The 72,089-nt window shown below is 36.8% G+C and overlaps 3 protein-coding genes and 1 long non-coding RNA gene across 4 annotated transcripts; 2 read left to right on the forward strand and 2 right to left on the reverse strand.

Moving 5' to 3' along the window:
- Window positions 1–12,341: 12,341 nt before the first annotated feature.
- Window positions 12,342–17,545, reverse strand: LOC107818611 (wall-associated receptor kinase 1-like). The gene is made up of 4 exons (XM_016644656.2): window positions 17,498–17,545; window positions 15,136–16,051; window positions 14,580–14,735; window positions 12,342–13,653 (listed from the first exon to the last, which is right to left on the reverse strand). The coding sequence occupies exons 1-4, from the start codon at window positions 17,543–17,545 to the stop codon at window positions 12,446–12,448; spliced, it is 2,328 nt and encodes a 775-aa protein (XP_016500142.2). The 3' UTR covers window positions 12,342–12,445.
- A 4,309-nt stretch (window positions 17,546–21,854) lies between these two features.
- Window positions 21,855–26,080, forward strand: LOC107818629 (uncharacterized). The gene is made up of 3 exons (XR_001655473.2): window positions 21,855–22,288; window positions 22,431–22,619; window positions 25,905–26,080. It is a non-coding gene; the product is annotated as an uncharacterized LOC107818629 (long non-coding RNA).
- Window positions 26,081–31,611: 5,531 nt separating this feature from the next.
- On the forward strand, window positions 31,612–32,808 carry LOC107818635 (F-box protein At5g07610-like). The gene has a single exon (XM_016644679.2). It carries the CDS (start codon window positions 31,612–31,614, stop codon window positions 32,806–32,808), a length of 1,197 nt encoding a protein of 398 aa, XP_016500165.1.
- A 621-nt stretch (window positions 32,809–33,429) lies between these two features.
- LOC107818645 (amino acid transporter AVT6C) lies at window positions 33,430–36,182 on the reverse strand. The gene is made up of 5 exons (XM_016644688.2): window positions 35,763–36,182; window positions 34,707–34,847; window positions 34,401–34,604; window positions 33,841–34,309; window positions 33,430–33,743 (listed from the first exon to the last, which is right to left on the reverse strand). Exons 1-5 carry the CDS (start codon window positions 36,136–36,138, stop codon window positions 33,617–33,619), a joined length of 1,317 nt encoding a protein of 438 aa, XP_016500174.2. The 5' UTR covers window positions 36,139–36,182; the 3' UTR covers window positions 33,430–33,616.
- Window positions 36,183–72,089: the final 35,907 nt, after the last annotated feature.

The raw sequence follows: 72,089 nt of genomic DNA on the forward strand, positions 1-72,089 counted from the left end.
GGGACACTACCTATAGACACCCAGATAAATCCAAAAGATCAAGGCCCAAAGCAGCTGATGGCGGTGAGTCTACGTAATGGCAGAGATCTGAATGTAGAGCAAGAGAGGGCTCGAGAAACTAGACGGGCTGAGACACTTATACCAGTGCCTATTGACCTAGATGAGTCAACTAAACTGACAGAGGTGACAGTCCAGCCTACCCAGGAAGAAAATAGCATTCAGAATGAGACCGAGAAAGAAGCTGAGACAGTACATGAACCATTAGTTAATGTAGCAGCTGATAAAGATCAATCCCAAATCATTGGGAAGAAGAGACCTCCCGCACCTTTCCCTCAGAGGTTGGCTAAGTACAAAAAGGAGGAGCAATACAAGAAGTTCTTCGAAATGCTGAAACAAATCCAGGTAAACATACCATTGATTGAAGCTTTGAAGGAGATGCCTGGGTATGCAAAAATAATGAAGGACTTGATGTCCCAAAAGTTTGATTTCCAAGACTTGGCCACTGTTACTCTTACTCAGACCTGTAGTGCAGTGGTGACTAGACCAATTGCAGAAAAGCAGTCTGACCCATGGAGCTTTACAATTCTATGCACTATTGGTAATTTTGCTTTTGCTAAAGCACTGTGTGATATAGGGGCCAACATCAATCTTATGCCCTAGGCGATTTATAAGAGGCTGGGCATTGGAAGAGCTAGACCCACCTCGATGTTCTTGCAGCTGGCTGACAGGACTGTGAAATGAACCTCTGGTATCCTGGATGATGTGCTAATTTAGGTAGGGAAATTTATGTTCCCTGCAGATTTTGTGATCTTAGACTGCAAAGTGGATGAAGAGATTCCCATAATTTTGGGAAGACCATTCTTGGCCACGGGGAGAGCTCTCATTGATTGTGAAACCGGGGAGCTCAAGATGAGATTGAACGATGAGGAGATAACATTCAATGTGCAGAAATCTATGAGGCGACCAAGTGAATTCGCCAATTGCTCTCTTATTGATGCCGTGGATATAATCGTAGAGACTGATGATGAGATGCTGACCATTGAGGACCCCTTTGATGCATGTTTGATGAATTTAGATGAGGTGAATGGAGAGGAACTGGCGGAATGGGTGTTGGCATTATAGGGTAGAGGGTTCTGGGATAGAACTCTAGAATTTGAGCCCTTGCACTTGGAAAATCGAGAGACTCCTTCAGCCAAGCCATCCATCGAAGAACCACCAAAGCTGGAGTTAAAGCCATTGCCCACCCATCTCAGGTAAGAATTCCTTGGACCTAACTCCACATTACCTGTTATTATCTCATCTAGTTTGTTAGATGCGCAGATGCAACAACTCTTGCAGGTACTTAAGGAGTGCAAGACTGTCATTGGGTGGACCATGGCAGACATAAAGGAGATCAGCCCCGCCTACTGTATGCACAAAATTCTACTGGAAGAGGGACACAAACCTTCCAGGGAACACCAAAGAAGGCTGAACCCTAACATGAAGGAAGTGGTAAAGAAGGAAGTAATAAAGTGGTTAGATGCGGGAATTATCTTCACAATCTCTGACAGTAGCTGGGTTAGCCCAGTTCAATGTGTACCTAAGAAGGGTGGCATGACGGTAGTTATGAAGGATAACAATGAATTGATCTCTACAAGAACCGTCATGGGTTGGAGAATTTGCATGGATTATAGAAAGTTAAATCTAGCCACCCGGAAAGACCACTTCCCACTTCCCTTCATTGATCAAATGTTAGAGAGATTGGCAGGGAGGTCACACTTTTGTTTGTTGGATGGGTACTCAGGATACAACCAGATCTCCATTGCACCGGAGGACAGAGAGAAGACCTCTTTCACTTGCCCGTATGGCATTTATGCCCTTTGGCCTATGCAACACACCCGCCACATTCCAACGGTGCATGATGACCATCTTCACTGACATGGTAGAGGATATAATGGAGGTTTTCATAGATGACTTCTCAGTGGTGGGGAACTCATTTGATGAGTGCCTGATAAATCTGACTCGTGTGTTGAAACGGTGTATCGAGACTAACCTGGTTCTGAATTGGGAGAAGTGTCATTTTATGGTACAAGAGGGCATTATCTTGGGGCACCGGGTGTCAAGCAAAGGAATCGAGGTAGATCGTGCTAAAGTGGATGTGATAGCAAAGCTACCCCCTCCAACTTCAGTCAAAGCAATCAGGAGCTTCCTCGGACATGCCGGTTTCTACCGGAGATTCATAAAAGACTTCTCAAAAATTTCCAACCCTCTCTGTAAGTTGTTAGAAAAAGATCATCCTTTCTTGTTTTCTGATGATTGCAGGGTAGCATTCGAAAAGCTGAAAAGGAGGATAGTCTCAGCACCTATCATAGTTGCCCCTGACTGGGAGCAACCATTTGAACTCATGTGTGATGCCAGTGACTACGCAGTGGGGCCAGTGCTGGGACAGAGGAAGGACAAGCTGATGTATCCAATCTACTATGCTAGTAGAACGCTGAGTGGAGCCCAGCTAAACTATACTGTGACTGAGAAGGAGATGTTGGCTGTGGTGTTTGCGTTCGACAAGTTCAGATCATATCTAGTTAGTTCTAAGGTAATTGTATACACTGATCATACAACTATCAGGTACTTGATTGAGAAGAAGGACTCTAAGCCGCGTCTTATATGTTGGGTGTTGCTACTGTAAGAATTCGACCTTGAAATTCATGACCGTAAGGGCACAGAGAACCAAGTCGATGATCATCTATCACGACTTGAGGGAGCTGAAAATGCAGTTGAGGTTGAAGATATTCTGGAAACCTTTCCAGACGAGCAGCTATTCGCTACTAGTCTTGAGGAAGCACCATGGTATGCAAACTTTGCAAATTACCTGGCCTGCAGTATAGTTCCTTATGACCTTTTATCTGTACAAAAGAAAAAGTTTTATCGTGACTGCCACATGTATTATTGGGACGAGACTTACCTGTTTAGAATATGTGTTGACAATATGATCCAGAGGTGTATCCCTGAGATAGAACAATCTTCTGTTTTGCTGGCTTGTCATGCATCAGCTTATGGAGGACATTTTGGAAGGGTCAGGACAACTGCAAAAGTGCTTGAGGCCGGATTCTTTCGGCCAATAGTGTTTAAAGATGTGCACCAATGGGTGAAGGGCTGCAATGAATGTCGGCAGACCGAGAACATTTACCGTTACCATGAGATGCCCGTGAACCCAATTCAAGAGGTAGAAGTGTTTGATGTGTGGGAGATTGACTTCATGGGTCCCTTCGTCAGCTCTTATGGCAATACGTACATACTTGTTGTTGTGGATTACGTGTCCAAATGGGTAGAAGCTACAGCGTTTCCCACTCATGATGCAAGAGTGGTTGTGGTATTTTTGAAAAAGAACATATTCACCAGATTTGGGATACCAAGAGCGATTATCAGTGACGGAGGCACTCACTTCTGTAATAGAGCTTTCGAGAAGTTGCTTGCAAAGTATGATGTACGCCACAAGGTGGATACCTCTTATCACCCGCAAACTAGTGGGCAGGTTGAAGTGTCCAACAAAGAGATAAAGGGTGTGCTAACCAAGATTGTGAACGTCACAAGAACTGATTGGGCGAAAAAGTTAGATGATGCACTCTGGGCCTATAGAACTGCTTTTAAAACACCGATTCGTATGTCACCATATAAGTTGGTGTTCGGGAAGGCCTGCCATTTGCCAGTGGAACTCGAACATAGAGCTTGGTGGGCACTAAAATAGCTGAATCTAGACATCAAGGCTGCGGGCACAACGAGAATCACAGAATTGCATGAGCTCGACGAGTTCAGACATCTTACTTTTGAGAGCACAAGGTTGTACAAGGAAAGAATATAGAAGTTGCACGAAAAGAACATTGTGGAGCAAAATTTCAATCCCGGAGATTGGGTGTTGCTTTATAACTCACGATTAAGGCTATTTCCGGGTAAACTCAGGTCATGATGGTCTGGACCATTTCGAGTGGTCGAAGTATTCCCTTCAGGTGCTGTAGAGATTGCTACAGAGAAAGACTCTCGTACATTTAGAGTCAATGTGCAGAGATTGAAACTATATGTGGGCATGCATGAACCAAAGGAAGTGTCTGAGATCCTCCTTACTGAACCTCAGAGGTCGAGGGAGCCTTGAATGCGCTTATTTGCGTCATGCCGCGGCGTTAAATCAGGCGCTTATTGGGAGGCAACCCAATTGTTAACCTCACTAACCCATAATTGTAGTTTAGGATTGTTAGAATTTAGGAGTTGTGAGACTTGATTGGGCAAGTACAAGCATGAATTGAACATGAAATAAGTACATAATAAAGCCGGGGTGCAACCCGGAAGCTAAATGTCGAAAATAAATGGAACTCTGTGAAAATGGCCTACCGCGTTGCATGGGGCGCCGCGCCAGGCCAAACGGGGCTGAATGACAAAACGCAGGGGTCTCTGATATTTTCCACTACCGTGATGCATGGGGCGCCGCACCCTGCGGCACGACAGTGCATTTTTAAAAAAAATATATTTTTTTTAGTTTCTTTACACTCTCTGACCAGCGACCCTTCCAACCCCCAACCCATTATTCTTTGTTTTCTCTTTCACTCGGCTTCCAAACGACCAAACCCTTCCCCCTACTCCCCCAATCTCTTTTCTTCTCAAATCTCTCTCCCACACACACCTTCCATTCTTCCTCAAGGTAAGTTTCTCTACTCTCTTCTCCTTTCTTTAAGTAATTTAGTGTCATGAGTAGTGTAGTTAATTTCAACTAAACCCTAGGTAGGGTATTGATGCTAATTAATTTTTTTTCAATTTAATTGCTTACTTTGGATATGATTGGTGCTTAACTCTTTGGGTTTTCATTGTGCTTATCCTTGTGGACGATTTTTAGCATGTCTTCTGCCGCATGGACACGAGATGCCAACAAATTCCACAAAGATATGAAGAAGGCAACTTTCCAGCGGCCAGCCAGGGTTCTATTGCAGTTGATTAATGCCAAGATCACGCCGACTGGAAGTGACACTGATGTACCCCGACTGAAGGTGTGTTTGATTTATGCCTTGTTGACTCGTATGTAGTTCGACCTTGGTAAGTTCATGCTTGAGAATATGGCTAAAGTGAGACCACTTGGTGCTTGCCGTCTACATTACCCGAGTATGATCACTCGATTGTTACGTGCACACCTTGTGGATGAGGAGTACCACTATGACAGGACTATTCCAGTATCTTACCCTATTAGGCCCTTTGATGTTACGGCGGTGATCGACCCCCCTACCGCGTTGAGGAGACTCTACAACTACTATTTTCTGACTTGCGCCTTCGGGCTGATCATGGGGAGGCTGACTTGGAAGAGTTGCAGCAAGATCACCCCCTTTCTACTATCACTCAGCAGTGGTTGGGGTTGGCGAGAGGAGGACAACTACCACCCGATGAAGATGTGAACTCCATTTCCTCAGATGATGAGGAGTATTTGCGCACCTTCGAGGGTGCTGATGATTAGGCCTTGGGCCTCAGGGAGTCCCCTTTTCACTCTTGATTTTCCTGCTTTGCATTGGGGACAATGCAATCTCTTAAGTGTGGGGTGGGGTGCTCATATTTGATTGTATTTGTACTTTCCTTTGTTTGTTTCTTGCTTTCTTAGACAATTGGTTTGTAAACTATAATTCTGAATTCCATCGGGCCTGTAATAGTTAGTAATTAAGTATGTAGTTCGACTCTTCCCGACGATGGATATCGTCGACTGATTTCTTGAGGGAGATGAGTCGAGAAGAAAAGAAAGAAAAAATCATATATGTGAAAATCCAAAAATATGTCTTTTATTTTAGTTTTTTTTCTTTTAGGTAGTGTAACAATTCCCCTTTGGTTTTTCTTTATGCCGCGGTTCTTTTCCAAGGTTTTGCTTGAATCGGGTGTGGTTAAATTTTATTTTTTATTTTTAGGAATTAAGAATCTTTAGTTAGGAAGCTAAGTTGAAGGAGCAATTTTCCTTAATTGCATATGCCTTGAGAGTGGTAAAGGCCTTAGTTGTGACACCTAGGCTCAATTCTTGACTCTTGAATAAATTCCTTAAATTGTATGATTTTAACTTTGCTTAACTGTTTTGACTAGAGTGTCTTGATGAAATCAATCCTGAGTGAGTTATGTGCCATGTGTGTGTGTGAGGTTTTGTGTTATTCAGTGCATTGCATTTGATGTCTAGAACTTGCCCTGTGTGTTTGCAAAGCGAAATAGTAGTTTTGTTCAGTCTTGGAAGTGATATAGGCATTTCTTTGTTGAGCCATATATACATATTTTACCCGCCTAATTGTTATGTATCGTAGTTAACCCTTTTGAGCCTGTAATCTTGTTTCTTTGGTAACCACAGTACAAGCCTTACCCATTTGTTTGAATTAACCATCTTTTTGAACCTTTTCACCTCTCATGAGCACTTGAATTGTTATGAACTTTGTAAAAGTTAAAGTGTGGGGTAGTTGGTTTGGGTTTTGAGTGGAACTAATGAAATAAGGAGAAAGGTGCACTATTTTAAAAAAAAAGAAAGTAAGAGCCACTTGAATTGAAAAAGAAAGAAAAGAAAAAGAAAAAAATGATATATATATATATATATTCTTTGATAGTGGTGGCTCCGGACGTAATTGTGCTTAAAGATATAGGGAGTTAATCTAGATTGATGTGAAGGTGGAGTTTTGGTTTGACGTAAGTGGGGTTTGAAGGTTAAAGTATATGTATTAAAGTGCTTAGGGAGGTGTAGTCACTCTTATACCTAAATGTATCCTACCCGTCCCGCAGCCTACATTACAACCAATTAAAGTCCTACTTAATCTTAAACTGAATGAACTCAATTAGTAGAGTAGTACACTACGTGCAAGCCTATGGTGCATCTTTTGTGGCATATGAATGTTATTTCTGAGAGTGAGTGAATTCTTTCTATCTTGAGTTCCTAAATATTCTTAAATTTTATTGTGTGAGACTTCTCTCGTTTGTTGTGTGAGGGCACTTGATTCAGGAAGGAGAGGTAATATCATTGACCTCTATGTTAGAGTAAGTGAGCGAGTGACTAATGCATGATACTTTTGAGTCGAATCTTGAGGGTGAGATGTTATGATAAGGTGCTCAATCAACTTTAATTATTCTTGGCATGGTGTATTAGGGAGGTTGTTTGATGAACGGTTGTCCCTATGTGCAGTGTAGTTCAAATGCTCGAGGACGAGCAATTGTCTAAGTGTGAGGTGCTGATGTTAGGCTAGAAATTCGTGTTTTAGCCGTGGTATTACATTCCAATGATTGCATTTTTATGTGCGTTAGAGCTCAAATGATAGTGAATTACACTTAGTACGTGTTTTATGCCTGGCAGGAAGCGATCCGGAGCTCAAAAGTTAATTTGGAGCTAAATTGATCGATTTGGAGCTTTGAAGTCTGAGTAAAAGCTCAATGCATTAAGTCAGGATCGTGTTTGGAGGTCGTGTACCAAGTCTGGATGTTAAAAGAGGACGAAAAAGTTCACTCTGAGAAAATTGCACTGTTGCGCCACATGGGGCGCCGCAGCAGTGTAAAGTTGAGCTTGAATCGAAAATATGAGGCTGCAGATAAAATGCACTACCGCGTCGCATGGTGCAGCACAGCCTGCGGCGCGGCTGTGCAAATTCTACAGAGCTAGTCCTAGTTCCCGCAGGAAAGGTTTTTTCCGTCTGGGCCCGACCCTACTTGGTGTTAATACATGTAAAAATTCCATTTTGAAGACTTTGGACATATCTTAGACCTAGGGAGGCTATTGCGGAAGGGAGAAAATGTTTGGAGCAATTTTCGGAGGAGATTGACATCAAATTCTTCATTCCTTCATATTTGCTTTGTAATTTAATTATGCAATTTATTTGGGAAATTATGAACACGATTATGAGTAGCTAAATATTTAGTCTAGGGTTTTGATGGAACCTATTGAGGGATGAACTTCTTGTTATGTTAATATAGTTTGTCTGGTTTAATCTCTATTTGTTCAACTATGTTCTTGTTGTAGTTAATTGATAGAATCCTCAATTAGCTGTGCCTATTTAGTGTGCATAACTCGGAAGAGAGTGCATATTTAGGTAGTTGTTGAACAACATCACTCCCAAAGTATAAGAGAGATCTATAACTGCGAGTTTAAAGGCGGAATTAGGGATAACGAAGCCTTGGGTGCAATCTAAAGTGAGCTGTAATAAACAAAGCCAGCTAGCGTAACTCGGGAGAGTGTGTCTAGTAAATTGTCGTGATTACTCGGGAGAGAATTACGGTAATAAGAGTGCTCATGATTGATAGAGACGATTAGGTGATTCTATCTGAAACATAACCGGAAGGGATTCCATCAATAGGGGAAATCACTACCTTAGATCCTTCTCTTAATTGTTTACAACTTAATCATAGTTAGTCTTTATTTATTTAATTGCAGTTCATCATAGTTAGTAAAAATATCCTCAATTGTTATTCAAAACGTTTTGGGAAGTTGATTACGTAGAATTTAGTAAGTCTGACAAGAGTAATTGATAGGTTAATTCCTTGTGAGTTCGACTCTGAGCGAAATACTCAGATTATATTTGCAACGTCCGCGTATCCTTTTTATATGACATAGTTGGGCGTGATCAGCTATTAATAGAGATATTTATACTCATTGTAAGGACACGATCCAAAAGAATCATCAACAACAAACTTTTCTTCTTTCATTTTTATAGTTTTACACAAAAACATTTTTCTGAGCTTAGTTGTTAACTTTACTCGAATGAACTTCATATCTGAATTTCAGGCTTGTTTCATTCTTTGAGTATCTTTTATATTGTTATTTTTAATTTTTAATTTTGTTAATTGGATTATTTTAATTCACGTGTCTATAAACGCGTATACAAATTCAATGGTACTTTTTAAAGTAAATAATTACAGTTAAATTTTTTATAACAAACTTATTTGTTTCGGATACATTTGGACATTATAGTGAATTGTTATTATAGAAAATGTATATTATAATAAAATATGAGATTGATTCCGAAAATTTTTAATTTTTATAAAAAAATATTATTATATAAGGATGTTATTATAGTTACGTGTGACGTTACTACAAATAAGAGAATGATGATCGGCTAAAGGGATTTTAGATGCTTTTGAGTCAAATTGGGCAAATTTTTCTATTTGTCGGTAAACAACGTAGAAAATTCTGGCTGCATGGCATTTTCTCGGCGTTAACTTTCTTGTCAATTGTCATTGTCTGTTCCTCTTTTTTCTTTTACTTTCGTTATTCTTTTACCCTTTTTGTATATTTCATCACTTAATATAGTAAATTATTAGGTGAAAGAACAGTAAGAAACTTCCAAATACTCGAAATTCAAATTATTTGGATTTTTGGATTATGGATTTGATTTCAGACTTCATTTTTAAAATTTTTGGATTTCAAATTAGATATTGGATTTGGTACCTTAAATTTTTGGATATATGAAAATCCAAAATTTTATATTTTATATTTAGTCCATTATTCATATATCAATAGTAATAAGTCTAATATCCTATTCTACATAATCTCATATATTTAATACTAAAGTAATTACCAAGTTACTATCAGACTACTTTCTATTTGGATATGATTTTATTATTGCTAGTTCTTATCGGTCTTACTAGTGTCTTTGTTGAATTTTTTTGATGACGATTTCATTATTTGAATACTTTATTTGGATTGTTGCGGTGAAAATAAGAAATTTTTTAGGCAATTTAACATGAATACTTCATTTGGATGTTCATTATCGTAAAAAGAAGAAACATCTCAGCTTATGAGCTCAAAACCGAAAATCCAAAATATTCAAACCGATTAATCTGAATCCAAACTTAAAAAAACCGATCCCATCCGAATTTATTTGAATTGAATTTAGATTATTATTTCTTCAATCCGAAAATCGAAAATTCAAACCACAATATCTAATCCGAATTGCGTGACGCCCAACCCAACTTCCTACTTCCCAGCTAAGACGAAGTAATAATAAGTCATTTTCCAAAACCTTACCACTCCCCACCTACTTCTAATGTTAAATTAAAGTTATGCCGTTGAAACTGTAGCATAAGCTTTTGACTTTTATTTGTTGAAAAAAATATATATTATTATTGCTAATATGCATCTTATATAGTTAACTCTTCTACAATATTTGATCCTATTGTGGTCTTTTAGATAATATATATAATACAAAAGAAGGTGGGAGACGACATTGATCATACTAATTATAATGTGAACCTTAATATTGTTTTTTTTCCCCGTAATTTGGCCCTCAAAGGCTCTTTTTTGAAAGATAAATCAAATATAATATATTTATCAAATATTAAAAATAGCACTTTTTAAATAAATTATTTAAACACAAATTACTTATATGTAGTTGTACTTCTCTAAAAGACTATTTTGATAAAAATACTTGTCAAAATTAGATTAATATGATTGAAATCTATATACAATATTATATTTTCTTACAAAAAAACTTAAGAAAAAGGTTAAGTCAAAGTTTAATATATAGATAAGATATTAAAATAAAACTTGAATTGATACAAATATACACTCATTTCTATTAAAAATCATTTAGGCCCTTGAGTTGTATGCAGTCTTTTCAATATTTTCTTCGAAAAAGGAAATAGGGAAATAAAAAATGGAGGGAAATTCAATTATTTTGGAAAGAGGGAAACTCAAAGAAAGAGAGGGAACTCTCATCGATCCGAAGCTGAAACTCCCATCGGTACAAAGTTGAGGAATTTGGGGATTTGAATGATCCGTTCTCCAGTATTTGTATCGATTCAAAGTAATGTCATGCCTCAAATCATAGATAATTCGTAGAATTTGGGACGAGTAAGAATTTGACCTAGGTTTACAAATTGGGGATTTCCAAATTTGCAACAGTTGCTTATGTTTGTTTTCTCTTCAACAGACTTGCATTTGTTGTTTGTTACCGGTGGACAAGTTGCATCCCTGACTAATCCCTTATCTCCCGCCGACTGCCGGCCATCAGGTCAGTTTTTCTCTGAATTTTTTCTTTTTTACTTTAGTCTAAGCCTTTGCTTCTCTGAAATTTTTACGGAATTCATTTTTCTTATTTGATCTTGTTCGACTCCTTTCCTAATCTCAACAATCTGAAATTTAGTTGCTGTTTGTGACGGTGCATAAGGTCTCAGTTTCAACCATCGCTATATGCTTTGAAAACGAGCTCAGCTTGCCTGTTTTGTTGTAATGAATTATAAAATATAAATGATTGTAGGAGGAATACTAAATAGAGTTCTGATCACATATCCTCCTAGGTATGAAAAGCCTAGTAAATTAAAAAAATAAAAAATTAAATAGTGGGTTCCTCTGTTTCTATGGTTACTTGTTAAACGGTGAGGTCTTTTCTATACACTCGAGCCTTTACTATATACTTTAATTTTATATTAATCAACTAATTGATGTTAATGGGAACTTGTATTGTTCACACTCATTGGCTCTACCCATGAATTATCCAGTAATTTTTATTTAGGCAACTGATTATAGTTGTGAAATATCTCAAGTTGTCAGATATGTTCTAATGAACCCTTTATGCTAACATGTCAGAACTTGAGTTTTCTAATTTAAATTGAGCGTGTATAGAAAAAGACTTTCACAGGAAAATATGGAAGTTTTGCCAGAATTTTTACAGGAAATTATCTCCCCTTTTCTAAAGTTAACCATGATTTTTTGGCCATTCTTTTTCTTCCATCGCTGGCAAATCATTACCATGCGTTTCTACCGGTGAAAATCTTCTCAAATACCACTTCCGATTTTGGAGGATCCCAGCCTCTCAACTACAAAACTTCAATCTTTTCCTTCGCCATCTCCAACACCATCTGTCTCTACTCCTTTGCAGTTTGCACCACTCATGCACCACTCCTTCTCAAGACTTCGATCAGGAGTGTGTGAACTCCTATGTTGGTGGAGTTCTTTTTACTTTTTGCTGTTTTGTTTTTTGATTTGTCTTTTTCCACCTCATCCGAGAGTTGCTAAAAAAATTTGTATTTCTTGCTAGCTGTTTTTGAGGGGTTTACTTGGAATAATTTTGGACTACTTAAAGTATTCAATTTCTCACCCCAAGTTTCGGTGATCTAAATAAGAATTTTTGGTTAGTCTAGAGGGTCGTCGATGTATTCTTCTCTTTGAAAAGTTTCCTGTTTTTACAGCACCGGAACAGTGCTTTGACATCACATGGGATGAGAGGAAGGAACAATGTGAGGCAAGCAACCATTTCTTTCTTTAATGGGTTTTTAGAAAGCGATTAGAGCCAAAGCCAATGATAAAAAAATTACATAAATACTCATGTAGAGACCGCTAGTACATCATAGTAATTAAGCAATAAATAAATTATGGAAGTTGATCACATAAAAACACAAATATCCTATTAAATTGTTAGGTTTTTAATTTGCATGAATGAATGATCAAATAAGCATGCAAATACACTAATTTATGGAATTTCAATAATTAGTCATCAAAGAGGGGGTCTTTTTCACGTTTCACGCTAATTTCAGTGCTTTGTTGATCACTTGATGATGTATCATAATTGGTGGAAGTGTACATTAGTACACTATAAAGGTCCTCCTGTTCACTGATCATTTCTCCCATTTGTAGTTGATTGTTTTCTTGATCATGATGAGCCCAAGAACGACTATTATATTTAGTGAATCCTTCCAATTGAGTTGCCACTTCTTTCATAGTAGGTCTTTCTTCTCCATTTGTGTTAAGACATCTAACCACAAGCTCACCAATGGCAGTAAGCTGCTCCAAAGAGCCTTCTTTTAAGACCCTGTGATGGAGAATTTGAAATAAGTGATTCTCCTTCACAGAAGCTTTGAAATATGCAGCTAAGCTCTTTTCTTTATTGGGTAGAGTGAGATCAATAGCTTCTCTTCCCGTTAATAACTCAGCAAGAACTACACCAAAACTGTAGACGTCACTCTTGTCTGACAATCCCATTTGTATGCCTTCAGGGTCTAGATAACCCAATGTTCCTGGTATGAGCGAACTCATATCAGCCTGGTCGAAAGGTCTTAGCCTTGAAGCCCCAAAATCAGCAATCTTTGCTGTGTAGTAGTCATCTAGTAGTATATTTGCTGACTTGATGTCTCTATGTAGGATAGGTGTAGAAGCTGCATAGTGGAGATAACTAAAGGCATCGGCAGATTCAACAGCAATTCTTAACCGATTTTGCCAAGAAAGCCAAGGCATTCCTCCATTGGTATGTATATGGTGGTGAAGGGTACCATGAGATATGTATTCATAGACCAATAAAGGGACTTCGGTCTCTAAGCAACAACCCAATAGTTTCACCACATTCCTGTGGTTAATTTGAGTGAGTATTACCACCTCATTTATAAACTCTTCTATTTGGTTTTGCTCAAGCTGTTTAGACTTCTTGATTGCAACTATGCGTTGATCTGGTAGAATCCCTTTGTAAACTATGCCATTTCCACCTACTCCAAGGATGCGATCTTTAGCAAAGTTGTTGGTGGCTTTTTTAAGCTCTTCAACGGTAAACACCTTATTTAAATTCGACGATGTCTGCTGCTTTAATAGCATACCACCATTTTGCTCGAAGAACTTCTCCCGTAATTTTAAAATTTTTCTCCTTTTTATACCGAAATATATCCAACTGACACTAACCAGTAGTGACAATAATCCAAGACCTAAACCTGCATTTGATCAATAGAGTAGAATATCAGAAAGCACTGGGCCATTTCTTTTTGACACTGTTTCTTGAATCGGAGGACATATTTTTCTTCTACAACCACTAGAAGACTTTATTTTCTTCTAATAGCCTCAAAAAATTTGTGATGCTTTGAGTACTGGTGTAAAATCTCCTTAGTATAGCCATATTTGCTTCTCCTGCACGATTTTTCCGCTTTTTTGAGAAGGTTTTTTTCATGTAAATTTTGGTGTTCCTTGTTTGTTGTGATTATTTTCATGTTATTCCCTCGTCCCCCACGCCACTAGAAGGATGATGGATTTGCTCATCTAACAATGACTACACAAGCCAGAGAAGGCGCAACTAGAAGCCACATACCAGAAAAGATAAATATTGGTCAGCTTTAGATGAAAAGGGGTCAGTATGCAATCAAATTGCACTTATCATCTGACTTGCTCAAAACATTTTTTATGAAGATAGTTTATGTGGAACATGAATAAGATTGGATAGTCTACAGATGTACTGTTTGTAAAATCTCCTTACGATAGTGATATTTTGCTCATCAGCCATAGTTTTGTTTTTCTTATTTGAAAAGAGTTTTTCATGTAAATCTTGGCATTCATTCTTCATTCTTTATTCCCCTTGTTTACCATGACTATTCCTGTGTTATTTCCTGCATTCTTCTGCTTGTTACTGCTACTTTCTTTTCATCTTTACTTGAGCCGAGGGTCTATTTGAAAGAACCTCTCCACCTTCAAAGTGGGGGTAAGGTCTGCGTACGCAACCCTCCCTAGACCCTACTTGTGGGATTATATTGGGTTTTTTGTTGTTGTTGTTGTTGTTCCTGCATCTCCAACACACAGACTACACGAGTAGAACTACCCAAATGTGGAACTCCTAGCTAATCATTCTGCATTGTAATTGTTTACATACCAAGAGATAACTTCAAGATAGGGAGATCACGCTCCTTCTGGCAACCACGTCCCTTCTGACCGTCTCCAAAATATCCTTTTGGACAGGAACACTGAAATCCTCCTGGAGTGTTTTTGCAAATCCCATCACAAGGATTCTTTGCGCACTCATCGATATCTGTTAGAAGAATACTCAAATTAGTGCATTGGAAAGTAAAATTTACCCCTTTGTTTGGGGAATGGGGTGGGGTTGAGGGAGTTCACTAATGCTGTTTTCTATTTATTTATTTATTTACTTCGCATATTGCTGCTAACGTGAATTCATGAATAGGCAGTTGATGTTTATGCAAGTTGCAACGTCTAGATTTGCTTAAACTGTGAGAAAATAGAGTTTTTCTTGTTCGAAAATCCAGTGGCTCGACGAATCTGTATTCGTCATTTGTAGAACTTAAACTCGAGATCTATGGTTAAAGCGATCTATTCCAAAAAGTCCAGACTTGCGAAATATCCTGCCAACTGTAACAATCCAAAGTTAAAGTGAACATATGTGCATGTATAGATTAGGCTAGAACACAAACCTTGGCAGCCAGGAGTAAGGTAAGGATTACCGTCATATCCTTCCTCACAAATGCAGCGATAACCTCCACGCCCGCTTTCAGAATCAATGCACAGACTATGTTCCTTACATGAATAGGCAGTGGAGTTTCTAACCTCACTGCAACTCTGATTCCCAATTTGCCAGTCAATCACAACAGGTACATCTTTCACTATTCTGCTTACAAAATTCGGGTCTGTTAAGTCTGATGCACCCCGAAACGTAAACTTCTCGTGCTCACCAAGGAAAGCATAGCCACAAGGGTTAAAAGACCAGACCTTAGTATGGTTAAGCATGCTAGTCACTATCCCCCAAAAGGTCATCAGTCCCTTAGGGATGGCTGCTTGACAGCAACCAATCCCAGAACAAGTCCCATTGCTCACATCCACACTTCTTGAACACGAAGTTATACATCCAATGCTAAAATTACGCCCTTCATACAACGAAAGACCAGAAGCTAAAGCCAAATCATCACAGCCTACGAGTGTCAACCTGTTATCTTTATCAGATAAGGTGAAAAATGGCACTCCTGTGTCGATTCTCATAGTTTTCCGTTCAGCTAGTTCGCCATTTTGTTCATAACAGCTGCCTGTGAAGGTGTTTCTGACACGTATTTGGCTAGTTGATATGTCAAGGACCTCCATACCTCCAGTGTTGAGATATGCAATTGGAGGATCGAATGAGGTATCGCACCTGATGGCGAATTTACGGTTTATGGAGCAACCGGCACCTATACCAATCCCGAATGGGAAAGGAACAGTCATGTTTCCGCATTTCGGTTGGCAGCCAGGTTTAGTGTGGTTGGTGATGGTGGTGCTCTCCATTGACATAGCTAACAAAGGTAGAAGAATAATTAGGCAAAGGAAAGCCATGTTTAGTACTTCAGGCCTGCAGGCTAGCTAGCTAGTACTAGATATAGCTCTTTGCCTTAATCATAGCTAGACTACTTAGAAGAGGGGCAATATATATTATGGAAATCAATATGAAATTGTTATATTTGCAAGTTGCACATTTCTTGGCATGTTAGACATTTCTTTTGAATTCAACAACAACAACCCAGTAAAATCCCACAAGTGGGGTCTGGGGAGGGTAGAGTGTACGTAAACCTTACCTCTACGCTGGAGGGGTAGAGATGTTTCCGAAAGACCCTCGCTCAAGAACATTTCTTTTGAATTCAACACCTTTAATACTCCCTTGTTTCAATTTATGTGACATAGTTTACTAGACATAAACTTTAAGAAAGAAAGATATTTCAAACTTGTGATCTTGAACATACCATAACATTTGTGTTACAAAAGTGTAATTAATGCTAAATGAGAAGTTCAAGTCAGATTATTTTCAAATTTGGAAAGCCATCATTTTTCTGGATTTTAGTAACAGCGAAATGCTGCCATAGTAAACTGAAACGGAAATTTTTTTCAGAACCTAAAGAAACTTGTGCTAAAATCTAATTCTTGAATAGGACAAAATCATGATTACAATTTGTGATAGAAAGAGTATTTTTGTGTCTTGTTGAGGATTGAAAAATCATCAACTTGTCCATTACACAAACAGTATATAGGTCTCAATTACTAATTAATTCCCTTATTAAAATTAAATAATGCAACCTTGAGAGAAGACGTGCTCTGCATTTTAGATGCTTCCAAATGGATAATAGGCCTATCAAGTGAAAAAATGACACTGTATAGTCGTTGTAAAATAATAGTCGAAAAAATATATAAAGTGTATATTTTTTTGTATATATATACATTATGTATGTTATATACAAAAATTATACAAATTTTATACACTTTCGGCTACCAGATGTAAATAGTTTCTGGCGCGGGCAAAAAGTAATAATACCTCATTCAAGTAAAATACTTCATATGTTCTAGTTTGAAGAAGACTTTAAAGGTGGCAAATTTCTCTGTACAAGTTGACACTAAAAATTCTTCTTTGGTCAACTTGCTTTCGAAGTCTTTGGCCATTATTGGTAAGGCGAAGAATTTCGATTCGGCTGTAAATAGAAAATTTTTAGATGCTATCATTTTGTAAAGAAAGCAATAATTCTTGGAAAAATGACACTGTATAGTCACTTTAAAAATAATAGCCGAAAAAATGTATAAAATTTATATATTTTTTGTATATATATACACATTATGTATGTTGTATGCAAAAATTATACATATTTTATATACTTTTTCGGCTACCAAATATAAATAGTTTCTGCCACAGACTAAAAGTGATAATTAGCTATTCATAATTCTTCTCCCACCTATCCATAATCAATTTTACTTATCCCTTTAAGGTGGTTTCAAATGTTAACATTGTTTCAAATGAGAGTTATAGTTACAGTAAAAAAGTACCTCTAGGTTATCCCTTGACATGGTGAATCCAGAGACGGATTTAGCCATATAGCAACGTGTTCAATTGAATCCATAACTATCGACACGGAGCATAATTTGATGTGCAAAAATTTACTAAAATCGCAATAAATTGTAGATATGAAAGCAACATGTTCAATTGAATCCATAACTATCGACACAGAGCATAATTTGATGTGCAAAAATTTACTAAAATCGCAATAAATTGTAGATATGAACTCATAACTTTAAATATATAATGAGTTCAATACTAAGAGCCATAAATGTTGAACCCATAAAGTTTAAATCTTGAATTCGTCTTGAATCCTATTCAAACTAGAATTGGATAAGGGTGCCCTAATACTCCCATTGCATGTTGAAAGTGGTGAAACAACACTTGTACTTGTATGGAATTCTATTTCCAACTCCTCAACTCCATGGATTTTCATCTAGACACCTAATCATATTCAAAACTAGTGTTTTAAATGCATTTAATTGTTGACCGAGCTTATGTGACGTCGATATTGCTGAGCTAAATGTATGTATACAATATATACATGTATAAAGAACGTGAATTGGTAGTGACACAGGCTTGGCCAGCTTTTTTCAAACTTGACGGTCAAGTTTCCTGCTACTTTCGTAAATACGCCTTGGATGAGCCCGATAGCCGTGTAGTTGCTGCATCTCATTTTGATAGGAGAAGGTGCTTGTAGCTCGCTCGCTGTCTACTAAATGAGCCTTCACTACCCGCTATTTTGATTAAAAACGACTAAAATAGAAAGAAAAAAAATAACAAAATGAATAACTTGTCCATTTAACTTAAAACAGACTATTGTCTTAATTACAAATTTTGTTGTAGAAATATTCCAAAAGAACTTGAGAGAAGACGTCTTCTGCATAGGTAATATTTTTTGATTTTGGAGAAGACTTTGAAGGACAAGAGGGGTTGCTCTGACGGTAAGCAACCTCCACTTCCAACCAAGAGGTTGTGAGTTCGAGTCTCCCCAAGAGCAAGGTGAGAAGTTCTTGGAGGGAAGGATATCGGAGGTCTATTTGGAAACAACTTCTCTACCTTGGGGTAGAGGTAAGGTCTGCGTACACTTTGTTGTTGGAGAAGAAGGCTTTGAAGGTGGCAAGTTCCTCCGTACAAGTTGACACTAAAAATTCTCCTAGGGCAACTTAACTTGCTTTCAAATTTTGCCAAATGCCCATTATAAAATATAAATGATCATGTCATTGCAATCACGTTCACAAAAATTCTGTATTGAGTTATAAATCTTTTATACATATAATTTTTATACTTTAGTTTGCTTCTTTTAAAAGAGTATTGTGTTTGCTCTTAAAAAGTTAAGTGATTTATCCTTTAACTCTAGATCTAAGCATAGTGAACACGAAAATCGAACGAGATCGAGTTTATATAGCTTTTCTTAAGGTTATAAAAAGGCATCAAACGTAAATGATAAACTTACATCTTTGATACATTGTTTTATACTTGTAAGAGCAAAAAGGGAGAGGAAGAAATGCCATTGACAATTATGATATCTATCCTTATTGATTCAGCGATGATGATTACAAGGGTTTTCAGCCAAAGTCTAGACTTTTGCTTTGTTGTTGGAGGTCTCCTCCTATTCTTCTATTCCCTTTTCCTCTTTTTTGGGAATCAGTCCCCCTTTCCTACCTTCTTACCTTCCATTTATACTACCAATGTTACCCTTTGTCCAACGATCTTTAACCAAAATATCCTCTCTTGATTATTCTTTTCATTATTCCCCTCAAGCATTACGACACATGTTTCGCCGTACAAGCTTAGTGATGGATCGATCTCGGCAATGGCCAAGGTGCTTATCGTTGTTATGCTTTGTGAATACGACCACGACTCAGTCGACCCCTTACCATTCCTTTTAGCGTCGATCTACGTGTGGACAGATTTTGACCTATACAGTTAGTCCATCCGCCTGTTTGGGTCGCCTCTTGGCGAGCTCGATGGGCGGACTCTGCTGATTCAAAAAGATGGGAAAATCTGACTGCCTTACACAAGGGGCGAGATCCTCATGGCAAGATAGAGACGTGATGCTTCAAGAACTGCATCGGACCGTTACGTCAGTTCGGAATTGGACCGTCACATCAATTCAAGATGTCATAAATACTTCTCAAACGTCATTATGACGCACGTTTCCCAGGCATCGTGTCGTTTTCTGTGCCCTTTCCATTTTTTTGATTGGCGGCTCTTGATTTTTCCGCTCAGGACATTTATACCCTTATAGGTAGAGGGTGAGCCTCTCATTTGAATGTTGCTTTTTTCAACTGTTTTAAGAAAGAGCTCTTGAAATTTTCTCTTCCTTCTCTAGCCCTTCATACTTCTACTTCTGCTAGAATTCGCTGTGACCATTGTCTTTTTCCCTTCATAGTTTTCGTTTCTTTCAATCAAAGACAACAAATGGCTAGTACTTCTTCCCATTCTTATAAGGTTGTTGGTGCTCCGATGCCGGAGAATAACGTATCCATACTTGAGGAGGGAGTAGAGGTGGTGGAAGATGAAGGGTTCCCGACGGTGGATGAGGTGGTTCCTCACCCGGGAAAGGCGAGGACTGATTTTAACAGCCCTGCCAGAGATGAACCGACGCTCGTTCCTTCCACTATGGATGAGGCGGGGATCACGACGCTCAAAGACAAGTGGGAAATCCCCGCTCATATCGAAATGGTACTGGCGGGGAAGGATATAGTGCATTTGCACCGCCCGGGATACTGCGCGTTTTACGCATATCCCTTTGTTATTGGGTACACGCTTCCCCTCCCTTCTCTGGTGGTGGATTTCTGCCGCTACTATGACGTGTGCCCGGCCCAACTCTCTCTGTATGAATACAATCTCTTTCTTATGCTTATCAAGTATGCGGAGCTGGCCGGCCGAGGAATTTCCCTAGGGCACATGCTCAACATCTTTGCCCCTCATTTTCTTCGAGGTACGATAATTCATATGCGCTATCGAGGAACCAAGAGTTTGGTGGTGAAGATGGACGATAAGGCTAATCGCCTCTTTTGGGAAAGCTACTTGTATGCGCGGACAGAGCACCTTGTGGTGAACTCGGCAGGGTTTCCGGAGACGTGGAACTTCGCTTGTAAGTCTTCCTCTGTTTACTTTGTGATTTTTCTTAAGACGGTACCTAAGTAGGGTACCTCTTTTTGGCTATCATATCATTGTGTTGGGCTCATGCCCATGTTGTCCAGCCAAAGGCCCAATGACCTAACCCTATTCTCTTTTGGTTCCCATTCCTATTCGGAATTGGATTCGGTGTTTATTACTATTTTGAGTGGGTTTTGGCTTTAAGAGAAAGCATCACTCATGATCTATAAATAGGACAACCTTGAAGAATTATTCTATGCTCATTGATACAAGTCTTTGAAAGACTTAAGAACATAAAAGTGGTAGAGAGCTTTCGTCAAGAGAGAAGAGAGAAGAAAAGTATTTGTTTTGCTGCTGATTTTTATTCCGACCAGCCAATTTCAAATTACATTTTCCGATTCGTTAATCGTTGGATCAGGCTGAAATTTTGACTGAGTGTTCGTGACATCTTGATCTTTGATTTGAACGGTAAAGATCGGATTTGGAGGCTTGTAGCATCTGATTTCGAGCCTCAAACAACAGCTTCGTTTTGTGGATTCTCCTCTTTCTTCAAGTTGTTGCTCTTATTGCTCTTGTTGCTCCGTATTTGGCACTTGTTGTGTAGCCAATTTGGAGAACTTTTGTAACCCTCTTATTGTTATGGTAGAGCTTTTTGGATCTTTGTAATCCTGTGATTTTTACCTTTGATTTGAAAGATTTTCCACGTTAAAATTTGGCGTTCTTTATTTCCTTTATTTTCGGGTTTGCCTCTTCCTCGACATAACACATTGTAGGGTACCTAAGCTCGCCAATATCAACACAAAGCTATTTAAGATAAACACTCTCAACTGGAATGTTTCCGGTTGAAGTTCTTAATTTGTATTTTAATTTCAGCTTTAGCTTGAAATAAAAAACTTTAGCTTCAACTTCTACAAACAAGTTTTTAAATTTCTCACAATTTTTTATATCTAATATAAAAAGTAAATATATCGTATATTATTGGATAATTAGTGGCGACATTTAGCAGCAACCCTATAAGTTGCTACAAAATATATATTATCAGCAACGACTTTAAAAGTCGCCACAATTTGAATATATTTAGCCGCGGCTATTTATGGGTCGCCTCTAAAGTAGCTAAACCTGCTGAAACTAAAATTTTGGCTCTATATTTATTGTGGCGACTATTGTGCAGTCGCCGCTAAATATTAATTGCAGCGACCGGTAGCTCCTATTACCTTTTAAAATAACAAAAGAAGTAAGCTAGAAATTAAAATAACAAAAGAAACACTAAAATCGGTCCAGACTCCAGAGACAGAAGTGAAGAACACATCGACTCTCATCTCTAACACATCGACTCGATGTGAAGAACAGTGAAACGCCCAAAATCCGTCCTCTATAGCTAGAAATTCCAAATTGAAACCCAAAATTGGTCCTCTCTTGTTAGAAATATGTCCAGATATAAAAATCCCAAATCGAAATCCCTCAAAAATCTCACCCAAATCGAAATCCCTCAAATCAGAATGTGAATTCGATTGGGTGTTTCTGATACTTGCCGGAAACTTCATTTTGAAGCTAAATCTCAAGATTGGAAGCTGGTTTGACGAGTTTTGGTTTGAATTTGTGAATCAGAGTGTGCGAAGAAGAAGACCACTACTGCGGAAGTCGATTCAAAGCTTCTTCAACTTTGAGAAAAAGTACTTGCTTTAAGTTCGTTTAATCTCAAAATATCATCATACAGATCTGTTAATGAGACTAGATAAATTTCAAATTATCAGTTTCCTATTTGATGTCATCTGCTTCCTTAATATTGTATCTTACTGTGCTTATGCCTTGCAGGAATGTGTTCAAAGTCAAAAATCACTGTCCGTCTCACAGTGCAGTGACTAGGTTCCGACCGAGTTTGATATTTCTCTGCATAAGCCCTGTAATTTCGCAAGGCTCCACTTGTGGGATTACACTGGGGTTTTTGTTGTTGTCCTGTAATTTCGTAAGGATCAGGGAGGAAGCTTATTTCTAGTTGTTCAGGTAAGCAATTTGTATGGTTCAAGCAGGTACAATGTATTTAATTTGCATGGCCTTTGTTTGAATGATATACATTGGTTGGCTTTGTAGGTTTAATGATTTTAGTTGTTAATTTTGTTGTTGTTGCTTTTTTCTTGAATTTGTAACCCATCGCGTGCTTCTTCCTTGTCGTGTTCAGTTTGTACCCCATAGCGTGCTTCTTCCTTGTCGTGTTCGAGATTTAAAGGAATAGTATGAATCTGATATTGTTAATTACCTAAAGACTTGACAGTGATCAAAGAAGCAGAAGATCACCATAGATGCTTTTTCCTCGTAATTTCTCTGCCCGTTTAACTATCTTCTGATCTCGTCCAGCGAAAGAAATTGTGTTATATGATTTCTGAATATTGTTTGTTGAAGTTGTCAATCTTGCATACTACCTGGCAGAAACTTAATCAACACATTACTAAGGTCATGTATTTTTGTAGTTTCATAGAGTGTTACTTACCCTGGTTTGAACTTGTTCTTCATTGCACACAATTCGTATTAGTAATTCTGGAATAGACTACTTCCTTCTTGTTTGAATAATGTGTTTTTGTGACTGCTTGTCTGAATACCCCTGTTATATGTTAATTATTATATATATTTTGATTATTATAATCCTTCCCCTTTTAATTAGTAAATTATTTTTTTTTTAATATAGATATGATGGATAAAAGTTGGTTGAATATTAGGAATAGAGTCGACCAAAGATATAGAGATGGAGTAGACAACTTTCTTAATTGGGCATTCAGTCAACCAACGGTGAACACTATGATTCGGTGTCCTTGTAAAGGGTGTATGAATACCGTGTTCAAGCTAAGGGTTGGTGTAAGAGGAGATTTATTGAAGAAGGGTTTTTGTGATTCTTATAAAGTGTGGGACTTGCATGGAGAAGTGTTAGTTAGAGTTGAAACTTCTAATACTGCAGTTAGTGATGAAGCGGAAGATGATAGCATTGAAGAGGATAATATTACTGAAATGATTCACGATGCTTGTGGATATACAAATGTGGAGGATAATAATAATAATAATTCAGAGGACAATGAAGAGCCAAATGTACATGCAACAAAGTTCTACAAATTGTTAGAAGATGCTGAGACAACTTTATCCTGATTGTAAAAAAGTTTCGAATTTAGAAGATGTCGGGAAGTTTACGAAAATTTAGCAGGACAATATTTGAGGAACCTTGCAATTGAATCTAATGGAACTGAAGTTGGGCAAAATATGTGTGAAGACAAACTGAAATCTTACCAAAGCTGTTAGAAGAAAAGCAACTGATTGTTGGATCAACTTCCTGGAGTTGACCCTGCATTTATGCATAATCATTTAAATCAAAACATAATAAAACATATTAAATGAAACTTAAGGTTGTGCCAATCTTACCAGCACAAATCAACTTTCAAGGATCTGGTGCCTCTTTCTAGAACAAATTTACTTTTTGTTATACTAATATTAGATTGATACACAAATCTAAGAGAAAGACGAGCTTTAACAATTTTCTTTTTCATTTGAAACCCGTGTCATTTTCTTAAATAGACCTGCTTGTTATCCCTATTAGCTAGCGCTGCATCTCGATTATTCCACCGGTGCCCACATCACTTGTACCATATAATTCTGCTCTCCAATACACAAAGAAATGCTATAACTTCACAGTTGTCTATTCCGTTCAATACGAAAATTGTGAAAACTATCATCTTTCCCCTGCTACCACTCGGTTTCACTTACCTTGTTCAGCTGAAGTTATTAGAAAGCTTATTGGAACTATGCCTGTAAGCGCTTTCTTATCACAGTAGATAAGACTAGGTTTTCCCGATAGAAAGATTTGTATGACTTAGTGTGCAAGAAGAAATTACACATGGTGTAGAATGAATGTTATCAACATACCTACCACCGTGTTGTTGTTTCTGTATTCAATACCAATATGATCAGAGAAGGGTCAGAATAATGAGAATCTATATACCCTCCATCTCTTTTGAAGAGGGACTGATTATTTTACGGTTCAATTTTAAGGAGATTCACTACTTCATATTCCAAGCATACTGTTTCGGCCAAGACAAACGAACTACTTTTCAATGGAATTATGTGAAACATCAAGTGATTTACCTGAGAATTTTTGCTGCTATACATGTACAGGTTTCCAGGACACAACTCTATTAATCTAATTCTTTGAGCCTTAGTTATCCTAGTCGCAAAATGTAAACCAAGGAAATGTACATCTTTGGGAAGTTTCCCCTTAAACCTTTAACAAGATATATATCTGACAAAAAAAGACCCCAACTGGAGGAAACCTATAACTGTAACATGATTTAGCAGCACACTGGTAATCTCTTAAAGATGGTCACTTGAGTGGCAGAATAGTAGTCTTCACAATGTAAGACGAATTCTTGTACTCTGCCAAATCAACCATATATCACAATTCGATCATTTGTGTATACAGAATGAGCATCTGCACATTAATTTATAAATTTCTTTGGAACATGGTAGTTATTTTGAGTCATAGTTTTATGGCAAGGTTTGGGTTGAGAGACATGGAAGGTAGGGTGTATCCACAAGTATGTTAGAAGAAGAAGCTATAGGGCCAACTTTCTGCAAAATCTGGTGAGAGCTGTTGTATTTTGAAGCGAGCTTATGAAATGGCTTTTGTATTATGTAAAGCGATGTTTTCAGATCCGAGCATTGGAACGAGGAAATTCCAACTTAGAAGAACGAGTCAACATGGTGTTACCTTGGTGGTAACATGAGGTGTGCGTCATCTTGCTCTCTGTGTGCACATGGCATCGCACTTGGAGAACAAGTCTTGCCTGAAATTCCAGGGAAAGCTGGATCTTCAACTCTATCTAGTCTTGCTCAATACCGTTGAACTCAACAAATGCTTGCTCCCTGGTTTTGCCTCAAAAGCAAATTCTGCAGAGTTTTTGTAACAAATCCGTTAGCCAATAATGACTTGGGGAGAAGATTCTGGCAGAAGGATTTTTATATAGTCCTTATGCATTCAGATGCCTCTACATTGTTGAATACTTCATCAGATGAACTAGAAGGGAAATAGGGAATTTAACCTAATGTATATAGCCATTCTACTTCTTTTATTTTAGGACCCAATAATTCTTTAAAATTTATTGATCTGTTTCGTTCGTGATGCTTCTGTATTCTCATTCTTTTACTGCCTGAAAACTTATGTTCTACACTTGTGCCATTTCATTTCACAATTGAAATAGCATAGAACAAATTTACTTTGTGTTCCTTATATATATTATTTTTGTCTAGCAGGGACAAGGCACTTAAACAGTGGTATCGTTCAAGGATGGTGTGGAGCAAGGAGTAGTTACAAGGCACTTAATATTTTGTCTTTTTTGGGATATGTATATGCACAATGAAGTGTCGGGTAGTATATATGTAATTGACTTTTTAGTAATGATAATATTTATAATATTCGGCTTGAGAAATTCTTTTGGTGTTTGTCAAGCATTATTGGTTGCTTTAGTATTGATAGTTAATTGATATGAATATCTCTATATGAAATTTTAGAGAATTAGGTTCCTACTGGCATGGAAATGTATATAATTTTGGTTGTTATAATTGCTGAGAAAATAACTTTTAGTGGCGATATAGTTTTGTCAAAAAATTAGTAACTGTTGCGATGTATATGTTGCCACAGAATGTCAATTTCTTTTGCAAAGTCGCTACAGAAAAATTGTGTCTTCCATGGATAAATGTTTTTTGTGGCAATTTTAGTCGCTACTAAATGACATTTATAGTGGCGACATAATTTTGTCATTGAACATAAATATTTTTTGTGGCAGTTTTAGTCGCCACTAAATGACATTTATAGTGGCAACAATGTTGCCATTATACATAAATATTTTTTGTGGCAATTTTAGTCGCTACTAAAGGACATTTATAGTGGCGACCCATCTAATATTTGTTCTTATGGAATAATTTTTTGTAGCGTTTTTTCCAACCTTTTGTGGCAACTATGTCGCCACAAAATATGTTCTGTTAGTGGCGACTACAAAACATCGCCACAAATAACCTTCAGTTACGGGTTTCCGTGTGGCAATACAAAAGTCGCCACTAATACATTTTGGTCGGCAATGGCAAATAAGTGGAAAGGAACAATATGGGCCAATGAATTAGGCAGGTGCAACAGTAAAAGTTGCACGGGGCGTCCTATTTGGTCGCCCCCATTTAACATATACCCATTTTTTTAAAAACTTTTAACTTGTACCCACTTTTTAAATAACTTCAACCCCCTTTCTTCCGTTGGTGCTGTTATGGAACATCAGTTTATGAGATGATTGCCATAAATATGTTTATCAGATTATTTAAAAATAAATTATAAATTATTACAAATGAACTAAATAACTAGTTGTAACTATATTAGATGAGTAGATTCTTGGTGTATATGTTTGTTTGGGATCTTGGTCATCTGTATTTTGACCCTTGTACTATCATTCCCTTTTTTCTTCTTTCAAAGCTATGTAATAGTAAATTTAGACTATGTTGCTTGCTGATGTAACCAATTAGTTCAGAGGCACGTTAGTTTCAGTTGCAAGATTTTTGTTGAAATTGGTGACTTTACTGATCAGTGAATGATGATGAGTTATTAGATTTGTGCATACTCTCGTTATCTTTTCTTGTTGCATAATTACAAAAAAATACAAATGACCAAGATCCCAAACAAACATAAATAGTGCTGAAGTTTTTACAAATGAACTAAATAACTTCAGCTCTAGAGATGAAGTTCGCCAGTTACAAAACAAAAATTTCAGCTCTAAAACTGAAGTTCGCCAGTTACAAAAACAAAAACTTCAGCTCTAGAGCTGAAGTTCGCCAGTTACAAAACAAAAACTTCAGCACACTTGCTACTTTAGGCCCGTCTACTAGAATGCTGAAGTTTTGCGTGATTGTCTTTGCTACTTCAGTCCCGTATGTTGAAGTTATGCGAAAAAGCGGGTACGCTTGTAATTTTTTTTGCAAAGCGGACACAAGTTAAAACGTGACACAAAAAACGGGTATAGATGCAAATGCCGTGTAAACTAATTTTGGAAAGAAAAAAACTCCAAAGTTTAAGCATAAAAGAAAAAAGAAAGAAAATGGAAAAAGGAAAAAGGAAAAAGGGCACATGCAAAGAAAAGAGCCCACATGCAGTTAAATTCGTTCGAAGAGGCAGTCAATTTGAAGTAAATATCGCTCAGCAACGTTTGCAAGAAAGAAAAAAAATCGGTTAGTATACTTGGTTTATTAAGATTACATACTCCCAATCTTTTTTAATTAATTATTCTTGTATAGTTTGATTCGTGATCGAATTTGAGTTCTCTTTTATCGATGCATAGTTCCTCGTATTCCTATGTTGTAGATCATGCAAGGGTTATAATTTTATTAATTAAGGGCAGCTCAATACATGCAGTATTTCGCATTTACGCACGGTTCGGGAAAAAAGCCAAACCCCAAGGGGATATGATGCAGAAGGTCTACCATCAATGGCTGATTCCACAACTCAAACCAGTGACCTATAGGTCATACGAAGACAACTTTATAGTTGCTCCAAAATTCCCCTTTTTAATTGCATGAATTGAATTGATTAATTATTTTATGCGAAAATAGATGAACTATGTTAAAATTTCATCATTTATACTAAATGTTGGATGACCTATGTTAAAATTCGATTACAATTTTATTTTTCTAGGTGTACAAAAACTCGTGGAGTGTATGAAGTTTATCGAGTAAACTCTCTTCTTTCTTCTTTCATATTTTGGTCGGACGCTTAAGTAACTTAAAAGTTTCCCTTTTAACAATAATTTCTTGAATTTCGACAATAACAACAACAATAATTAATCAGTATAATCTCACAAGTGAGGGTCTAGAAAGGTAATGTGTACGCAGACATTACCCTTAATTTAAATATAATAACTATGTCCAAAATAACAGTGCACTAAAAATTCCAAGAGTCAATGCTAGCAACTTAATACCAATATTTAGGGACTAACCATCTTATGCCTTGAATATCAATGGTGGTACTGTTGGCATTGAAGGCTTCATCGTTAGATTCTCTATAGAAATTCACCTAAGATCAATAAAAGCCTTCAAATAATTTTTGTGTCTATATAAATGTATGACTAATCCACCATGCAGCTTTTGGCCATTCGATCTGTATAGGTTGCTCATAGAATGATGTAGTCTTGGAGCGGAAGCTAGTACTTGTTCTTTGATCGATACTTTACCTAGTTGGAAGTATCCTTATGTATTGGTTTCCAAATAATGTTGTGGCATCAACATGCCTAGCAATCATTGGATGTAGCCGCGTTTCTATATCATGGTGATTCCCATAATATTGCAAGAGATCAATGTCGAAAAATCACCAAAGTGTATCAAGTATATTATTATTATTATCTCGAGAGGGATCCTTCTTTAATTTTATAATATAAATAAAAGTCCTCACAAATCTCATCCGATTGAAGGTCTAACACTTATATGAATACTAGTCTTTATGCACGTGTGTTACACATGCATAAAAAGATGCACATAGGTACACATGTGCATAAAAATGACAGAAGGTGTAAATATGGTGACGTTTCACAATTTTCGATATGGATGGTGCTGGTTATTTGCATTTGTAGTTTCACTTCTTGTATTTTCTTTCTTTCTTAATGGGACCTCGGGGTTTCTCATTAAGAAAGGGTGTCCGGAGAAGGAAAAAGAAGCCCTCAAGAGATCAAGAAAAAATTGAGCAAAAGTATAGTTGCAGATGTTGGTGGGTTTGATAGAAAATAAAAGGCAAGGAAAGGAGGAAGCTATTACATTCACCACTTTTAGTGGGTAACATATTGCCTAAGTTTTCTCGCTAGTGTTGGGCTTAGACTCAATAATCTTCTTCAAACTTTTGTCTCTTCAATCAGCTAGATACACATATAACGCCTCGTTTGTTGCTCATATCATTATCAAAGTTGTTCGAGCTGGATCCTTCTTTGATTTTATAATATGAATAAAAGTCCTCTCAAATCTTATCTGATTAAAAGTCTGTCGCGTATACAAATACTATCCTTTATGCACGTATGTTGCACGTGCATAAAAGATGCACATAGGTACACATGTGCATAAAAAATGACAAAAGGTGTAAATATGGTAACGTCTCACAATTTTGATATGGATGGTGTTGGTTATTTGCATTTGTAGTTCCACTGCTTGTATTGTCTTTCTTTCTTAATGAGACTCCGGAGTTTCTCATTAAGAAAGGGTGTCTGGAGGAGGAAAAAGAATCCCTCAAGAGATCAAGAAAAGTTGAGCAGAAGTATAGTTGCAGATGTTGGCGGGCTTGATAGAAAATAAAAGGCAAGGAAAGGAGGAAGCTATTACATTCACCACTTTTAGTGGGTAACATATTGCCTAAGTTTTCTCGCTAGTGTTGGGTTTAGACTCAATCTTCTTCGAACTTTTATCTCTTCAATCAGCTAGATACATATATAACGCCTCGTTCGTCGCTCATATCATTGCCGGAATTGTTAGAGCTGGAGTTGTCAAACTTAATTATTTGAGTAACAACTTCTTCGGTTGACTACTCTGGTGATCTCTGCATGCTTAAGTATGCTTTTGGCGCATGTTTCTTTGTTGGGTCTCTTTCTTTCAGTAGGAGATCCTATCTTTTAGCTGAGCTGATAGAGTGCTTATATTAGCATAACATTGCCATCTCCCTTATAGTCTGCAATATTTAATTTTCTCTTGGCCTTGTGATTGGACTGAGTCATGCTACCCTGATGAGATCCGAGCACTAGATGCATCTTGGGAGACGAGCATATATATATTTGCTTATGTCACTGGTCATGAATCCAGTGATTTTGTTGCTTCTTTGTGCTCTCATAGCTTGGATATACGTGCTTTTTGCAGCTCTTACTCTAGGATTATGCTTCTCAATCCACAAGTTGTTACCCGATAGAAAAAAGAAAGATAGTGAAGCATTAAGTAAGAAATCTAAAAGCAACATTGGCTTTGGAATAGATTTATTCCTAAAGATCGCGATGTTGAAACGATGTAGTTGATGGCAGTAGCACTATTAAATATTTCCCAAGAATAATATAATGTCAGGTAAAAATAACTAATAAAATTATCAAATTCTGATTTAATACTATAAATGAACTCCTCAAAAACCTTTTCTTATTGAAGGTCTAACGTTAATATAAAACATTAGTCTTTGTGCACATACATAGCACGTGCATAAAAAAAAATGCACATACATTGTACGTGTAATTCATTTTAGGAATAAATTTGGACTAGAGAAGCTACATTTAGTATAAGAGCAGAAGCTAATTTACTTACCTTCTATAGGTGTCGCTTTGACGGCTATCAAGACACCTTATACACAAAAAGAAGCAGACAATTCTACCAGATTGTGAAATTTTTGGCACCACAGATTTTTTTCAGTGTTGATGCGGCAGCCTTGTTCCAGAACTGCTTAATCAAAGCACTCATGCCATTTCCCCAGTAATATAATACAACTACGGCATAAGGGAGAGAATTTGAGAACATAAAACTGAAAAATAAGGCAGGTTACCTGTTACTCAAAGTTAAAATCAATATAAAAAAAAATTACACTGTCAATATATATAAGTTAAATTCCAGTCTCTTTATGATCACTAATCTAAGTAAGAATCAACAACTTGCAGGTGAGATTTATTTTTTACTTTTTTTACAGGACTGCATTTTCACTAGTTTCAAGGTCTCTACTATACATTTTTTGTTTTTCTTGAATTCAATACCTACCCCTAATGATAATCAAATCAAGAAAAGTATAAGGGGATAAGAAGTGGGTCATCTGTTCACATCATATTGACCTTGTCAAAGGGCCATGACACAAGTGGTTGTCAACTTAATCAAATAATGAAACTTGCCAAGCAATCTTTACCTTGATGTACATATTAAATATACCTTCATCTGCATTTCTACATAACCAAAAAATTAAACTAGTACTATCACACTAAAAATGCAAGGTCTCAAAATCAAGATTCCCAAAACTGCAGAGTTAGAACAACCAACATCAGCTGAAATAGTTGCTTCTATTGATGATCTCTTGATTCAAATTTTATTACACCTACCTATAACATCACTTCTCTACTTCAAAACAGTATCCAAACATTGGCTTTCTCTCATTACTAATCCAAAATTTTCTATCCTTTGTCACCCTAATCCAAATCCTGCTATAGGCCTTTTCTTGCCCTCTTATGTTTTAAAACCCAAGTTTGATTATGTCCATTTTAATAGCCAAAATCTCACAAAGCCACCATTCAAGAAACTCAAATTTACTAAGGACCCTTCTGGCATTACTATTCTACAATCTTGTAACGGACTATTACTTTGTTGCAGTAACCGAATTCGTCAACCTATAAATTACTATGTTTATAACCCTACTACAAAACATTACACAACACTTCCAAAATCATTTCTTGGAACTGAAAATTCCAATATTCATGGTTTAAGTTTAGCTTTTGACCCTATCAAGTCTCCTCGCTATAAAGTAATTTGTATCCGCAACTCAGTGTCGTCTCCTGAACATTATCAGATTGAAATTTACTCATCTGAAACAGGTCCCTGGAGATTATCAGGCGGTCCATTTATCGCTGATGTTAATTTTAGTAAAGGGGTTTATTGGAATGGATCAATTCATTGGATTAGTACTATTGGCAACTTGAATTCTTTATGTTACAATATTGATCTTGAGAGTTTAGGAGTAATACCAATGCCACCTGTGCCCGATAACTACGTATCAGTAACCATTAGCTATTTCGGTGAATCTTGTGATCATTTGCACCTTATACAAATTTCTAATCCACAAATCCAGTTTGATGTATATGAGATGAAAAGGGACTATTCAGAATGGTTTGTTAAGTACAAGGTTGATCTTCATCCTATTGCTTCTGCTTTTCCTATGATGACTAATACATATCTTGATCCTTTTGAAATTGATTACTATAACTTCGCGATATTATCTCTGGTTCGAGGTAGACGAGAAGAGGATGCATTTATGGTACTGGGAATTCCTGGTGATTGTAAGGCGATAAGGTACAATCTTGTAAGCAAGAGTTATGAGAAGCTATGTGATGATGAGGTTGGAGATGAACAAGTTTGGTTTTTTAGTGCAGCTGGTGTTTTTGAGTATATTGAGTCTTTGTGTTGTGTTTGAATCAATTGCTATATTTTCTATATACTATCTGAAATAAGGTCTGTGATGTCTTGTTTGGAGAGAACTAGGAAACAGAAGATATTAGTATAATTTTAAGCATCTTTTCTAAGGTCGGCCTAAGGTCTCCGTTCACTCCACCCTCGCCCAGACCCCACTTTGTGAGATTACACTGGATTTTTAGTTGTTGTTGTTGCTGTTATTGTTAAGTATCTCTTCTATGCATGGTTTCTGTTTTCCTGCCAAGAGGGAAATTTTTATGCATTTTTCCATACACTTTGTTGATTGGGAAGTATGTTTTTCCTCTTCTTAATACAAAGGAAATCAGACATCTAATTTTATGGATGTCTAATGAGTGGCATTTGATGGGAACCTTGGCGTAAATGGTAAAGTTGCTGCCATATGATCAGGATATTACGGGTTCGAGCCGTGAAAACAGTCTCTTGCAGAAATGTAGGGTAAGACTATGTACAATAGACCCTTGTGGTTCGACCCTTCTCCGGACTTCGTGCATAGCGGGAGCTTAGTGCACCGGGCTGCCCTTTTTTCTGATGAGTGGCATTTCAGCTTTAAGGATGTTCAGAAATGAATCTTTGTTTTGTACATAAGGAAAAATGAACTTCATAATCCTAAGTTTGGCTGAATCTTGTATTCACACAAAAATGCTGGACATTGTTGATAGTGTTACATAATAATACAGACAAACTCGACAACAACAATAACAGCTACGCCTCAATCCTAAGAATACAAACAAACTCATCTATGAAAAAAATTTAAAAAATGTAAAAAAATCATATTGACAAGCAAGAAACTACGAACTATTTCCACTCATATTGTAGATATTTGTAGCAATTGTTATAAGGCTAGTCACAACTGCTTGGACAATCATGATCACTGCAATGATCTTATCTTTTCGCGAAGATATACCATGAACATCTCTGCCAAACAAGAAACCGATATATTAACACAGATAAAAGAACGAAAATAACTTAAAATCATTATAGGAGTAAACACGAGTGAGAGAAAGATCGATACCTCAGGGCAATTGCACCTGGAAATATGAAAGCAAGACAAACACCAGTAGTTGATCCCATGAACTGGAAAATGTACCATATAGACGGGATAAAAATGGCCGCTATATATGAGAAGGCTAACAAAACCAAACTAAGAGACACGAATCGTTTGTTGTCAGTGGCCAAAAAGGGCTTCTTAGGGAAAATGAGTTCATCTATATTGGCCCTTAAGGAGAAGTTCAAGAGAGGAAACACCAGCATTAGATGAAATGCATAGCTCAAACGAACTATGTCGTTTAGCATTGAACTGATTGCTGAAGTACCAGATGATTTGTCGAAATTTACAAGTATGTCTGGCATGATTGAATCTCCGAATAAAAGGTACCCGAAAATGCCAATTGAAAAATAGATAGCTGCACATAGTACTAATGAAATCTTGACAGCGGACGACATAGCTGCTGGTTTTCCCAGCTCAGTTCCAATAGGATGAACTGCATAACAAGTTATAATGTCACATTCGTGATCAAAGTTGACATAAAACTAAACAAGAATCGAAACGAAAGTAGAGTTCTTTCTTCTTACCATTGAAGTGAAATGTAAATGCTGTAACAATGACAGGGACGGCGGTGAAAAGGTTGAAGAAAGATGTTTGATTATCCATCTGAGGTAACATTCTTGGACTTACTGTTTTTCCTTTTAGGATTGCTATAATTACCATTACCGAACATATGACAACAAATACAATTGCTAGGAGAACTGCTAATGCTGAACTCAACCACAATGATTCTGCAATCACGCGCCACATAATACAAAATGTCAGCGATTCTTCACTGGTTCGGACACATATATATCGTCTAGGACAAGTAGAAAAAAGGTATATGTACTAACCAATACGTCGATAGAGGACTAGAGGAAGCATAACAAACAAGACAATGAAGAGGATGGCGAAATTACGGGAATTCCACCAATGAATCCCAAACCATTCTTGTAGAACACCAAGATGTTCTCCTTGTCCAGATAGAACATCTCCTGCTCATAGAAAATAACAGAAACTGTTACCAGTTGAATCAATCACTCAATTTCATTCAACTTAATTCCTAAGCATATATCTCAACTTTAGTGATGCATCAGATAATTATTAGAAAAAGCTCCAGAAAAGGTAAGTCCAAAAACAAGAAATAGGAAAATCATGTAATTCAACATGTACAGATAGATTGGAGATAGCAGGTATTACGTGAAATTAGTCGAGGTGCCGCGCAAGCTGGCGTGGACACCAGGTTATCCACCAAAAAAATGTATAAAACGATACTAAAGCTCTATTGTTCTTTATCTACAGAATCATTCAACAATTAACTACTGTTGATCAGTCCATGATTACCTTTTCAACCTCAAACTACTTCAAAATATATACTCCATCCTTTCTCAGTTCATGTGACACTCTGTCCTTTTTAGTCAGTCCAAAAACAAATGACACTTTTCTATATTTAGTAGCAATTTAACTTCAAACTTCACATTTTACCCTTAACGAGATGATTTACAACCACATATAGTAATGGCTTGTTTTAGATTGTAAGTTTCAAATATTTTTCTTTCGTTCTTAAACTCCGTACCAGACAAACATCAACACATAAATTGGAACAGAAGCAGTACTAATTTTGCTTTTACTTTGATTTCAACAAAAAAAAAAGAAGAAATAACCTAATAGTTTTTGGCTCTAGAAGTTGATGAAAAGCCAGATATACAACAACAACAACAAACCCGTATAATCCCACAAATTAAGGTTTGGAAAGGGTGTTGTGTACGCAGACGTTACCCCTAGGTAGAGACACAGTTTCCAATAAACCCGGCCGATGAAAAGCAGATATGACTTGCTTCATTCAGACAAACCATATCTCACACATAAAAAACAAAGTTATAGAATCAAGAAGTTAAATTTATACTTACCAATAATAATAAGGTACATAATCAAGCAACCAAGATTGGTGAACATAACAGCAATTTGCACTGCAACAGAACCAATCTTCCCAAAAGACTCATTCATTAATGCAGCATAAGTTTTCGAATCGCCCGCATACGTAAACCTCAACATGAAATCAACCGATATGTCAACCAACAAGGCAACCAACACAATCAATATAAAAGCTGGAATTACACCTAAGACTTTCAGAGTTGCTGGAACAGACATAATTCCAGCACCAATAATACTTGTTGAAACATTAAAAACTGCTCTTAAAATCAGTAGTTGATTTTCTCTTGTATTAGATTTTGTCTTTGGCAATAGAGGAATGTCAGCTCCAGCTTCATTTTTTGCCGGAGCCATTTCAGAGACAATGAATGTAGGATTCTTGTTTTTGTTGTGTTTTTATGTTTCTATACCCTGGTTTTTTAAAGTATGTAACAATAATTGACTAATTTTGTAAATTTACTAAAAAGGGTGTGAGACATTGGTAGGTACAAATGAATGATTAGTGATAATGAGTATAGTATGTAGGGGTAAAGTTGGAAATATGTTGAGGATGATAGATTTAATTTAGACATTTGAGAGGTGCATATGGACGCGGCAATAGCGACCGGTTAGATAGATTAAATGTACGTGGACGCGAATATGAGAGAAATGGGTCTTTCCCAATTACAGCTAATTGCTCGTGGGCACTAAGGACTCGTTTGATACGGGGACAAGGAATAATTAATTTTCGGATTAAATTTGAGATAGGTTAATCCCATATTTGATTGAGATAAATAGTGGTATAACTAATCCCGAGATTACTAACCCGGAATTGTAGTGTTTTTTTATCTCTATGGGAGGGTCGAATAACTAATCCCAAGATAAGTTATCCAGGATAATTAATTATGGGATAACTTATTTCCCAACCAAACGACCCTAAGGATGAGAAAGATTTAACTTATATGTGTTGACAAAGTGTATAATGTAGCATTTTACTATGTTATAATAGGCAATTTTAATCCATTATACAAATAATTTATTTTGCTTTTAAGTTAGTAATTGTTTTTTTTACGGATGAGCACCTGTAGTGAGAATTTATCATGTTTGTCAGCCTACCGTAACCTTTCTTTTTTAACCGGCATCAATATGAGCGAGCTCACACGAACAGAAGCTCTGAAATCGTGGTCAGTGAATGGCCAACTCAAACCTTTTTTTTTTTGGAGGGGGGGGGGCGGGGGTTGACTCGTGTTTGTTATTATATGAATAATTATTTATAGTTATCTTTTTATTAAATAAAAATAATCTCTGGTAGTGTATAGAAGTTAAATTGAGAAGCGTTGATGGGTTCCGGCCCCGAGCCACTTGAGGACAATAATGAACAAACAAATAATATGATTCATAGGATTCAATTGCGATCATAAATCACGTGCAAGCACTATGATTACCAAACAAATAGAATTAGTCAAAACAAATATTGAGCACGCCACTAGTTAATCTAGAAAAGTTAGAGTCCAATTAAACTTCTTCTACTAACTTTTTGTGTATAGCTAAATTAATGTAGGAAAGTGACTTATTGAAAGACAGTAGTAATTTGTTTGGCATCATGAACTTGGCCACTTTAGGACGACAATTAACCAAAAAATCGTGATTCATAGGATTTTGTTTAGCTCACAAATCACGTCTTCAAGCAATTTGATTTTCAAACAAAAAGAATAAGTCAATTTTAAGTAAGTTTCTTAAGAATAATGTAGGAAAGTGACTTTATTGATTTATTTAAAGAGTCATTATATCTATAATGTAAATACATACATATTTTTGTAAAGAGTTGAAACTTATTGAATTATCTCTTCCTTACTCCACCTTCTCGTGTTTTAGCCCACAAACTAGATTATTTTACTCTAATAAACAATTTTAATAAGTACTTTATGTTGGGAATAAATCCCGTAAAAGTAATATTCACGATATTAGTGATAAATGCGGAACAAGTCCGAAACCTAAATAATGACTTTTGGGACTCAAAATACGTTTCTACAGTTTTAAAAAAAGTTACTTTTCTACCTAAAACGCAGTATAATACTGAGCTTTACTTTAACAAAATTTTAGCCGTTAAAGTAAAGCGCAGTATAATACTGCGTTTTACTAAAGCGCAGTATTATACTGCATTTTACACCTTCAATTTAAATCCCCCCTTCCATTAAAGTAAAGTGTAGTATAATACGCGTTTTACCTAAAGCGCAGTATTATACTGCGTTTTACTTCTTTTTTGGGCCCACCAATAAGTGTTCTGCGGTTAACTGACATAACAATAATTCAAATATATAAAGCACGGTATTATACTGCATTTTACATAAAAAAATTCTGCACACCGAGCTAGGACTTGCCTTATTTAAAGGCGTTAGGATTTTATGAAAATCCATTCAAAACTTTCTTTCAAACTTCCGTTCATACTTCTCTTCTTGTTATCAAGCATTTTTTTTATAATGTCTGAAGAGCCAAAAATAAGGGTTTCATTATATTGGGGAGTGAGGTTGTAATGGAGAATAACTCTGTGAGGTATAGTTCGCCTCCACATTGTCATGTTAAATTGCCGCTTACAATGGAGTACAATAAATTGGCATCGTTGTTACGTAAATAAAATGAGTGCGAGGAAACGTTCGGTGAACCTTAAAGTAACCGGTAGATTTCCGTATTCTGTGATTCCGCATGGGTTTGCTTATAATTCTGAGTTTAACATCGAAGATGATGAAACTCTTAGAGATTTTTTGCGGATTCCGGATGAATACAGGGAATTTATTATAATAAAATTATTGAAAATGTACGTCAAGGTTGAAGATGTTCCCAATAATGAGGGTGTGCATAGTAGGGATAACCCCCAGTCATCGGGTGGTTATTCTAGAGTAGTTTTTGCCGGACAGATTCCTGATGAAAGAGCTTGCCTTGATTTCAACTTATCACCATCGGCGAATGAACAACGAGGAAATAATTTTTCGACTTTATATAATCCACAAGACGACTGGTAAACTTAAATTTTCTACGCTTTAGCGATGTTTATTTTATGTTTGAATTGGATTTGTATTAACACTCATATTTTTCATAGGGGGTACCGTCCAAATATGAATTTTACAAGTTATGACCCCGCTCCTACTTGGAATGTGCGTAGTTCTGGCGTGTTGGACCACAGTGGTCCATCCGGGAGTCATCGCCAACAAGAAAATGTCCATCATGGAACGTCAACATAGTACGACTTGTAAATAACGTGATATAGCTATATGTAAAAGTATTTATCAAGTTGAGTAGCTTATCATTTTGTTCTTTTTGTGCAGTGAAAACGAGCAACTTGATGTTCCTGACCTCACATAGTTGCCTATAGACGACGTATTGACTCGTGATTTGGCAGATGCGCAGAGTCAGGAAGATGATAGTGATTATGACAACAATGCTGATGAGTTTGGAGATGACACACCCTTCCCTGATGAGGGTGATGATGAGGAGGAAGTGAATGTCGAACCTGAGCTGACGAGGAAGCATGCTCCTCCACCTCCCTGTTAGACCAAGATTGTACGAGTCCCACGTGCCGTTTCATGAGCGGAATATTTCCTACCTTGATAATTTTCCAAGTATGCCGAACGTGGATGCCCTCACAAGAGATGCTGATGAATTTCTATAGGCAATGTGGGATGAGTCTAGACCAGCGGTGTTGGCAAAGGGCATGTATTTCCCTAATAAAGCTCGCCTAATCAGGCTGTAAAAATCTACTGCGTAAGAGAATTCCGTGAGATGGCTGTAAGGGAGTCAACTACGGAGGTATACAAGGCTATATGCCGTAGAGACTTTATGGGTTGTCACTGGATGTTGCGTGCCAGCAAGAAGAAATCAGGGTTGTGGAAAGTGGGTAAATATATTAGCACCCACAGATGTGAAATGGACACATTCAATGAGAATCACTTCAACTTGGATGTAGACTTGATTTCTCTTGTCGTGATTCCATACTTGGAAGTGTCCATTAGGTTCAAGATTAAAGAGTGTATTACAGCCGTCCACCAGGAGTATGAGTGTACTATAACCAAAAGAAAGGCATATCTCGGGCGCAAACGTGCTTTTGAAATTATTTATGGTGACTGGGATAAGTTATTTTCATTTGTACCCAGGTACATGGCCGCACTGCAACACTTTAACCCCAGGACTGTTGTTGAATGGAGGTGTGAGCGGAGTCCGGACAGACCCGAATATATTTTTAACTATGTGTTCTGGTCATTTAAACCAGCAATTATTGGTTTTGTGCATTGTCGTCCTGTAATTTCCATAAACGGTACTCATGTCTATAGAAAGAATGATATTAAGCTTTTGATCGCAGTTGCAGTAGATGCCAATGGACAAATATTTCCACTAGCTTTTGCCATTTGTGCCAATGAAAGCGAAGAAACGTGGACGCTTTTTTAAACCACTTGAAGCAGCACGTTGTCAAACAGCGTTCAAGTATTTGTCTAATATCTGATCGACATGGTGGTATTTTAAGTTCTTTACGGCATTTGCCTGAATGGCAGGAACCCTATGCATACCACTAGGGGTGTTCATAAAAATCCGAAAAACCAAACCAAACCGACCAAAAAAAATGATACTTTTTGGTTTGGTTTGGTTTTGGTTTTGAAATTTAAAAACCGATCAAATTTAGTTTGGTTTTGATTTTAATAAAAAAAACCCGAACCAAACCGAATATATGAGTAGCTATTTTAAATTTGTTATTACGCCTATATATATGTATACTTTTATACAAAGTTCCAAAAAATTTATAGTAAATGTTAATCGTTTGCGCTTTTAGTACAGTTCTTTACTTTTACATTCTAGTTTGATTGGTAGTTTTCTTTTGTTAAGTGTAAGAAACTATTTCATGTTAAAAATAATATATTTTTAATTGAGTCCTTAAATTATTCATCACTGTTTGATTCAATTATCATCAATATATCTTGGTAAATAATAGATTTCTCAAAGGGCAATTGATTTGATAGTGTTACATTGAAAATGTGATCGCCGAAATATATGTTTGGTAGTATATGTCTTATATTTAAGAAAAAACCGACAAATAACCGAAAAAACCGAAAAACCAACATAAACCGAATCGAGAAAGAACCGACTTAATTGGTTTGGTTTGTTTCTAATATTTGAAAAACCGACTTACTTGGTTTGGTTTCTTTTTAGGAAAAAATCGATCCAAACCGAACCATGAACACCCATACATACCACCGTTACTGTATGAGGAACCTGAAGGCCAATTACCAGAAGAAATAGCACGGCAAGTCCTTGCATGATTTAATGTGGATGGCTGCAACTAAGCACCAGCAGTGCAAATTAACAAGGCGCATGGAAGCGATCCGATAGTTAGATCCACTAGCCTATACTTGGTTGATGGGACATGAGCTTCACATGTGGACATTGCATGCTGATGGTGGCAGACGATGAGGAGCCCTGACTACAAATGTGTCGGAGTCATTCAACGGCTTATTGAAGTCTGCATGTGGATTGCCTATCATCACCATGGTCCGGATGGCATTCAAACAGATTGCGGAGAGGTTTGTTGAAAGATATAGAGCTGCATTGGAATTGATGGACAGGGGTGTTCAATTTATGCCAATATCGATGAGAAGATTTCATAAGTACAAGAGGCAAGCACATTGGCATTCATTTTTACAGTACCATCATGACCGGGGTATTTTTGAAGTTTGCACAGCTATCTGCGGACACTGGGGGAATAAGCTACAGACGGTGAATAAAGCCAGCATGTTGTGTTCATGTAGGAAATGGACCATCTACCATATGCCATGCGCAAATGCCTTGAAGTGATTTCAACAAGTTGGTTTAGTTGCTGCATACGTAGACACATATAGTGGGCAGTTGCAGCCATTGGGTGCTGAGCATTATTGGTTGCCAGAACCTTTTAAAATGGTGTGTAACAAGGACTATTTGTGCAAGCTGCAAGTGCCAAAGAGAACGCTATAAGGAACCAAATGGATGTTGGTGATACCGTTTATGCTCGTAAATGTGGCATATGCTCGCAAACAGGATACAACCGTCGTAAATGTCCTTCAGCTGGTGTGCATGGCGGTGGTAATCCAGCTCCTGGTGCAAGTTCGTTGAAAGTACCCAACTATCAAGGATACACCTAGTTTTTTGTTTTTGTAATGTTTTTTGTAATAAGTGTCTGTACTTGTATATGCTGCAATATCTATCAAATAAAATTATGTTCCATCTTGTTACATCTTATTTTTTAACATGACCTTTTGAATTGGGATGATGATATGGTAGTCCAACATTCAACTTATTGGTGTTAGTAAAGAAGACTAATCCGAAGATTGAAATTTCATAACATAATATTCGAAGAGATAAAAGCACAACAACCATAACTAAAGCAACATACATGAAAATAAAAGATAATAAAAGATAAATCAAGACATCTTTTATTATCCTTCTTGAAAATTTGCTTCTTCAAATTTGCTTCTTGAAAAAGGAATCGAAGAAAATAACTAAAGAAACATACATGAAAATAAAAGATAATAAAGGAAAAATCAAGACATTTCTGTTTCGTTTCAGTAAAAATTGAATACGTATAGCGCGGTACAATACTACATTTTGTGTATTGTCTTGTCGATCTGAAAAGCTGAACCGACTGTGCAGAAGCTGTTTCGTTTCAGTAAAAATTGAATATGTATAGTGCGGTACAATACTACGTTTTATGTGTTATCTTGTCAGTCTGAAAAGCTAAACCGACTGCGCAAAAGCTGTTTCGTTTCAGTAAAAATTGAATATGTATAGCGCGGTACAATACTACATTTTGTGTGTTGTCTTGTCGGTCTGAAAAGCTGAACCGACTGCGCAAAAGCTGTTTCATTTCAGAAAAATTGAATATGTATAGCACGGTACAATACTACATTTTGTGTGTTGTTGTATCGCAAAAATAAAAACTGAACCGATTGCGCAAAAGCTGTTTCTGTCACACCTCCTTTTTCTCGCGCCCGCGAGGGTACAAGGGAGTTTTCTCCAATTAAAGGACAGTCGAAACGGGATTTGTTTGTTTGTTTCAGAGTCGCCACCTGGGAATTTTAAGGCGTCCCAAGTCACCAATTTTAATCCCTGAATCGAGGAGAATATGACTCTGTTTATTATTCTGCGAACCAGAAATCCGGATAAGGAATTCTGTTAACCCGGGAGAAGGTGCTAGGCATTCCCGAGTTCCGTGGTTCTAGCACGGTCGCTCAACTGTTATATTCGGCTTGATTATTTTGATTTGTTAAATACATTTTTATTGCATGATTTTATTGTTACCGCTTCTATTTAGATTGTTTATAATTAAAGACCCCTCTTCGAATCGAATCACGCGTACGTGTATCCGTTTTATATATTATATATATTTTAACGTGAAAAATCGTGTCACGCGTACGTATACATAATGATATTGATAATATAATAATAATTATTATTTTTTTTTCGAAATTTTTTATTATAAGAAAAAAAAGACTAGTTCGAAATTGTGCTTAAAATAAAATTAAGAACGTTCATCGCTCTTGTATAATTAAATATTGAACCGCACATCTCGAGTTATATGAAATTAATATTGATATTCTCCGAAGAGCCCCCTTTTTATTAAATGTTCGTTCGAAGTTGCGCGAACGCATAATCCGAATTGCTTTTAGAAATATAATCAGATTACGCAAACGCATCCCTAATCACGCAAAATATTCTTAATAGTAGTATAGATTTTCCATAAATTGTTGAATGTTGACCGCAAATTATATTTTTTGCGTAAGAATTATATTTCTCCAAGCCATTCAAATTTAAAAGGGTAAAAATAAACGTGAGATTAATAATACCATTTTTCCGTAAATACAATATATGCATACCCAAAAAGTGAATTGCATATAAAACTAGGAAAAAGAATTAATTTGATAAACAAACTAATAGTTTTCGAAGAAATTATATCTCCTTCTCATCTACTTGTTGTTAGTCCAAAGTTATAATTATTCGGTTAATTTGCTTATGATGACAGATAAAATCAAACAAATTTTTATTCTCGGCCTACACATGCTATTTATAGTCACTAAATGTACCTTTGGTAAGAATTATTGACATTATTTTTTATACATTATTTTTAAGAAGTGAATTAAAATAGGAGGACCCTTTGTTGGTAAGAAAGAGAATTATTCTACAAGTTGATTCAATAATATGACATCACATGCAACGTAGTGGAACGTCCGAACCATTCATCATATTCCAAAATCATAAACGAGACGGATTATATCAATTCACATTTCTACCATGGTATTTCACATAACCGTTATTATGCCATATCTGATCGAAATACCATTAACATTATCTAGCCTTAAACAAAATCTGATATTTGACAAAATAGGCTAATAATATAATTTTTGATATTTCTACACTATTCTTTACTTAGCTAATGACATCCCAAGATAAAATTAATGGCCAACTTTCTGCCATGTTCCCTATTTTGACAATTCAAATATAATTATACTAATGAGATTTCGAAATGGATAAAATTATTACAAAGCTTTTATACGAATTTCAAAATAAGACAATTAACTTATAGCCATCGTGTCGGACTCACTACTAGTTAACCAACATGAAACAAAGCTGAAATTTAAACTAACGAACTTAAATGAATAAAAGATAAAATTACAATTCGAGCTTCATTTATTTGTCATGTAGAAAGCTTTGCATGACATGAGTTTACAGATATATACCTGATATTGGAAGCAAAAGAAAATGAAGATGAGAATCAACAGCAGTAATAACAATACAACAACAACAACTGCCCAGCAACAGTAACAACCCAGTAACAGACCAGTGGAGTAGTAATCCCAAAAACAAAAGCTTTAAGCTTTGAATGAAAAAACAACCATTAATACTAATTTCAAACAAAGAAAGAAAGCAGAAGATTTTTTAGTTTTTATTTTTATTTTGAAAGCTTAAATATTTTTCGGATTTTTTCTTTCTCTTAAATGTTCAGCCCTTTTTTTCTCTCTTCTATTCTCTGTCCGTTTTTTCTCTCTATCTGTATGTGTATTTTTCTTCTCTCTCTATTTCTGTCTCTATTGTTCTTCTGTCTTGTGTTCAAGACTTCACATATATAACTCATCCCATAAACCTTTCAATTAATTAAAATCCATACTTTTTCTCTACCCAACCCATTATCTTTCCACTCATCCCCATTACATTAAATAAACATGTCACACCACCCCATTATATTTTGTCCCCCATGCTTCATTTAAAATAATGCAAGATTCCCCTTTAAATTAAATCTTGTCCCCCCTTTATATTAAATAACCATATCACAACCCACCCCATTTCATTTTGTCCCCCATGCTTCAAATAAACAATTACAAAATGTACAATTCCTAAACTACCCCCTCCGACCTTACTGAAATTACCAAACTACCCCTGAACGTATTACAAATTTACCAAACTACCCATCAGCTATAACACATCAATTAATCAAACTTAACCAAAATATAGACAATATGATCAATTTCTAACAATGTTCAAACAACAATATGAACACGGATGAACATCATAATAACAATATCACATGAACACGATTTTAACAACATTTCAACAACAAATCACATGAACACAAATTGAACAACAAAGAACAACTAAAATTTGATTGAACAATATTTTAGCAACAAACAATCCTATTTTCGAATTCAACAACAACAACAAACAAAGTATGAAGATTTCTAAATTCAATCATATTGAACTTAAAATCAACTCTAACAACATTACAACAAACAATTCTTATATTAAACTTTAAATAAGATTATGAGAACAATTCAAGAAATAATCATAAATGGTAAACAAGAAATCAAACTATACAAAATTCGGATTCAAGATCATCCAAACAAAGTATGAACATGAATGAATCTATTTTAACACAACAAACATGACGGATTAAACGATTAAATCAATATATTCCTTTAACACAACTAAATTCTTTTTAGACAAATAACAAGATCGACGAATAAACAATTATGAACTTAAGCTTGAACTTAACAATATTAACAATTTCTAACAATACATAAACTCATGAAACAAATTGAAGAAATAGTTAATTAAATTTCAATTTGAATCTAACAAACATCAAACTAACAAATATTCATTTAGACAATAATACAAACATGAAATGAATATGAAAACAACTAATTAAACTTCTATTATGAAATCTGAAAATTAATTTAACAAACAACATGAACAAACTAGAAAATTATTTTAACGACGAACAAACCAAACAAGAATTAAATCACTTATTGATTTTGGATCCGAAAATAACGAACAAAAATTACGGACAATAAATGAGATTCAAAAACCAACTAACCGGAAATGAATCAACGACGAACTTCGATTGTAAACCAATCTATCCAAACCTCGACCAAAGCTCGAACGAAGGACGACGAAGACGAAGAAGAAGTAGAAGCAGTCATGCAACTACTGCCGCGACGAGCAGCAGCAGCAGTCCGTCCAACACCTGCTGTGACGAGCAGCAGCAGCACTACGTAGGAAGCAGAAGCAACGGCGGAGGAAGGAGGAGAACCAACGGCGATAGGCGTGTTTGGATGACGGCGTGTTTGCTGAAACGCAGCTGCGCGAGCAGTAGCAGTTCGGTCATGTTTGGTTGAAACAGAAGCAGCAGCGACATGGATGACGACGAAAACACGAAGAAGAAGAAGCAGCTGAACGCAGCAAGAAGGAGAAGCAGCTGAACGCAGTAGGGGAAGCCATGGATGAGCTCAAACTCGACGATGACGAAGCTTGACGGAGGAGGGCAACTATGGAGTTGTTGGTGCGTGTGTGCGTGAGTGACGGGGTGAGGGGGCGTTCGTGGGGGAGGCTGGTCGACGTTGCAGGCTGGGGTTTGTGGGGGGGCAGCCATGGGAGCTTGAGAAACTTGGAGAAGAAGAAGAAGATAGGAAAAAGGGAAGGGGGGGTGGCGGATGACTTAGTAGTTTTAGGGTTTTTTCTTCTTCTTTTTTTTTGTTTTATTTTGTTTGTAAAATAATAGGGGTGTTGGGTTATGGACTGGGTCAACCCAGTTCGAAATGGACTGGGTTGTAGGGAAGATTGGGCCATTTTTTGGGCCTATGGCTTGAAATCGAAGAAGAGGCCCAATTCCGACTTTCTTTATATTTTCGCTCTCTTTTCTTCTTTTATTTCTCTAAAACTAAATTATAAAAATACTTAAACTATTATTAAGAACTAAATTAAGTTATAAAAGTGCAAATTAACTCCAAATAACAATTAACGCACAATTAAGTAATAATTAAGCATAAAATTGTATATTTGGACATTAAATGCTAAAAATGCAAAAGATGCCTATTTTTGTAATTTTCATTTTTTGTAAACAAATTTAATTAGTAACAATTATAGAATTAAATCCTACATGCAAAATGCGACATATTTTTGTATTTTTTATTAATTTAGCAAATAACACGCACAGATAAATACAAATAATTATTCAAAATATCACAAAACATCACAAAATTGCACACCAAAGAAAAATCATTTTATTTTTGAATTTTTTGGGAGTAATTCTCATATTGGGCAAAAATCACGTGCTTACAGCTGCCCCTCTTTGCCCGAAGACACGAAGGGTTTTCGTGCAAAGATAAAACGAGCGATTTTTGCCCATCCGAGTACTCCGTGTGAAGCATTTTTTTGAAAAAGATTTGACCGAACCTTTGCTTCAAAGGTTTCCTACATATCCTGGGCTAAACAGGAATCAGGTCAATGTAGTTCGGGAAATTTTTGGTAGCTGGGACTACCGTGAGACTGCAATGTTACTGTTGTTGCATGCTATTACTACTGCTTACCGATCTCCTTGTTACATCTTGCTTAAAAGAAAACAAGAAGCTATGCTAGAGTACAATTTGTTTTTGTTGCCTTGCTTCCTTATCTACTTGCATTTCTTCCGGTGCTTTTCTTCTTTTGACACATGTACTTGAGTTTGTACTGTGACCTCTTGTTGCAACCTTCTGTTTCCCGGTGCCGGGGAATTTTATTATTTCCTGTTGGGGATTCCTATTGTAACCCTCTGTTTTATTGTCCTCTGACTTGATCTTGAAATGTATGCCTCTGTTCTATGGGCGGGCTCCCAACTTCAATACTTGAAATTAAAGACTGAATGTATGCCTCTGTTATCTGGGCGGGCTCCCAACTTCAATGCTTGAAATGTAAAGACTGAATGTATGCCTCTGTTATCTGGGCGGGCTCCCAACTTCAACACTTGAAAATTAAAGACTGAAATGTATGCCTCTGTTATTTGGGCGGGCTCCCAACTTCAATGCTTGAAATATAAAGACTGAATGTATGCCTCTGTTATTATGGGCGGGCTCCCAACTTCAACACTTGAAAAGTAAAGACTGAATGTATTCCTCTGTTATTATGGGCGGGCTCCCAACTTCAACACTTGAAATGTAATCGACATTCCTCTCTTCAGGCGGGCTCCTGACTTCAAACCATACATCGCCATTCCTTTCTTTAGGTTGCCAAGATTTCAACATCTTTTTAAAACGCCTTTCCTCTCTTCAGGCGGGCTCCTGACTTCAACAACAACTTTGAAAATAATCGCCATTCCTCTCTTCAGGCGGGCTCCTGACTTCAACTAATAAATCGCCATTCTATTCTTCAGGGGGGCTCCTGACTTCAACAACTTTTTTTTTCAAATTATCCTAGGAGAAAATTCATCAGACTAGGATTTGATATCTTATCTTAGGAGAAAGATTCATCGGACTAAGATTTGATATCTTATCTTGGGAGAAAAATTTCATCAGACCAAGATTTTGACTCTAGGAGATAAATCGTCAGACTAGGTCCATTTTGTTGTGATCTTAGGAGAAAGATTCATCCGACTAAGATTTTATCTTGGGAGAAAAATTTCATCAGACCAAGATTTAGACTCTAGGAGATAAATCGTCAGACTAGGTCCATTTTTTGTGATCTTAGGAGAAAGATTCATCCGACTAAGATTTTATCTTGGGAGAACAATTTCATCAGACCAAGATTTTGACTCTAGGAGATAAATCATCAGACTAGGTCCATTTGTTGTGATCTTAGGAGAAAGATTCATCCGACTAAGATTTTATCTTGGGAGAACAATTTCATCAGACCAAGATTTTGACTCTAGGAGATAAATCGTCAGACTAGGTCCATTTGTTGTGATCTTAGGAGAAAGATTCATCCGACTAAGATTTTATCTTGGGAGAACAATTTCATCAGACCAAGATTTTGACTCTAGGAGATAAATCGTCAGACTAGGTCCATTTTGCTGTGATCTTAGGAGAAAGATTCATCCGACTAAGATTTTATCTTGGGGGAACAATTTCACCAGACCAAGATTTTGACTCTAGGAGATAAATCGTCAGACTAGGTCCATTTTGTTGTGATCTTAGGAGAAAGATTCATCCGACTAAGATTTTATCTTGGGAGAACAATTTCATCAGACCAAGATTTTGACTCTAGGAGATAAATCGTCAGACTAGGTCCATTTTGTTGTGATCTTAGGAGAAAGATTCATCCGACTAAGATTTTATCTTGGGAGAACAATTTCATCAGACCAAGATTTTGACTCTAGGAGATAAATCGTCAGACTAGGTCCATTTTGTTGTGATCTTAGGAGAAAGATTCATCCGACTAAGATTTGATATCTTATCTTGGGAGAAAAATTTCATCGGACCAAGATTGTATCGGGAGGTAAATTCATCAGACTAGGACTTTTTGTCCTAGGAGAAAAATGTAGTAAAGATCAATGATTTGAGAAACTTACCTTCGTAATTTCTTCTTTTCTTTTCTCCTTCCTTTGCGCTGCTTTGTTCTTGCTTGCTGGGGATAATACCACTGTGGGAGTCTCCTTTCTTCCCCTCCTTCAAATTTGTTTTTGGTTTTTTTTCCTTCAACACTGTTGGGGATAAAAGTGTTATCTTCTTGGGATAACGTTGTTGAGGATAACGCTGCTGGGGAATTTTATCCCTTCAAATCGATGCTTCATTCTTTTGGAAGCTGCTGGGGATGATAATGGCTCTTTGCTTTTCTGAGCACAAGTGTCATCCCTTTATTCTGTCTGCTGGGGATAACTTCCTCCATTGGAAACTTATTATATTGGGGGAAACCCTGGTTCAAAGACCACTTCTTGGTGCTATTTTTATTCTTCCCCAAATGGGTACCTGATTTTCCAGAAAATTTTCTAACTGAAAAGAAAATTTTTTGCCCCAGTTTGACAATCTTTCTTGTGGCATGCATTTCCGACATCAATGCCATTTCTTTTACCTGTTTTAAACAAAATTTGTTAGTTTAAAACGCGGTGGTTGGTTGTGATACTCCTACTTGGGATGGCTTTCCCCTTTCTCCTTCCTTGCTCTGCATTCCACAAGGGACGATATTATTTGCTGAGGATAATCCTTTTCTGCTAGGGATATCCCTCTTCTTTCGTGGCATGGCTCGGAGACTTGCATTTTTCCGACCTTTTAGTCTCGCATGAATTTTCCAAGTCATGCTTATTGCTCTCCTTGTTTGTCCACGGGCCTTGGCCTTGAGGTTTTAATAACCTCTGATTTTGGCAAGGATATCCCTCTTGACACTCGTCAATCCTTTTGTCAATTCCCTTTTGCCGGGGATATCTTTCTTGACACTGGCCTTGTGCTCGTTCCTTGCTTACTATACCACTTGGATGTACTAGCCATATCTCATCTTGCATAATTGGAAAGCTGATGGCCTATTTTGAAGTCATTTCCCACTGGTTCTGACCAAACAGACTCTACTGGGGAATTTTCTATGAAAGGAGAAAGATAAAAAGGAACAGAATAAAAGATAAAGGAAAAAGATGACTCTTTAACAAAAGAAATTATAAATAAAAACCTATCAAACGCAGACACCGACTCTAATGGTCATGACATGCATATGTGGCCTATCCTCCGTCGTCAATCGTCTTTCAAGATCTTCCCTTGACTATCCTCCATCTGATTTCCAATCTTATTCGACTTGTAGTGCCCAAAAGGTTTTCACCATCAAGTCTCTCTCATTTTGGTTTTTCTCTCATCTTTCATTGCCTTATGGTGTCCGTGAAGATTTTCACCGATAAGACTCTCTCATTTGTATCACTTTCTAGCTGGGGATTTGGAGTGTTGCCGGTATGACTCTCTCTGCTGGAGATTAGAGTCCTTTCTGCTGTGGAACAGAATGTTATGTTCGCCGGTAAGACTCTCATTTGTCTGACTTGACATCTTTTGAAGACTGATCAGAAGGTCTTTCTTTGGACCGTAATGCGGGTTTTGGATAGGCTAGAAAGAAAGGGTATTAAAAGGCTCAAAAACAAAATAAATTTGGGGTTTTAAAATTACAACCTTCGGAACCAATTTTGCTTACAACGAGTACAACTCTTGCCCCAGTTTCTTGCTTGGGGATTATTTATTTATTAAATTTTTTTTTGTTACACTATGCACACCATGCACACTATGCACACTATGCACACTATGCACCCTATGACCGAGCCGTGAAGCGCCTACGTATCCTCTTTGAGGAATCAGGTCAAACGTAGTTCCCAATTCCTCTTTTTCATTTGACTTTTTTTTTCACTTTTCTTTTTCTTTTTCATTTTTTTTTAATTTTTTCTTTACCTTCCAGGCTCGTATTTCCTAGTCATTGCTATTGATTCCGAACGAGGGGTATGAAAGAAAATAAATAAGGCTCAAAAGAGGTAACGAAGGATAAAGTGTTTAGGTAGCAGAACAAAATGCCTTCGTCATTCCAGTCTTCAAAACATGCCAAGTGCCAACAACACAATTGAACGTAGATTTATAGTCTCTTCCGATGGTGCTGGACTTGACAATTATGTTAAACACTTGCTTTTTCATTTGTCATTTCTAAAGCACTGCTGGGCGACACTCTCACTCTCATGCACGACCCTCATGCCAATTTGGCGAATCTTGCATTTAACGGTTTTCTTTATGTTTAACTTGCCCCAGTTCCACATGACTCGGGCTTCAAATAATCTCAAACCGTTCTTATTTCCTTTAAATGCTTTAATCACCTTCCGAGGGTTTTATGATTAACTTTTAAGATTAGGCCCAATATGTGCGCATGTCATGTCACGAGAATCGGCGCTGAACAAAAAATGATAAAAGGACTAAACAAAAGATGACTAGAAACAACAAAAAAACGACTTTTGTATTAGACTACCGGCGAAATGGTTTGAATAATAAAACAAACAAAACAACCAGAATAAAATCCTAACACAGCCTTGACAAAACTTAAACAAACTGATACGACAAAAATGGAAAGATAAGAAGGTTTGACACAAGACAATATTCGGATACAACCCTAAGAATAATCCGGATAACAGAAATGACAACAAAATAAACCACCAACAGCTTCTCTCTTGCTAACCAAGGAACGGAGCGTCCTCCCATTTTATCAAAATTGGCATCTTAGCCACTAAGCTTTGCATTAGTATTGCCAAGACCATTATCAGCTTCCATATCATCAACCTCCATCAACAAGTTCTCGATAGGGTTCGAGTGCTCCATGTTACTGTTATCGATCACAATCCGCCCTTCTTGGATCATTTTCTCTACTTCCCTTTTCAAATTACGACAACTCTCAATGTTGTGCCCTATGACATTGGAGTGGTACGCGCATTGCGCTGCCGGATCAAAGTTTCTTGCATGTGGATCTGGAGTATATGCGGGGAGCGGCTCAATCAAGCCAGCATGCTTTAGCCTTTCAAACAGACTTGCATAAGATACTCCGATAGGGGTGAGAGCCTTTCCTCGTTTCAGCAACCTTTCGTTCCTAAATGCTTAATTGGGACGGAAACCTGATCCAGGGGGCTTCTGGTAGGCTTGTGAGGGTGGATAGGCCTTCTGTGGAGCTGGGTATTTGGAAAGTGAAGCCCATCTTTGGGAACCTCGTGGAGTGAAGTAGCATTGGGGAGGGGAGTAGCGTGGACGAGTGATGGAGCTACTCGGGTAGCTAGGAAAGCTGTCATAAGTGGGTTGGGATGGAGAGTATGGGGGATGGGTAATGCCAGAGTTTGAAAAGCTTGGCGGTGGTGGGGGTGGTGCTTTCCCAGTTATCCATGCCTGATACATGTCTGCCACATGTTGTCTAAGCATTTTCACTTCTTCTACCAACCCGTTGTTCTGTTCGACCAATTGTTGTCGGTCATCAGTACCGACCCATCCTGTTCTGAGGTTCTGTGTCATTTGCTTTGCAGGGAGGAGTTACCACAACCAACCACTTTTCTATATATGAAAACAGCAAAGGGAAGCCATCACGTTAGTGTCAGGGCATTTGACAGATAATCATATATTAGAGATGCAATGCACCTAAGCAGTTAAACCGTTCTATCAGAGATGCGATGCACTTGCGCTTTCCTTTATTTTTCTTTCTTCCTTTTTTTCTTTTTCAGTGTTGGTCGAATCTTATGGAGATTGCCTACGTATCATGACCCCGCATGAATCAGACCTTGCGTAGTTCGGGCCAATAAAAGATAAGCAATACTAATAATTTTTTTTTTAATTTTCATATTGGGTTTCAAAGGTTTAAAAATGACCTACAAACTTGAAAATCAAACGACCCACATATTATAATCAAAAGTTTTACAAACTCCAAAACAAACGGCCAACTTCCTTTCTCCGTTTGACAAATGCAACCAAACGGTTATTATTGCAAATGTGGCCCCGTCCAAATTTTGAGGCCGGAGAGGATTATTTTATGACACTTTACACACTTGTCCGTTCTTTTACGAAAATAGCCTTTCGACAACTGAAAGATACTCTGAGGCTATTTCGGCAAGAACGGTTTAAGATGCGGCCGAAGCTGGCTCGGCTTATTATGACAAAATTCAAACGGTATTCACCTGACTGCCGACTATTTATTTTTATTATTTTTTTTCAAATTACAATAAAAACCTGGTGTTGCAAACACGGCCCTTCAGCGCCTCGGGGACGAAGATTTTTAAGGCTATGTGAGTCAACTAGACCAAAATCCTAAACATGACCCAAAATGTTGTTGTTTATGCAAAGTCGGCCTTCTGGCGTCCCATTCGGGAATATTCGGTTATGTCTTGATAAAACAACGTCACCCGACTTCTTTATAACTCTTAAAATTTGACATATTTTTTTTGGCTATTTTGTTTTAGCAAAAAGTGGAGGCTGGACACTGCCCGACTTATTTATGAAAAAAAATTAAAATTTTGACATGTTTTTTATTTATTTATTGGTTTTTGGCTATTTTAGCAAAAATGGGGGTTGGACCCGATGAGGGTTGCCTACGTATCTCACATCCGGTGAGAATCAAACCCGCGTAGTTCGGACAGGTCATGAATAAAGTAAGTAAACTAATTTTAAATTATTATTATTTTTGAATTTGTAAAAGAACTGCTTAAAAAAAAAAGAAAGGAAGTATATTTTTTTTTTTGGATTTTTGATTGATTTTCTTTTTGAAAGAAATACTTCTAAGAATTTCTTTTCTTTTGATTTGAACTTTGAGAATTTCAAAAGTAAAAGGAAGATATTTTTTGTTTTTTCTTATTCTAAGAAGAAAGAAATTTTTTTTTTTTGAATTTTACCTTTAATAAAAGAAATGCTTTCTAAAAAAAATATTTTTTTGAATTTTGAATTTTCTCTTCAATTTTTTAAAGAAGAAGGAGAATATTTTCGAATTTGTTTTATTTTATAATATATATATATTTTTTTAATAATTAAAAAGACTTTCTAAAGAAGTCAATAATGGAAAATATTTTGGGATTTTTTTTGTTTTGAAAATTGGGAGTCTAAAAAAAACTTTTCCAGACTTTTTGGGCAGGACAAATATTTTTGCAACAAATAAAGATATATATACATTTTTTGGAAATAAAGAAAAACTTTTTGGACTTTTATATATATATATATATATATATATATATATATATATATTTGCAACAAATAATAAAACCACTTTCAACGCGACTCTTTTTATTTTATTGTTTTGAATTTTTCAGAAACGAATAAAAAAAACTATTTTAAAAGTAAGACTCTTTTTCATTGTCATTTTCAGGGGAAGACAAACTATTTTCCTTTATATATATATATATATATATATATATATATATATATATATATATATATATATATATATATATATATATATATATATATATATATTTATATTTATATTTTATTTTTTATTTTTTTTGAAAAATAAGATAGAACAACGATTTTTTTCTTTCTATTTTTTCTTTGCTTTTAATAAAACAAACTAATAAAACATTTTTTTTCATTTTCTCAAAATTTCGGCAGAGTTTTGACAGTATTTGGGCTTTGGTTTTTTTTTTCAAAAATAAACAGTCAATTCCCTAACCGCTATTTCTTTTTTTTCAATTTTAAAATATTATTCCTGATATTCAAAAGTTAGTCAACACACAAATCCGGATCAAATAAATGCGCAAGTAGCAGCAAGTAAGATGCATCAGGATGGTCATTTTCATTTTTGGTACACCTGTCCTAGACAGACCCAACCCCTGTGTTGAGCCTCCAAAGTCAAATGCACGTGATGCAAACAAACGTTCCTACTAGGGATCCGGCATGAAGCTGAGTTATTCTAAGTGAAAAAACCTGAGGTATATTGTTCTAGCCCTGGCTTACCCAAGTGGACAGCTTGAGCCGAAATGGGGGCAACGTACCGGGAGCACGAAAGTCTGTCCGGCCTAGTTACTTGTCCCAACTTCGTCTTTATTTGGTATGACTTCTAACAGAAAAGTGGGTCACGCGCACGTGTGCACCATAAATTTAGAAGACTCAGAAAGAAGGAGGTTTCGTAGCAGTTGTATATATTCATAATTCAAATAATATTAAAGCGGTAAAAGTGTCATTTAGCACATTGGGCATATATCATGTAAAAAAATCAGATAATAAATAAAGCCAACTATAACAATTATTTTAAGCTCAAATTCTTGAACCCTGAACCAGTGGTTTTGGGTTTATCCCCAGCAGAGTCGCCAGAGCTGTCACACCTCCTTTTTCCGCGCCCGCGAGGGTACAAGGGAGTTTTCTCCAATTAAAGGACAGTCGAAACGGGATTTTTTTGTTTGTTTCAAAGTCGCCACCTGGGAATTTTAAGGCGTCCCAAGTCACCAATTTTAATCCCTGAATCGAGGAGAATATGACTCTGTTTATTATTCTGCGAACCAGAAATCCGGATAAGGAATTCTGTTAACCCGGGAGAAGGTGCTAGGCATTCCCGAGTTCCGTGGTTCTAGCACGGTCACTCAACTGTTATATTCGGCTTGATTATTTTGATTTTTTAAATACATTTTTATTGCATGATTTTATTGTTACCGCTTCTATTTAGATTGTTTATAATTAAAGACCCTTCTTCGATTCGAATCACGCGTACGTGTATCCGTTTTATATATTATATATATTTCAACGTGAAAAATCGTGTCACGCGTACGTATACACAATGATATTGATAATATAATAATTATTATTTTTTTCGAAATTTTTTATTATAAGAAAAAAAGACTAGTTCGAAATTGTGCTTAAAATAAAATTAAGAACGTTCGTCGCTCTTGTATAATTAAATATTGAACCGCACATCTCGAGTTGTATGAAATTAATATTGATATTCTCCGAAGAGCCCCCTTTTTATTAAATGTTCGTTCGAAGTTGCGCGAACGTATAATTCGAATTGCTTTTAGAAATATAATCAGGTTACGCGAACGCATCCCTAATCACGCAAAATATTCTTAATAGTAGTATAGATTTTCCATAAATTGTTGAATGTTGACCGCAAATTATATTTTTTGCGTAAGAATTATATTTCTCCAAGCCATTCAAATTTAAAAGGGTAAAAATAAACGTGAGATTAAAAATACCATTTTTCCGTAAATACAATATATGCATACCCAAAAAGTGAATTGCATATAAAACTAGGAAAAAGAATTAATTTGATAAACAAACTAATAGTTTTCGAAGAAATTATATCTCCTTCTCATCTACTTGTTTTTAGTCCAAAGTTATAATTATTCGGTTAATTTGCTTATGATGACAGATAAAATCAAACCAATTTTTATTCTCGGCCTACGCATGCTATTTATAGTCACTAAATGTACCTTTGGTAAGAATTATTGACATTATTTTTTATACATTATTTTTAAGAAGTGAATTAAAATAGGAGGACCCTTTGTTGGTAAGAAAGAGAATTATTCTACAAGTTGATTCAATAAAATGACATCACATGCAACGTAGTGGAACGTCCGAACCATTCATCATATTCCAAAATCATAAACGAGACGGATTATATCAATTCACATTTCTACCATGGTATTTCACATAACCGTTATTATGCCATATCTGATCGAAATACCATTAACATTATCTAGCCTTAAACAAAATCTGATATTTGACAAAATAGGCTAATAATATAATTTTTGATATTTCTACACTATTCTTTACTTAGCTAATGACATCCCAAGATAAAATTAATGGCCAACTTTCTGCCATGTTCCCTATTTTGACAATTCAAATATAATTATACTAATGAGATTTCGAAATGGATAACATTATTACAAAGCTTTTATACGAATTTCAAAATAAGACAATTAACTTATAGTCATCGTGTCGGACTCACTACTAGTTAACCAACATGAAACAAAGCTGAAATTTAAACTAACGAACTTAAATGAATAAAAGACAAAATTACAATTCGAGCTTCATTTATTTGTCATGTAGAAAGCTTTGCATGACATGAGTTTACAGATATATACCTGATATTGGAAGCAAAAGAAAATGAAGATGAGAATCAACAGCAGTAATAACAATACAGCAACAACAACTGCCCAGCAACAGTAACAACCCAGTAACAGACCAGTGGAGTAGTAATCCCAAAAACAAAAGCTTTAAGCTTTGAATGAAAAAACAACCATTAATACTAATTTCAAACAAAGAAAGAAAGCAGAAGATTTTTTAGTTTTTATTTTTATTTTGAAAGCTTAAATATTTTTCGGATTTTTTCTTTCTCTTAAATGTTCAGCCCTTTTTTTCTCTCTTCTATTCTCTGTCCGTTTTTTCTCTCTATCTGTATGTGTATTTTTCTTCTCTCTCTATTTCTGTCTCTATTGTTCTTCTGTCTTGTGTTCAAGACTTCACATATATAACTCATCCCATAAACCTTTCAATTAATTAAAATCCATACTTTTTCTCTACCCAACCCATTATCTTTCCACTCATCCCCATTACATTAAATAAACATGTCACACCACCCCATTATATTTTGTCCCCCATGCTTCATTTAAAATAATGCAAGATTCCCCTTTAAATTAAATCTTGTCCCCCTTTATATTAAATAACCATATCACAACCCACCCCATTTCATTTTGTCCCCCATGCTTCAAATAAACAATTACAAAATGTACAATTCCTAAACTACCCCCTCCGACCTTACTGAAATTACCAAACTACCCCTGAACGTATTACAAATTTACCAAACTACCCATCAGCTATAACACATCAATTAATCAAACTTAACCAAAATATAGACAATATGATCAATTTCTAACAATGTTCAAACAACAATATAAACACGGATGAACATCATAATAACAATATCACATGAACACGATTTTAACAACATTTCAACAACAAATCACATGAACACAAATTGAACAACAAAGAACAACTAAAATTTGATTGAACAATATTTTAGCAACAAACAATCCTATTTTCGGATTCAACAACAACAACAAACAAAGTATGAAGATTTCTAAATTCAATCATATTGAACTTAAAATCAACTCTAACAACATTACAACAAACAATTCTTATATTAAACTTTAAATAAGATTATGAGAACAATTCAAGAAATAATCATAAATGGTAAACAAGAAATCAAACTATACAAAATTCGGATTCAAGATCATCCAAACAAAGTATGAACATGAATGAATCTATTTTAACACAACAAACATGACGGATTAAACGATTAAATCAATATATTCCTTTAACACAACTAAATTCTTTTAGACAAATAACAAGATCGACGAATAAACAATTATGAACTTAAGCTTGAACTTAACAATATTAACAATTTCTAACAATACATAAACTCATGAAACAAATTGAAGAAATAGTTAATTATATTTCAATTTGAATCTAACAAACATCAAACTAACAAATATTCATTTAGACAATAATACAAACATGAAATGAATATGAAAACAACTAATTAAACTTCTATTATGAAATCTGAAAATTAATTTAACAAACAACATGAACAAACTAGAAAATTATTTTAACGACGAACAAACCAAACAAGAATTAAATCACTTATTGATTTTGGATTCGAAAATAACGAACAAAAATTACGGACAATAAATGAGATTCAAAAACCAACTAACCGGAAATGAATCAACGACGAACTTCGATTGTAAACCAATCTGTCCAAACCTCGACCAAAGCTCGAACGAAGGACGACGAAGACGAAGAAGAAGTAGAAGCAGTCATGCAACTACTGCCGCGACGAGCAACAGCAGCAGTCCGTCCAACACCTGCTGTGACGAGCAGCAGCAGCACTACGTAGGAAGCAGAAGCAACGGCGGAGGAAGGAGGAGAACCAACGGCGATAGGCGTGTTTGGATGACGGCGTGTTTGCTGAAACGCAGCTGCGCGAGCAGTAGCAGTTCGGTCATGTTTGGTTGAAACAGAAGCAGCAACGACATGGATGACGACGAAAACACGAAGAAGAAGAAGCAGCTGAACGCAGCAAGAAGGAGAAGCAGCTGAACGCAGTAGGGGAAGCCATGGATGAGCTCAAACTCGATGATGACGAAGCTTGACGGAAGAGGGCAACTATGGAGTTGTTGGTGCGTGTGTGCGTGAGTGACGGGGTGAGGGGGCATTCGTGGGGGAGGCTGGTCGACGTTGCAGGCTGGGGTTTGTGGGGGGGGGGGGCAGCCATGGGAGCTTGAGAAACTTGGAGAAGAAGAAGAAGATAGGAAAAGGGGGGGTGGCGGATTGGTTAGGTCTTTTTAGGGTTTTCTTCTCTTTTTTTTGTTTTGTGTTGTTTGTAAGATAATAGGGTGTTGGGTTATGGACTGGGTCGACCCAGTTCGAAATGGACTGGGTTGTAGGGAAGATTGGGCCATTTTTTGGGCCTATGGCTTGAAATCGAAGAAGAGGCCCAATTCCGACTTTCTTTATATTTTCGCTCTCTTTTCTTCTTTTATTTCTCTAAAACTAAATTATAAAAATACTTAAACTATTATTAAGAACTAAATTAAGTTATAAAAGTGCAAATTAACTCCAAATAACAATTAACGCACAATTAAGTAATAATTAAGCATAAAATTGTATATTTGGACATTAAATGCTAAAAATGCAAAAGATGCCTATTTTTGTAATTTTCATTTTTTGTAAACAAATTTAATTAGTAACAATTATAGAATTAAATCCTACATGCAAAATGCGACATATTTTTGTATTTTTTATTAATTTAGCAAATAACACGCACAGATAAATACAGATAATTATTCAAAATATCACAAAACATCACAAAATTGCACACCAAAGAAAAATCATTTTATTTTTGAATTTTTTGGGAGTAATTCTCATATTGGGCAAAAATCACGTGCTTACAGTTTCGTTTAAAAAAATTGAATATGTATAGCGCGGTACAATACTATATTTTATGTGTTGTCTTGTCGCAAAAAAAAACTGAGCCGACTGCAGAAAAGCTATTTCGTTTCAGAAAAATTGAATATGTATAGCGCGGTACAATAATACGTTTTGTGTGTTGTCTTTTTGCAAAAAAAAAAAAGCTGAACCGGCTGTGCAAAAGCTGTTTCATTTTAGAAAAATTGAATATGTATAGCGCGGTACAATACTACGTTTTGTGTGTTGTCTTGTCGCAAAAAAAAAGCTGAACCGACTGCGCAAAAGCTGTTTCGTTTCAGAAAAATTAACTATGTATAGCGTGGTACAATATTACGCTTTGTGTGAAATCTTGCCTATAAATAACGGGCACATTGTAGTTATTTTTGCGCTTAACAATAACCAATAGAAAATATTTCCATAAAAGCAAGGTTTTTCTTTACGCTTTAACAAATGTCTCAACCCCTTTATGTCCCAAGGTGCGAGTGCGGCAAAAAATGCATGATGCATGATTGTTGGGAAGAAGATGAACGGCGCTACTGGGCGTGTATGAACAAATTTTATAGGGTTCCCGACGAACCTGTTTGCTATTTTGAGATATGGATTGATGAACCCTATCAACAAGAATACTATAAAGACAAGTTGTATTCTCTTCATAGTTTGTGTTTGAAGCAGTGGGAAAGAGAGCGACAATACAAACGAGAAGTTGCGGAGTTAAAGGAGAAACTCAAGGAGGTAGAAAACAAATTTAAGTGGTTGGAGCAGAGAATACTAGGCGGTCGCTATTAAACAATGACATGTACGTGTTGAGCGTAGTAGTGTATCTTTATGTTTCCCATGTCATGTGTGTTCATTAGTTGTACTGAATTTATGTTATGTTAGGTTTGCTATGTTTGTGTTTGTGTTGTAGTGTTAAAATAAAATTGTTGTTCAAATTGTGTTAAAATAAAATTCTTGCCATTATTTACATAATGTATTATTTACGTAAAATACAAAAAAAATCAATGAGTCTACAGGCTATGTGCTTCAATGCAGCCGCTGGCCTAAGGCGCATCCTCTGTCGCCCGGGTACACTATCAGGATCATCCTCATCACGTCGCCTCTTTATTTGACGATGCGCAGCAACATGATCGTCAGTAGAGCTGGCAGGATTAGTAGAAGTGGACGTTGGTCCTTCAGCAACCTACAAAATAATTACTAAGCTTAGTATATGAAAATATATATTAGTAATGTACACGTTAAGTCAAAAACATTTTCTTACCATAGTTTCGCCGGGCTCTTAAATATAAGCATCCGTGGTGTCCTCATCATCGCATAAAGTAGGCTCCGTGATGGGCTAGGACGAAGCCTTAATAAGAAAATTAAAAATTAATTTATGACAAATCATTAAGGAAAAAAACAAATTAAAATTTAACAGTAATACAAACATACCTGCGCCTGTGATAGATTCGTATCAACCGCAGGGGATGAGCCAAAACTCAACCTGCGCCCACCATCCACGTCTCGGGTCAGCCAATCCTTAGCAGCGGTAGATGGGCTTGAAAAGAACTGCTCTACATCTCCGTCAAATGTACCCGTGATCAACAATGGATTTGACGGGGTGACCTGTGATGTTGGCAACTCCAGTTGAAGGCTGTACGACGGCATGCTGCTGGAAGGCTCGTCTAGCTGAGGGATGTAACCCGGATGATCATCTCCAAGATCCTCATCAGGTGCCTCATCGCCCCCTTGCTGGGGACCACCTCCTCGCCGTCCCCCACGACCCTGTGAGGCACCCCTGCCTCGTGGGATAGCCCTGCCCGGTGGGGCAGCCCTGGCTCGTGCCCAACCCCTGCCTCGTGCGACAGGCCTACCCGATGGTGCTGCTCTGGCGCCACATACTCAGCAGCGTGATCTAACCTCTCGTCCTCTCTGGCTCGCTGCAGTGTTTGGAGAGCAAGCTCTACTACCTGCTGGCCATACTCAGCGACAGCGGGATTGTCGGCATGCTGCTGCATCTGCAGTCCCAACCGGTAGAATAAATGATGACCAATAGCCTGCACAATATTTAAAATACTAATTACATAATGCTATATCACAGTTATAAGTATGGGTTCCAACAAAAACATACCAGTGCCTCGTGCCTCCCGGCGTATGGTGTGAACCAACCTCCAGCTTGATGAACGGGATATCCGATCATCAGTCGGGTGTGATGGCGGTACCATGACGTATACATCTCAATAGTCGTCGCCGGGATTTGTGAAGGTGGTGGCGGAATCAGGTCCTCTCGCTGCTCCCAAGTATGGACCTATGCCTCTAGCCGTGCTACAAATGTGTCGTCCACCCTCGAACGATCATCCCACTGATAATGTGTAGCCTCCCATATAGGCTCTCTCGGTATAGTCTGTGGATGGTCAAACTGACGAAGTACCCGCTCTGTGGCATGATGCTCCACAATGTCGAGGCACATCAGTGGGACGAAAGTGCTCCAAATCAGTCAGTCGACCGATCAATAATCGAGCAGGCCAGCTATCAACTCGTCGCTATATGGCGTCCATATGAACTATCAAATAATAACATAAAAGTGAGTATGTGCAACACAAGTGCATTTATAACAAGTAAGTTTAGGTACATATTTACCTGTGCGGCCTCCAGCATATCCAACACATCCCTGACAAGGGGGAGATTATGATGAGCATCAATGGCTCGGTAGTTTCCACGTCGGAGAACCCACCTCCTAACTAGAGGGAGTAACGGAGGTGCTACATCCGAAGGTAATGGTGGTAGAGGTGGCTGCAATGGCAGGAACCGCTCCCAGGCCCAAACCTAACATACAAGGTCGACATAAAATTTAAGAGTCATTTTGACTATATAGAATTGGAAGTAATGAACATAGTATTCGAATATGTTGTCACATGTAGAAGCGGCAGAAAACCACATACATCGCTCTGGGTGCCCATGCTAGCTCGGCACATACTCCTGTATAGGTAAGCGAGAACAGCAGTACCCCAACTGTACTGGGTTAACTCATCTAGCTGCTGAATATGATGTAGAAACCGCATACTCACTAGATTTCCTGAAGTGTTCGGGAACAAGACACCCCTAAAAAGAAGGAGCAGCGCCAACCTCGTGTACCGGTAAATATGTAGATCCCTTGTCTCGCCGGTAATGTCGGGGTGAAATACCTCTAAATGCTGTCTAATAGCTGTCACAAAAATGCGACTGCCCCCTGAAGCTGCAGCCTCACCCTGTGGCCTGAAACTAGTGAACTGCTGCAGTAAGTCCAAATACTGGGCACGCGTCATAGATCTCATATACTGAGGCAGTGCAATGGCCAGTCCATCAGCAGGCAACCCATATAAAACCTGAACATCCTGAAGCGTGATGGTGGCCTCGCCAATGGGCAGGTGGAAAGTGTACGTCTCTGGTTTCCACCGCTCTATCAATGCCGTGATCAGAGACCAGTCAAGCTGCAGCCGTTCAATCTCAAAAATCCTATAGAAGCCCGTATCACACAGGCGCTGGACTACACGGGAATGGAAACCTCTCTCCCTCATAAATCCCACATGTCGTCCACTCTCCTGGCGCGGAGAGTCTGCTCCACTAGCTCTCCCTCCCATACGTAGGCGGACCTATGATCGCCCTGTAACACTAATATCTCATCCGAGAAAGGTCCAAGATGCACAGGTGGCACGTCCATATCGTCTACTGTAAATTAAACAATATTAATTGTGTGTTAGTTTTATTAATTAATATTTAATTATTTAATTGGACAGAGTATATACCTATGGGTTCCGGGCTCGATATTTGAGGCCCAATAGCACCAAGCTATCCTGAATTTTTATGTGTCAATTTCAATATTTTTAGAATTTTGTTTGTGTTATAATAATTAATATTTGATTATTTAATTGGACAGGGTATATACTTATGGGTTCCAGGCTCGATATTTGAGGCCCAGTAGCACCAAGCTATCCTGAATTCTTATGTGTGTCAATTTTAATATTTTTAGAATTTTATTTGTGTTATAATAATTAATATTTAATTATTTAATTGGACAGAGTACATATCTATGGGTTCCAGGCTCGATATTTGAGGTCCAGTAGCACCAAGCTATCCTGAATTCTTATGTGTGTCAATTTCAATATTCTTAGAATTTTGTTTGTGTTATAATAATTAATATTTAATTATTTAATTGGACAGAGTATATATCTATGAGTTCCATGCTCGATATTTGAGGCCCAATAGCACCAAGATATCCTGAATTCTTATGTGTGTTAATTTCAATATTTTTAGAATTTTGTTTGTGTTTTAATAATTAATATTTAATTATTTAATTGGACAGAGTATATATCTATGGGTTCCGGGCTCGATATTTGAGTCCCAGTAGCACCAAGCTATCCTGAATTCTTATGTGTGTCAATTTTAATATTTTTATATTTGAGGTCCAGTAGCACCAAGCTATCCTGAATTCTTATGTGTGTCAATTTTAATATTTTTAGAATTTTGTTTGTGTTATAATAATTAATATTTAATTATGTAATTGGACAGAGTATATATCTATGGGTTCCAGGCTCGATATCTGAGGCCCAGTAGCACCAAGCTATTCTGAATTCTTATGTATGTCAATTTTAATATTTTTACAATTTTGTTTGTGTTACAAATTTAATAATTAATTTTTAATTGGACAGAATATATATCTATGAGTTCCACGCTCGATATTTAATTTGACAGCATATATTAATTTGTTAGTTTTGTGTGTTTGTTTTATAAATTAAATAATTAATTTTTGTAAAGTGTAATTGGATAGAGTTTGTAGTTAGTAGATACTTAAACTACAGAGATTCTACGCTAAAAAGCTCTATATTTTACTACGCTAAAAGGCTTTACATTTTACTACGCTAAAAGGCTCTATATTTTACTATGCTAAAAGAGCACTATTCTTTAAGCAAATAAATAATCTAAACTAAATAAAAATAACAAACATATTTTAATAGCATAACATTCACGAAATTACATATAAAACAATAAAAGAAATTTATGAACATTTTTGTTAACAAGAAAAATTATTTCTCAACTTTTAACTATTTTTTTAAAACACTAATAATTTAATCCGGATAAAAATAACATATAAATTTAATAGCAAATAAAATACAAAACAACGTGGATACACATTCAAGACAACAAATTTGCATTATTAAACGATTTTAGACATAAACTAAACCGGAATACCTCAATTTATGTTTTTAGAAATGTCGGAAATTTGAAATTTTGAGCCCGAAACAAGTAAACCACAACAATCAAAGGCTTGGGTTGTATGCGGGACCTACAATCTTCATTTTTTGTGTGACAGGTGGGGTCCACTCGAATTTTTTTAAAATCGAAGGTGGGGGGGGGGGGACCCGCTGCTGCTATATTTTAATAGAGGAGGGGAGTGTTCTGTCGTGGGTGGGGAAGAAAGGGGGAATTGAAATCGAAGGTGTAAAATGCAGTATAATACCGCGCTTTAGTAAAGCGCAATATTATACTGCATTTTAGGTAGAAAAATAACTTTTTTTTAAAACTGTAGAAACGTGTTTTGAGCCCCGAAAATCATTATTTAGGTTTCAGACTCCTAAGTTATAATTAAATCAGCAAGAATAGAAATGCAGCAATAATGACACCAAGATTTTACGTGGAAATCCTTCTGAATAAGGGAAAAACCACGACCAAGAAGAACAACTGATATCACTACAACGAGGAATTTTATACTGTGTAGTAACGAGTACATATACTCATAAGACCACTACACCCTCAAAAGAAAAAAAACTCTTTTGCTTTTTCCACCTCACTACAATATCTCTCACACTCTATTTTTCTTCACAAACTATTTTCTTATAGTCTATGGAATACCTTGCTCTCTCTCTCTCACTCTCTCTCTCTCTCTCTCTCTCTCTCTTTCTTACTCAGATATATTGTCTGAGATTTTTGGTGTGTAGAAATGAGAGCCGAAGCTCTTCTTTTATAAGCGGAGCCTCTCTCTCTCTCACGCCTACTACATTTAACATTTTCCTTCTGCAGCTTACAAAAAATGCAGAAGAAAAATGTTTGCTGCCAACTTTGAAAAACCAACAACGGAAGAAAGTCTTCCTTAATTTACGGGATGGACCCCACAAATCTCCCCCTCCAGTCCCATTCACCTTAAGGAGGTAACACCGGAGATTCTAGTTTGGGCGCATGCCGACAAGTTCTTTGCAAAGCTCGAACTTGTCTCTTGGTACCACCTTGGTCAATATATCAGCAGGATTTTCACTCGTGGGAATCTTTTTGACCTAAAGTGATTCATTCTCCAATTGCTCACGAATCCAATGATATCTGACGTCGATGTGTTTTATTCTCGCATGGTACATAGAGTTTTTGCTTAGGTCTATTGACTCTGACTGTCGCAATAGACAACATACTCCATCTGTCGCAATCCAAGTTCTTAAAGAAATCTCTTGAGCCATATCATCTCTTTGCCAGCTTCAGTAGCCGCAATATACTCCGCTTCAGTTGTAGATAGTGCGGCACACTTTTGCAACTTCGACTGCCATGATATAGCTCCACCTGAAAAAGTAAACAAATATCCAGTAGTGGATTTTTTGTTATCAAGGTCACCTGCCATATCAGAATCTGTATAGCCATTCAAAATTGGATTTGATCCTCCAAAACATAAGTATTCATGTGAGCTTCCTCTTAGATACCTGAGTATCCACTTTACAGCTTCCCAATGCTCTTTTCCTGGATTTTCGAGAAATCTTCTAACAACACCGACTGTATGAGTAATACTTGGTCGAGTGCATACCGTTGCATACATCAAACTTCCGACAGCAGAGGAATAAGGAATCTTGGCCATTCTCTCGTTTTCCTCTGTTGTTGTAGGACACATCTTCTTACTCAACTTCAGATGACCAGGAAGGGGTGTGCGAACCAACTTAGCACTTTTCATATTGAAGCACTCCAGTACACGTTCTATGTACTTCTCTTGTGACAAATAAAGCTTCCTTTCATTTCTCGAACGAGTAATTCTCATGCCCAAAATCTGCTTAGCATGACCCAAGTTTTTCATTGCAAAAGACTTATTCAACTGTTTTTTCAACTCGTCAATCTTGGAAGCATTCCTGCCCACAATCAACATATCATCTACATATAGCAAGAGGATGATAAAGTCATCGTCAGAAAATCTTTGTACAAACACATAGTGATCTGAAGAAGTCTTCTTGTAGCCTTGCTCCCCCATAACAGACTTAAACTTCCTGTACCACTGTTTGGGAGCTTGCTTAAATCCATATAGACTCTTCTTAAGTTTGCATACAAGATTTTCTTTACCTTTTGCCTTGAAGCCCTCAAGTTGTTCCATATAAATCTCCTCTTCTAAGTCACCGTGAAGAAAAGCAGTCTTCACATCCATCTGCTCAATCTCCAAATCAAGACTTGCAGTCAAACCAAGAACTGTCCGAATGGAGGACATTTTCACAACAGGAGAAAATATTTCGTCAAAGTCAATACCTTTCCTTTGACCAAATCCCTTGACAATCAATCTAGATTTGTATTTGGGCTTCAAACTATGTTCTTTAACTTTAACTTTGAACACCCACTTGTTTTTCAAAGCTCTCATGCTCTTAGGCAATTTTACCAACTCGTACGTATGGTTCTCATGCAGAGATTTCATCTCATCTTACATTGCTTCAATCCATTGTTCCTTGTGCTCATCTTCTATGGCCTCTGCATAACATTCAAGTTCTCCCCCATCACTGAGTAATGCATACTCATTGGGTGAATAACGGGATGAAGGAGTACGAGGTTTAGGAGACTTCCTGAGTGGAATATCTAACTCGTCCACAGCTTCGTGAGTAGGAGCATCTACCTCATTAGCATTAGTATTGTTATCACCATCAATATACTGATCTGGAATGTTGTTCTGGGCATCACCATCATCATTGAGCCCACCAACGTCATCCTCATTTGTATGAGGAACTTGATCAAGATTAACTAAACCTTTAGAACTTGGAGATTTTAGCTTCTTCGCTTTGTTAATATCTTCTATGGTTTGATCCTCCACGAAGATAACATCATAGCTTCTCACGACCTTCTTCTCAGTTGGATCATATAGCATGTAACCAAACTCATCAAGGCCATAACCAATGAAGATGCACTGCCTTGTCTTGGCAGTTAATTTTGACCTTTCATCTTTAGACACATGTACAAAAGCTTTGCAACCAAACACTTTCAAGTGGTCATAGGAAACATCCTTGCCATACCAAACTTTGTTTGGAACATCACTTTACAAAGCAACCGCAGGAGATACATTTAATAACATGTGCGGCGGTCAACAAAGCCTCACCCCAAAAGGAATTCGGCAACTTTGCTTCAGAAAGCAAACATCTAACTCTTTCCATCAAGGTCCTGTCCATCCTTTCTGCTAAACCATTAAGCTGAGGAGTCTTAGGAGGAGTCTCCTAGTGTCTGATACACTGTTGCTTGCAGTATTCGTCAAAAGGTCCATAATATTCACCACCATTATCAATACGAATACACTTCAGCTTCTTTCCAGTTTCTCTTTCAACTGAAGCCTGAAACTGCTTAAAAACACCCAACACTTGGTCTTTAGTCTTCAAGATGTAGACCCAAAGTTTTATTGAGCAATCATCAATAAAAGTAGCAAAATAAAGTGCACCACCCAAAGTCCCTGTCTTCATTGGACCACATAAATCTGAATGCACCAGCTCAAACAACTCTGTCTTTCTTGAAGTATTATGAGACTGGAAAGAAACTCTTTTTTGTTTTCCAGCCAAGCTGTGCTCACATTTTTCTAATTTTGCACTTTCAAAATTTGACAACAATTTCTTCTTGGCCAGAATATTTAGTCCTTTCTTGCTAATGTGGCTAAGCCTCTTATGCCATAACATTGAAGAGTTATTGCTCTCAATGGCATTCACCATATCAACACAGGTGGAGACCGTAGTCCAGTATAGACAACGACGTTTTCCCCATGAGCCACAATCATGGAACCCTTAGTGAGTTCCACTTTCCAGCACCATTGGTACTGACATATCCCTCATCATCCAAAACACTAACAGAGATCAAGTGCAAACGAACATCAGGTGCATTCTTTACATTGTTTAAAACTAGTTTAGTTCCAATACTAGTTTTCAAATAAATCGTTACAATACCATCCACCCTAGATACAGTCTCATTACCCATACTCAAAGTTCCAAAGTCACCCTGACTATAGGATGATAAAAATTCCTTCCTTGATGTCACATGAGATGTGACACCACTATCCACAACCCAGCTTGACTCATCACAAACAATATTTATCAGATCCGCATCAAGGACAATAACAAGATCTTCTGTAGTGACGGTGGCCATACAATTGCCATCTTCTTTCTGTTCTTCCTTGTCTATATTCTTCTTTTTCAAAATCTGACAGAACTTCTTTGTGTGCCCTTTCTTCCCGCAATGATAGTACTCAATATCTTTAAGTCTGCTTCTGGATTTGCTTATATTATGTTCTCTATTTTGAGAACCCCGATTCTTGCTTTACCCCCTAGAGTCAGTCACCAAGACATTTGATGAGGAGGAACCTTGAGATTTTCTTCTCATCTCTTCATTTAAAAGGCTGCTCTTGGCAAGATCCATAGAGATCACACCATCCATAGCAGAATTTGATAACAAAGTTCTAAGAACTTCCCAAGAATCTGGTAGGGAACCAAGTAGAAACAAGCCTTGAATTTCTTCATCAAATTTAATGCCCATAGCAGATAACTGGTTCATGATCCACTGAAAATTATTCAAATGATCTGTCATCGCGGAACCATCATGGTATTTTAAACCCAACATCTGCTTTATTAGAAACATCTTGTTGTTTCCAGTTTTTCGAGCATACAGACTTTCAAGATGCTCCTATAGGGTTCGAGCATGTGTCTCGCCAGAAATATAGTTCAAAATATTATCGTCAACCCACTGTCTAATAAAGCCGCAAACCTGCCTGTGTAACAAATTTCACTCTTCATTTGATTTATTATCAGGCTTTATAGCGGCGAAGACAGGTTGATGAAAATTCTTAACATAGAGCAAATCTTCCATTTTGCCCTTCCAAATGACATAATTTGTGCCACTCAAAGTAACCATTCTACTAGTGTTGGCTTCCATCGTTTATCACAAATACAAATACTATTTGTTAGGAGACCAACGTAATTCATTTCTGATGTGGAAGTTCAGACTGTGCTGCAACCACAGAGCATACTCAGACAGAACCTTGGCTCTGATACCACTTGTTGGGAATAAACCCCGTAAAAATAATATTCATGGTATTAGTGATAAACGCGAAACACTAAGTTATGATTAAATCAGCAAGAATAGAAATGCAGCAATAATGACACCAAGATTTTACGTGGAAACCCTTCTAAATAAGGGAAAAACCACGACCAAGAAGAGCAACTGATATCACTATAGCGAGGAATTTTATACTGTGTAGTGACGAGTACAAATACTCCTAAGACCACTACACCCTCAAAAGAAAAAAAACTCTTTTGCTTTTTCCACCTCACTACAATATCTCTCACACTATATTTTTCTTCACAGACTATTTTCTTATAGTCTATGGAATACTTTGCTCTCTCTCTCTCTCTCTCTCTCTCTCTCTCTCTCTCTCTCTCTTACTCAGATATATTGTCTGAGATTTTTGGTGTATAGAAATGATAGCCGAAACTCTCCTTTTATAGGCGGAGCCTCTCTCTCACGCCTACTACATTTAACATTTTCCTTCTGCAGCCTACCCTTTTTGACAATGTAGAAGAAAAATGTTTGCTGCCAATTTTGAAAAACCAACAAAGGAAGAAAGTCTTCCTTAATTTATGGGATGGACCCCATACTTTAAGTCAGTTAAGCCATTTAAATTTAAAGAGTATTTAGAAAAAATTGAAAAAATATGCATACGACACGCTTCAAGTATTATAGCTAAACTGTACTAGCACCAAATATTCGTTGAAAATTCGATTCTTGTGATAAATATATTATATTATAGATATTCATTTAGTACTCCATTGTAAATAAAGCTTCCTGAAGAAGCTTATCCATATGGGAATCCGCCGTAAATATGTTTATCTATTTAGTACTCTATTGAAAATAAGCTTCCTGAAGAAGCTTATCACTTCGGTACCCGGTTATGGATAAACATTATCCCCAGTAGAAGATTATCCATACTGGATACAATGAGCTTATCCTTTCAGTACTTCGTTATGGATAATCATTACTCCTAGTAGAAGATTATCTATACTGGGTACAATGAGCTTATCCATTTAGTACTCCGTTATGGATAAACATTGCTCTTAGTAGAAGATTATCCATATCTGGTATAGTAGCAGCTTACATAACAGCTTGTAGTAGCAGCTTACACAGCAGCTTGCAGTAGCTTCATACACAGTAGCTTGCAGTAGTAGCTTACACAACAGCTTCCTTTCTTTTATAAATAGAAAAGATTTCAGTTCACTATGTACATCAGTTTGAATTCGAATAAATATTAGTTTCTCTCTATACTTGTCTTTACTTTACAGTCTTTATTTTATAACACGTTATCAGCACGATGTAAGCATGTGATTTTTGCCCTATATGAGAATTATTCCCAAAAAATTCAAAAAGTAA

Source organism: Nicotiana tabacum, chromosome 11 (genome assembly GCF_000715075.1).
Source record: "Nicotiana tabacum cultivar K326 chromosome 11, ASM71507v2, whole genome shotgun sequence".
NCBI classification, from domain to species: Eukaryota; Viridiplantae; Streptophyta; class Magnoliopsida; order Solanales; family Solanaceae; genus Nicotiana; species Nicotiana tabacum.

Excerpts from the sequence above, each read along its gene's own strand:
- LOC107818611 (XM_016644656.2), bottom strand. The coding sequence starts at position 17,545 with ATGGCTAAATCCGTCTCTGGATTCACCATGTCAAGGGATAACCTAGAG. Across the intron at positions 16,052-17,497 it reads TGTCAAGGGATAACCTAGAG|CTAGCCTGCAGGCCTGAAGT; the intron begins GTACTTTTTTAC and ends AGTACTAGCTAG. Across the intron at positions 14,736-15,135 it reads CCTTACTCCTGGCTGCCAAG|ATATCGATGAGTGCGCAAAG; the intron begins GTTTGTGTTCTA and ends TTCTTCTAACAG.
- LOC107818635 (XM_016644679.2), top strand. The coding sequence starts at position 31,612 with ATGCAAGGTCTCAAAATCAAGATTCCCAAAACTGCAGAGTTAGAACAA.
- LOC107818645 (XM_016644688.2), bottom strand. The coding sequence starts at position 36,138 with ATGGCTCCGGCAAAAAATGAAGCTGGAGCTGACATTCCTCTATTGCCA. Across the intron at positions 34,605-34,706 it reads AGTCCTCTATCGACGTATTG|AATCATTGTGGTTGAGTTCA; the intron begins GTTAGTACATAT and ends GCGTGATTGCAG. Across the intron at positions 33,744-33,840 it reads CCAGGTGCAATTGCCCTGAG|AGATGTTCATGGTATATCTT; the intron begins GTATCGATCTTT and ends CTTGTTTGGCAG.